Consider the following 72,089-nt stretch of genomic DNA (forward strand, 5'->3'; position numbering starts at 1 on the left):
AAACAAATGGATAGCATAGGAATTGTTCTTATCACAAGAAGTTTCTTCAGGATCAAATACCTTCTTTCAATTTGTGAATGATATGAACATTTTTTTTATTTGTGTATAATTACTTTGCTAGAAATATAAATACAGTTAATTGGATTTTATTACCAATTTTCTTATTTACAAAGTTAATAAATAACCCATTAAATTTTTAGTGTCCTCAGGTGTTTAGTTAGTAAGTTGAATATGGTTAAGCATACTCAAAAACCCACTTGCAAAAAATCCGACTGGCTCTAATGGTCTGACGTTCCTTTAGTCTGATAGTATTAACTCATTTCACCCAATTAGGAATTCCGTTTTAGTTTTCTCCTCATGCTATCTTCTCAGACGATTTTCTGTTCACGTTTAGTTAAATTTTCGAACTGGAGGGTACAGATATAGCCTTCGTTAGGCTCCATCAATGCAAGTTGTTTCCCCAAAGATGCATAAAACATATAAAGGTACGCAGAATAAATAAAACTGATATAACGATAACGCAGACTGTTATGTGAAGGAGAATGAATGACGTATATTTCAGTGTGGGTACTGTGTGGACCGGTAAGCATTTTGTGAAAAATTTTGCCACTTTATCGCTTAATCTTTCAAATCGTTTCTCAGATATTTTGGGGAGGTATTACTCATTATATTTCCTTTTGTTGCTAGAGGACACAGCGACGTGGGAGTCGATTTGTTTGTGGCCGCATCTTTTTACGGGATTAAGGTTTCTGGCAATAGACAGATAGATAGATAAAATTACAATCTATAATTTCTGACTTCAGGTATGTTTTTGTTCAGTATATGTTCCCTAAATCTCATATATGCGACAAACTAGTACATTTAATTCCATGATTAAAAGGTAATTGCCATAGTTTTGATGAGTCTGATGAAGTCGTTTGTTATCGGTGTGAACCACTTGATATACAAGGGTGGCCCGGGAGTGATGGGCATACTCGCAAATTTAGAAAAGGATACATGAAAGAATAGCTGGTAGAGAAAATAACATAAAAAAGGCTATATCAGCGTACGTCTAAATCTCAACCATTACAGGAGCGCAGTTACTAATGATCTTATGGGTGAAAATGGTCTTTTGCATAATTCACGCACAAGCGTATCGGTAATTGTAGTCCTGTAACGGCTGAGATTTGGACGCATGTTGATATAACATTTTCTGCCTATAATTCCCTGATCTATCATTTCACATACTTTGGCCCACTCCTGTATATCTCCGGGGGCAGCAATAAGATAACGGTATAACACTTGTGGCAGTGACGGGGGCCTACACATCTATACTCACAAGAACAGCAGGTGTAGGTGTGGTGGCCAAGGCGTGGGTGTGGCCTCAACTGATTCTCCCCACGCCCCTTCCAGCTTATATAGTAGCTGACCCTGACTCACCCTTCCTGACGTGACGCACGATACATGTCACTGGTTAACATTCTCTCTCTCTCTCTCTCTCTCTCTCTCTAGATAGTAACTTGTAATTAGATGGCATGCAATTTTTTGACAATGTGGATAATTCTTCGGAACGAGCATTCCACTGGCATATATATCTTCTTTTAAACAATTATAAAACATCAGAACATCAAACTGTAGAAAAAGGACATAATTATTTCAATACACAGCAGTCCATAGTGAGCGAGATTATTGTCTCTGCCTAGATATGTCACCGAGGTATGGAATGTGGAAATAAACCATTTTTTTTAATTGACTACAGAAAGTGATAGCATGAAATATGCTTACTATTTTAAGATTTGTTGTTCAGTTATTTCAACAAGTGTACAACGAATTTTTTGTGGCAGAAATATGTTTACTTTCAAACAAACCATCAGTTCTGATATGTATATAAGCATATAATATGGAGAATGCGTCATGAAGTAAGGTTTCCTCGAGTTGAGCTTAGAGTAAAAAATGCTAAAAACTGATTAGGCAGTACCAAATCACGATACTATGATTAGCAATGTGCGCTCGCTTAACACTGGGGTTGAAGAGCATTTGGGTCAGCGTTGCCACACGTACGATAATATTGCCTCTGGTACGATGTACGATACCATTGTCTATTATCGTACAGTTTGTACGATAATTTTGGTTTGGAAAGCTAGCATGCCAGTAAATTTTGTGGCACGCATAGCTAATATGCACAGTTGTTTCACAATTTGACAGATGATTATCTTAAGGGCTAATGTGATGGTCATCACTGAAAATATTTTTGTTATGGTCTTACTGAGTTATTACCAGCAAGAGTAAGCACATTTCTATGAATTATTTGTTCTATGGACTGCATTCTGCTGCTAATCAGTGATTTTCTAGAGTGGAACTAAGGCTATTTCTTTTCTTTGTAATATTATTTTTGTAATAAAGGATATGACTATACTATCGTAATCTTATCATTATGAGATTTTCAGGGTATGCTTTAATTCTAATACAAAATAAAGTGATAACTTTACACATAAGTATACGTCAGTACCTTACAAAATGACGGTTCTGATGAAGATATTTGTGATGGGTAGGTTTTCAGATTACCAAGGCATCGGCGACAGTTTTGAAATACATCAGATTCTTAAACACTTAAAAAAATATTAATGCACGATAATTCCAACGAAAAATTGATAATTTTGACGGCCCGGTTCGATAACTTCCATCTAAACGTGTGGCAACACTGATTTGGGTTAGTCAGTGAGAGTGGGCCACCCAGTGTTCAGTCCACTCCATTTAGTAGGACATGAACATTGTAAACCCTAAATGATTATGTTTCTGTTAAGAACCATAATAGTCTAACAGACTCCTACGTCAGTGATCGTTTCAGAATTTTAGATTTCTGGTAAATTATGAGATAATGAGACTGAACACAACAAGAAGAACTGATAAAGTGCAACATCCACATCATACAGTCCGTCTAAAGGCAGTTCACACAAAAAGTTGTCACATGCGATTTTGGTGAATGATTATGAAAAATGCTGGGAAATTGTAGTGTATACGTAATGAATTGTAGAATCATCCTTGCTTCTGATCTTTTACATAGGGCATGATTCGTCACCATGTTTCGAAACTGATAAGCAGCGTGTTTTGGCAAGACAAGTGCGCACTGACTCTGCTGTAGGACATGGTCTCAAGTCATATGCCAAACTTGGTACAATTCTGCCCAACAGACTTTCAATAATTGTGTTATCAGACAGACAGAGGGACAGACAAACAAGACCAAACACATAAGCCGTTTGTTTATTAACACTATCAGCTTACATTCTGAATATAGCGTCGGACCTGTTCCTCCATACATTAAAATTTGAAAATCAACAGCTTACGTAATGAATATAAAGTGGAACCTGTTTTTACCTATTAAAAAAAAAAATGAAGACAAACTCTTGTGGGTGAAACCCTGCAAGCTTTCTAACGCATCCACTTCCGAAAGGTTCATTGGTCGTCATATTACTTGTCAGTTCGTCGTCCAGTGTTTAGTGTCTGCTAAATATATTAGGTCTCCATCCCATGTCACTCAAGTACTGTTGTTAATTTTTATTTTCCCTTACCGTTGTTACTGTACTCCCTTGTGAAGCTGTTATGTTACACTGCCTTGTACCATGAACAGCTGTGACAACAATAATAATTTTATTCTAAGGTAGCCACTTTATATTTGCTTCATACATTCTGCTAAATCTGCTAAGCTTTTAGTGTTACCATTGCTCAGCATACTGGGGCATGTATGGAAAGATAAGGCGTATATATATATATATATATATATATATATATATATATATATATATATATATATATATATATATATATATATATAAATGGTGATGCAGTCCCGAGGAGATATTCTCCCACATTTGGTCTGATCAGCTGATCAGGTCAGGTGCGCATAAGGGGATGGATCCATTATGATGTGGCAGGGGTAAACCAGTTCAGTTGTCGGGCCCTGCTGAGGATGATGACACTGAGACGTTGACCCTCGTCCAGCGTTGTGCAGTGAGGATCTGTCCCTTGTCCCCTTCTGGCTAAGATACGAGTAAATGTGCGTGTGTGTGTGTGTGTGTGTGTGTGTGTGTGTGGATGTGGATAAACCTTGCTCTCCTGTCGTCTATCCCGCCTTTTTGAGGGGTAAGCAGCCTAGGTATATAGACAGATAAAGTCAACAACTGTGCAGGAGTAAGAAGGCACGGAGTCAGTTTAGCACACCTATCTGTTGAAAGCAGATTTTACAGGAGAAATAATGTTCTTTCAAAGATAAATCCCGACAGAATGAAACCCCTAGTATATTTAAGGATGATGCAAGATTAAGCTGGATATTATTAAAAATTTTGAGTATATATATATATATATATATATATATATATATATATATATATATATATATATATACAGTATATATATATATATATATATATATATATATATATATATATATATATATATATGGAGCCTCTGTGGTACAGCGGTAAAGTGTGCGTTTTCGTTCACTGAAGAACGAGGGTTCGCGCCCCGCCATGGTAATAAACTTTGGGAGCGTTCCTCAAGCCACGTACTGCATTGGCGGACACAAGGGGTGCTGTGGATGAACCAGTGTCGCATACTGCAAAGTATGCTTGCACCCAGTCGGCTTGCACGGACCGATTACACTTGGTTCGCAGACTACACACACATCCAAAGTCACTCCAACACTACAATTACACTTACAAGCACTTCTAATCCTACATACAATCTCTAGCAGACAGCTTAAGCCACTTGGTAGAGATACATTGACTGTATCGTCCCCACTTCGGTCGAGATTGGCCGGTTCTGCAGTGGACACTCACAGGGCTGATGATATATATATATATATATATATATATATAGTATATATATATATATATATATATATATATACACACACACAAATTTTTAATAATATCCAGCTTAATCTTGCATCATCTTTAAATATACTAGGGGTTTCATTCTGTCGGGATTTTTCTTGTAGAGATCATATTACCTCTCTTGTAAAATCTGCTTTCAACAGATCGGTGTGCTAAACTGACTCCGTGCCTTCTTTACTCCTGCACAGTTGTTGACTTGATCTATCTACAGTATATACCTAGGCTGCTTTCCCCCCTCAAAAAGGGGGGATAGCCGAGACAGGACCACACACTTCCAAGTTATTTATCCACACACACACACACACACACACACACACACACACACACACACACACATTGACTCGTATCTTAGACCCAAGGGGACAAGGGACAGATCCTCACTGCACCACACTGCGCGAGGGTCAACGTCACAATGTGATCAGCATATCCTCAACAGGGCCCAACAGCTGAACTGGTTTACCCCTGCCACATCATAATGGACCCATCCCCTTATGCGTATGTGACCTGATCAGCTGATCAGACCAAATGTAGGAGAGCATCCCCTCGGGGCTACATCACCATTTATTCATTCACAATTTCTCATCACAATTTCCATTACGCGCAGCCACTCTTACTTGCTCTACAGACATATCTGTCGCATCTAATACTCTCTGCACACTCTCCATCCATCCCATTCGTGGTCTTCCTCTCAGCCTTACACCTCTCACATCTGATCCTTTTATCTTTTTCACCAATCGCTCCCCACACATTCCCGTCATATACCCAAACCATCGGTAAACTCTCTGTTTAACTTGTTCAGCCATAGAACGACATAACTCCAGTTCTGCTTCTCATTCCATCATTTCTTACTCGATCCATATACCCCAATCCACACATACTCCTCAGACACCTCATCTCCATTACATTCAAATTTTGCCTCTCTGCTGCACCCATATTCCATGTTTCAGCCCCATATAATGAGGTCGGTACCACCACACCTTCATACAGCCTTCTCTTTACACCCGTTCTAAGCCAATGACATCTAAACACTTTTTTCATTCCTCCCAGCACATTTCCCTCTTCATTCATTCTAAACTTTTCCACTACATCTATTCCTTCATCCACAGCAACATGTGACCCTCAATACTTATAACACTCTGCCTCCTCAAGTAGCTCACCATTCGGAATTACTTTCATCATACCATCTACCAACATAGTACACTTCATCACTTTACTCTTATTCGCATTTATTCTCAATGTTCTCCTTTCACACACCTTCCCAACTTCTCTACCAACTTTCTCAATCTGTTCTCCAAATCAGCCACCGGTTCAGTATCATCCACAAACAACAGCGTATTCACATTTCGCTCTCTACCATCAGCATTCACCAGACTTAGTCCTCCACCTAACGCTTTCACATTCACCTCCCTTACAACACCATCCATATAAATATCAAACAATGAAGGTAGAATCACACATCCCTGCTGCAGCCCCACTCTCACCGGAAACCAATCACTCACGGTATTTCCCACTCTTACACACACTCTACTATTTACATAAAAACTTTCGTTTTTTTAATAAACATGCCATCTAGTCCATACAATCTCAAAACAGTCCACAAAGCCTCCCTATCAGTTCTATCATAAGCTTTCTCTAAATCCATGAAGGGCCAAAACACATCGTTACCTTTCACTAAATACTTATCACACATCTGTCTCACGGCAAACGCCTGATTCACGCATCCCCTCTCTCTCCTAAAGTCACACTGCTCATCGTCAATCACTTCCTCTGTCCTCTCTCTGACACTGAATGACCACTCTACCGTCCATCATACCTACAACACTCAACAGACTTAAACCCCTTAAACTTCTACATTCATACTTTTCACCCCTACATTTATACAACGGAACCACACACGCACTTACCCAATCAATCAGCACCATTCCGCTCACAAAACGCACATTCAGCAATCCTACTAGCCACTGAACAATAGTCTCTCCACCACCTTTCAGACATTTCACAGCACAGCCATCCATACCTGCAGCTTTCCCTACTTTCATCTCCTTTACTGCCTCCTGCACTTCCTACATCGTGATCAAAGAATCATTAAACTTTCCCAGCACATTTATTCTTTGTACTCTTCCATACTTTGTACACGGGTTATATTCGCCCAAGTGTGGAGTACAACTCTCATTTGTGAGGAGGCCCTCCACATACAGCTCTTCTCAACAAGGTGGAGTCAAAGGCTTTTCATCTCATTAACTCTCCTCTTCCTGGCTTCCTTGAACCACTGTCTCTTCTCCGCTCTGATGCATCTTTATCTCTTCTCTATCGCTACTTCAATGGTCACTGCTCCCTGAACTGTTGCGTTGTATCTTCTCATCACTTCGACGGACGCGTAACACCCGTCTAGCAAAAAACTTTCATCCCTTTTCTGACCAACTTTCCAATGGAAGAGTTAGCTGTTACTCCCAGTCCTTCATTTATGCAACAGGTCAGCTCTGGAACTGTTTTCCTCTGTCTGTATTTCCTACTGCCTATGATCTCCAGTATTTCAAATGCAGTGTGTCCAGGCATCTTGAAATGTACGGATCTAGAAAATGGTTCTCTGTTGTCGTGTTTTAGTTTTTTCTTGGAGGGAACAATTTGTGGGCTCTTGGCCATTAGTTCCTCCTTCCTTGGATATATATATATATATATATATATATATATATATATATATATATATATATATATATATATATATATATATATATGTGTGTGTGTGTGTGTGTGTGTATTCAGTTCAGTCACTCTGAACAACTTTCATTAGTTCTAACTACATGATTAATTAATTTTAATAATGTTTTCCGAGCCGAACCCTCAGATTTCCACATGAGTGTCTCTTCACACTGCTTGTGCCGTTTATCCGACATGCCCCGTTTTGACGCTACGAAACGCGTCGTTAGACGCACAGAAAAACGTGTAGTTCCAGTTTCGATCAACAGAGAAACAAAAAGGAATTCCAACTTTTTGTAAATTTAGCAAAGAGTCGCATATTGTAATGTACATGATGACCAAAGACCAACAAAAGACATGGTGAGTTAAGTACGGCCCTGATTTGCATCATTTTGCAACTTGTCTCACGTAACAAAACAGAGTATAGAGACAGTCCTACTGTTCTACATCCTGTCCATATCACTGCTTCGTGACTAGCATGTTATTCCAGTGGTAATTTGTTGTTATAGTTCTCCATTCAAGTTGGAGAAGTGGCAATTTTAGGCCCAGTTATAGTAAAACGTGTAAAGTAATAGTATTTCATTTATGAGTAACTCCTACGAAAATAAAATCGCCTGACGTTAGCTTGAATAAAATGTAAGAGAAGTTATGCAGGTTTCAGGGTGTTTTCTTAAGTAAATTAACCATTGCAGATTATATATATATATAGATAGATAGATAGATAGATAGATAGATATATCCGTTCATCCATCATCCAATCCTACATTGCCCCTTGAGGAGCGTAGAAGCCCGGGGCTAGGCAAGTTGGTCCTGACATTTAAGATGAGAATGACCAGCCTCACTCATCCCTGAATGGCATTACATGAGGAATAACCCCAACCGCCCCTTGGAGATATATATATATATATATATATATATATATATATATATATATATATATATATATATATATATATATATACTGTATAATGACAAATCAAGCAAATATTACCTCATTTACTACAATACGACATTGATGTACTTTGTTCTTAATATCTGCATATTATATCAATTATTCTGTGAAAGGTTCTGGAGATGAGCACCTTTAGTATTGGACGGCTTAACTGTTTAGTCATAAAATCGTCCGTTATCTACCTCCTGATTCCACGAAAGGAGGATGGTGGATTGCAGGGGAAGAACCACATAATCCTACAGTCCATCAGGCTCAGGTTTAGATAAGCCCACAGCATTAGCATCAAAAACAGCAACAATAAGAACATCATCAACACCCTCTGAAAGCGACGTATGAGTGAAGTAGTTAATGAAGACTATATCCAGTCCCTCCAGTAAACCCTATCCCAAGCTGAGGAATACCGTCTGGCAGCAGCTTCAGCTTACCATGCTCCGAAGTAAAGTTGAAGTGAAGAAAACGTTCGGGGGCATGTTTAACTGAAAAGGAAAAGGGCACTCGTCTAGGAATGAGATGGGCGGATGACGTGGGGAGGCATGTGATGGAGGATGGTGTACGTTGGAGAGAGGGCAACCTGCTTCGGGAGTATTGGTGGCATGCAAACAACTTGTTTGTGGTCAAGCCTTCTGTGAGTAAGGCGTCTGCTAGGGACAGACAGACGGACAGTCTAAGAACTGTTCTTATCGCTAGAAGTTTCATCAGTGTCAAGTACCTTCTTTCAGTTGTGATAGGTATGCACAAAGGTTTATTTATTTGTTGATAATTACTCTGTTACTAATATGATAACGATTAATCAGAATATGCTGTGAATTTTCTCATTTAGTAGGATGATCACTATAAATGTTAATTGTTTTTAGTGTCCTCAACTGTTTGCGCAGTAAGATGAATATGGTCACCAGTCGAACTGGGCAGTACTCCCGAGGTTGATGGCAAGCTTGTGATAGGGAGAGCTGGAGCTCCCGTTTCACCAGCCCTCAGGACTTAATCCTGACCATCTCCCTTTGCTGAACATTTTCAGTGTATTCATATACACAGAGAGTAGGCCAGCATGTTCTCATTATACCTCTACCTTTAACTGTCTACACCACACTACATGTGCATAACATATCACACCTTGTATTCACGTCTTTAGTAATGGCCGCTGCAATCTTACTATCAAATGAGGTGGTACCTCGGATTGCCATCACCGGCAGGGTAGGGCTGGCGGCACAGGGTCCTCCCGGTCGCCATCAAGCGACTGCGCCGGCAGCGGCTGTTAATATTTCCGGGAATGCTCGTCGGCGGAGAAGTGACAGTGCGGCCTTATTCTTTACCAACATCCGTGGCCTTACCACAAATTTAAACTCAGTTCATTTTTTCCTTCAGTCCATATCCCCTTTGGCCCTTTTCCTCACAGAACCACAAATCTCACCCTCTACCAATATATCTCCATTTTGTTTTCCTGGTTACCATCTCCTTACAAACTTCCCTAACAAGGGTGGCACCTGTTGTTATATCAAATCCCAATATGCAGTTGATAATATTTTAAACTTCGCTTCATCCAGTTTTGATTACTCATTATATAAATTAAATTGTCAAAACATTACTAAATATATTTGTGTAGTTTATCGTTCACCCAGTGCTTCTTCGGAACCCAGTGTATTTGATTCCATATCCGCTCATTTGAGTAAGCTTGACCTTGCCCTTGGCACCGAAATTACCATTTTGGGTGATTTTAACCTACACAATGTTGAATGGTTATTGCATTCTGCCCAGACTGACGATGCTGGTCTAGAGTGCGAGCTGTTTGCGGAATCGTTTAATCTCACCCAGTTGGTAAAGCAACCAACCAGAATAACTGATAATCCTGACCATAATGCTCATCTCTTGGATTTATTCTTGACAAATAATCAAGATCAGTACAGGGTAGAGGTACTGTCACCATTTGGATCCTCTGACCACATTCTCATCAAAGCCTCATTAATTAACCCTCCCACACCTCCCCATTCTGAACCTGTCAGGGTGACCCGATGGCACTTTGATAGGGCAGACTGGGATGGATTTAGAAATTGTTTTGGAAGGAGGTGAAAAGGGTGCGAAAGGGAGAGTCTGGGAAGGAAGAACGAGTAAAAGCAGAGGATGGAAGGATGTTAATTGAGATGGATGCAGTAAGGAAGAGGTGGGCAGAGTATTTTGAAAGATTGTTAAATGTAGAGGAGGAAAGGGTGTCTGAGATTGTGACAGATGGAAGGGTGCAAGGAATAAATGTGTTGGGAGAGTTGAATGATTCTTTGATCACGAAAGAGGAAGTGGAGAAGGCAGTAAAGGAGATGAAAACAGGGAAAGCTGCAGGTATGGATGGGTGTGCTGTGGAATGCCTGAAGGGTGGTGGAGTGACTATTGTTGACTGGTTAGTAAGATTATTGAATGTGTGCTTTGTGAAAGGTATGGTGCCAATTGACTGGGCAAGTGCTTGTGTGGTCCCATTGTATAAAGGCAAAGGTGATAAGTATGAATGTACTAGCTTTAGGGGTATAAGTCTGTTGAGTGTTGTAGGTAAGGTGTATCGTAGAGTGTTAATTATGAGAGTTAGAGAGGGTACAGAGGGAGTGATTGGTGATGAGCAGTGTGGCTTTAGGAGAGGGAGGGGATGCATGGATTAGGTGTTTGCTGTGAGACAAGTGTGTGAAAAGTATTTAGCGAAAGGCAAGGATGTGTTTTGGGCATTTATGGATTTAGAGAAAGTGTATGATAGAATTGATAGGGAGGCTTTGTGGACTGTTTTAAAATTGTATGGACTTCATGGTAGGTTATTAAAAGAGGTGAAAAGTTTTTATGCAAATAGTAGAGCGTGTGTAAGAGTGGGAAATGCTATGAGTGATTGGTTTCCTGTGAGAGTGGGGCTGCGACAGGGATGTGTGATGTCCCCTTGGTTGTTTAATATTTACATAGATGGTGTTGTAAGGGAGGTGAATGCAAGAGTTTTAGGTGGAGGGCTGAGTCTGGTGAATGTTGATGGTGGAGAGTGGAATCTGAAGCAGCTGCTGTTTGCAGATGATACTGCACTGGTGGCTGATTCAGAGGAGAAATTGAGACAGTTGGTAGAGGAGTTTGGAAGGGTGTGTGAAAGGAGGAAATTGAAAGTAAATGAGAATAAGAGTAAAGTGATGAAGTGTACGAGGTTGGTAGATGGTAGGGGGATGAATATAGTTTTGAATGGCGAGTTGTTTGAGGAGGTAGAGTGTTTTAAATATCTAGGGTCACATGTTGCTGTGGACGGAAGAATAGATGCAGAAGTGAAGTTTAGAATAAATGAAGTAGGAAAGGTGGTGGGAAGAATGAAAAAAGTGTTTAGATGTCGTTCGCTTAGAATGGATGTAAAGAAAAGGCTGTATGAGGGTGTTGTGGTACCGACTGCATTATATGAGGCTGAAACATGTAATATAGGTGTAGCAGAGAGGAAAAGTTTGAATGTAATGGAGATGAGGTGTCTGAAGAGTATGTGTGGAGTGACGCGTATGGATCGAGTGCGAAATGATGAAGCGAGAAGGAGAAATGGAGTTGTTCGGGAGATGGTTGGTAGAGTTGAGCAGAGGGTGTTGTGATGGTTTGGGCATATGGAGAGAATGGATAATGAGCGATTGGTGAAAAAGATAACTATATCTGATGTGAGAGGTGTAAGGCTGAGATGAAGACCACGAATAGGATGGATGAACAGTGTGAAGAGAGCACTGGATGCGAGAGGAATGTCTGTTGAGCAAGGAAGAGTGGCTGTGCATGACAGAAATAAATGGACAGAAATTGTGAATGAATAAGTGATGACGCAGCCTGAGGGGATATTCTCCCGCATTTGGTCTGATCAGCTGATCAGGTCAGGTGCGTGTAAGGGGATGTGTCTGTTATGATGTGGCAGGGGTAAACCAGTTCTGCTGTCGGGCCCTGCTGCTGATGTCACTGATTGCATTGTGCAGTTGACCCTTGTGCATTGTGGTGCAGTGAGGATCTGTCCGTTCTTCCATTTGGGGCTAAGATGCGAATGAATGTGTTTGAATGGATGAGTAAATGGGGAGTGTGTCGTCCTGTCTTGGCTACCTCCCTTTCCTTGGGGGAAGCAGCCTAGGTATATAGATAGATAGATAGATGTTCCATGGCAGTCTTTCTTCTCTAGTGATCCTAATTCTACCCAGTCCCACATTTGCGACTTAATACGCTGGTATGGATTTATCATACTAAGTCAACAGTTCACTAAAAGATCGAACTCTCCAAAATGGTTTGATGGCAACTGTGCCAGAGCAACAGCCCAAAAGTCATTAGCATATAACTCTTACTTAAAATCAAAAACATCTGAATCACTCTCCCAATTTAAAATAGCTAGAAATCATGCAAAAGCTGTATTATATCTATCTAAATCAAACTTTCTTCAAAAGCAAGCATCAAAACTACTTAACAACCCTAATGACAATAGAATATTCTGGTCAGCTCTTAATTCTTTCAATAATAACTTTAACTAGTCATCTTCCATTCCCCCACTAAAATCTTCAGATGGCAACATTACAAATGACCCACGTGGGAAAGCAGATATCCTTGCCAGTACCTTTGCCAGAAACTCTACCATAGACAATACCAGCCAGAATGTCCCAGTACTGGAACTTGATTCTTCCGAAATTGCCCCACTTAAAATACAGACAAGATACGTAAAATCCATCCTAGACATTTTTCCTACCAACAACGCTGCAGGCCCAGATGGAATTCAGCCAATTGTTTTGAAAAAGTGTTCCCCTGAACTTGCCTCTGTCCTAACTAAATTATTCAGTCTATGCATACGTACTTCTTTTTTCCCAAATTCATGGAAAGAAACCAATATCCACCCATTTCCGAAGAAAGGATGTTCGTCTGACCCCTCCAATTACAGACCAATAGCTGTCACAGCTTCTCTTGGTAAGGTATTTGAAACTGTAATTAATAAGCACATTGTTAACCCGTCATGTCCCGAGGTTTTCCGCACCTCCGACATCCCCCAATCCCGAGGTATTTTCGAAAATTTTTATTTGGCTAAAACCTCCGCTTTTGGTGATAAACATCGAAAATTCATAGAGAAATCGCTCAACTGAGGTTTAAAGTACTCGATCCAGGTAGGAGTTCCTCCTTACCTGACTGGGTTTTCTAACATGCTGGCACCAAAGAAAACGAGTTCTATGGGAGGGTAACTATTTCACACAACTCATAAATGGTATTTATTTATTTACTTGGTACAAATTTATATGTAGTATGAGAGTATATTGGTTTTCAAGCAGTAATATAGGCATTATAAGCATTGTTTCACTCACTAACTAATCACCATACCTGACATTTTTTTGCCACATTACCTGATCATTATTTCTGACTGTTTCTTCTTCTAATGCTATGTAAACTTTGTCCTCCACATTGTCATCGATTGGGGAATCACTCTGGCCCTGAATATTTTTACTGGCCAGGTCACTGGTAACAGGTGAATTGCCGAGACAATGGTGTGAGGGGGGGAGGGGGGAGGTTATGCAGTGTAAGGCATTGTCCCTGCTTGGCATCTTGTAGAGGAATAGAGGAAGGTGTCCCATGTATAAGTACGAAAAATCACACGCGAAAATTGAAAATTGTGCAAATTAGGGACCTTGCAATTGCACAACGTACCAGTACATTGCCGGGACTGGCAAATGCAAAATGTTGTAACGTACCCATATGTCGACGGGACGGGGCGGGTTAAAGCCTTGTCTTAATAATCGTTTAAAGTCTTTTTTGTCAGTAGGAAGGTTTTGACTTTTTTTTTAAGTAACAGAACAGTGGAAGGAAAAACAAATGAATAAAAAAACTAATCTATGCATCAGATTACTGGTGTCCTCTGCTCATAAAATATCTGTAACGGTTAGACTTGAACAGCTGTAGGGTGAAGTTTGGAGGGAAACAACTCTGGGGAAGCGAGTTCCAGAGAGATGCAGTTCAGGGAATGAAAGAATTCTGATAGGCAGAAGTTCTGCAGTATGGCTGAGTGACATTCCAGTCATGAGCGCTACCAGATGCCCATGTAGCACGAGGGAAGGCATGGAGAGGTGGTACAATGGATGCAACTTCGTGTGAGCATTTGCTATAAAAATATCTGTAAAATAATGCAAGAGAGGCAACATTCTTTTTTACTTGTAGAGGGGGTAGTTTATTAGAAATAGCAGGATTATTAATAATTCTAACAGCTTTGTTCTGAAATTTGTCTAATTGTTTTAATGCAACCTCTCCACATCCATTCCACAAGGGTAAGCATTATTTAAGCTAAAAGTGCACATGACTTTTATAAATTATAGCTAACTGCTTGTCAGTGACGAAGTTACGGACTCTGTACAATAATCCAAGTTTCTTTGAGGCAGTTTTAGCAAGTGATCTGACATGAGAGGTCCAGCTCAGGGCATTGTTAAGTGAGGCACCGAAAATTTCAATACTTTTGGAGATGGGAATATTTGTAGCATTGAAGGTAATATACGAATGTGGCAGTACCTGTCTATTAGTAAATTGCATATATTTAATTTTACTAGCATTAAATGAGACAAGGTTGTTTTGTCCCCATTCACTGATCGTAGATAAGTCTTGATTTATGGAGATGGCTGTACTGAGTTAAGAGTTGGAGGTATCAGACTTTGTAAACGGGTGTTTGAGTGTGAATAAACTATGAAATGTTGAGTCATCTGCATATGAATGGAAATATTTATACCAACAGCGGGGTTTGTTTGCAAGAGATGGTCTGCACTTGAATGCAGTTGGCTCTGCGCATTTAGGCCGCATCCTGGATGAAGCCATGCGGTCATGCTGGAGAAAAAACAGACAGCACTCAAGACAAACAAATGCGCTGACATAAACTGTTATCAGGGAATGGCCAATGTCCCAGACTTCCCTCGCTGGGGTAAGGATAATATTAAAGTTTTTCTTGTAAATGTGCACAGTTTGAGAAAAAAGTTTCCAGATTTTGAGGCCCAAGTATTTGTTGATGACTTCCATATTGTTGTCATTACTGAATCTTGGATAGATACTCAATAGATTTGATAGCAGAATGTAACGTTCCTGGTTACAGTATTTTCAGTAATGAGAAGAATAGGAAAATGGGGGGCAGTGTGTTGTTATATATTAATAGTAACCTTCATCCAGCTGTAATATTGTTATATATTAATAGTAAACTTCATCCAGCTGTAATCCCTAAATCACCCATTGACAGTACTGAAATAACTTATGTTCTGCTCAGAAATGAATCAAACAGAAGGATGACATTTGGATTAATTTGTCATCCACCAGCCCAGTCTTGCAAACTGACAATAAGATATACGAACAAATAGTGGTAGTCTGTTTTATCCAGAATACTGTAATTGTTGGACTGGATTCTTATTTTTTGCACACAGGGTTAGACTAGTACAGTATATTAACTGAAGGGTCATCATATGAGTTTGTAGAGAAACCCGTGCATGGAAAAAATATCCCAGATCTTATACTGGTGATGTCATAAAACTTAGTTCATAATGTTCAAGTAAAAGATGACTTTATTACTATTGCTCATCACATAGGAACATTCAACCTCAGTTTTTGTAACACCGACCAAAATTGTAGTTACAAGAAAATCCCAGACTGGAAGATAGCCGATTTTCACGAATTAAAGCTAACTTTCCGCAGCAACGACTGGGAACCAATTATTGAAAATACAAATATACACACAGCATGGAACAAGTTCACAGAAACACTTAACCCCTACTTGCCGGGGTTTTTCCAATGTCGCACGCTCCTCCGTACGGGAGATATCTGTGACGGAAAGAAATACCCTTACTTCAAACCCTAATATCTGTCAAAGTATAACAGCTAGAGAAAAAATTAAAGATACATAAAGAGAGCGTCCACATGTGTCCTCGATCATGTGTTGACAACACGGTTGGCAACGTGTTTGGGTACATGTATGCATAAATATTTGGACAGATGTATGCAAACACGTTTCGAACATTGGCAGGAAAGGTTATGGGATATGAATGTCCTTACCAGTCAGCTGAGACTTCATGATATTGCCAGCATGGTGTGGATTCTGCTGTTCCCAACATGTTTGCAGCATGTTCGTTATTGTGCTGCATACATGTTGCCAGCACTTGTTCGAGTACACGTGTGGATGCTCACTAAGACTCACCAACTCTTCCTCTTTCAAAGGAAAGTATCCCCACGGCTCCAGGTGGTCCCGTCGATGAGTAAGGATAAGTTAAGTTTAAAGCGTGTTGGAAAGACTCGTGTGGCTATACTCGTCAACCAGCATTGTTCTGCGTCCAACATCGTGACAGATGTACACATCAATCGGTGCTTAGGAGTTAATAAAGCGGGTGTGGAATGTGTACCGATACGTAATAGAAGACCGGAGAAAAGTGATATGTCAAATGGTGGATCAGTAATATTATAGTGTCGGTAGAAAGTGTTGATAAATCACCCTCAACCTGGGCATTTCATACAGGTGTGGGTGGTTTTCTGGTTAATCATGTTCCCGCACTTGTCACAACGGGTCGCCTGCCGTACCATGATGAAAGGGAACCCAGAGTTCCTCGCTGGCTTTCTAAATCTTGAGGTTGCCAGCTATATGCTCCATAGGTCCTATAGAGATATGGTCAGATTTTTACATACACTCACACACAGAGGGACATCCCTGTTCATGGTCAATAAGCCATTAATTTGTTTCATTCTTTTTCCACTCAGGTAGTATTAATAGTAGTCTTGGTAATAGTTAATATGACTGTAATAACAGAGAAAATAAGAAAAAAGAGAGGGAGGTGAAACGTGTTTTTTTGGTATTTATCACCCAGGGTCATCGTGGGAGTGGCTGAGATTACCCTACAGAGGGGTCCGAAAAAAACACACTCCCTCACCGACACCCGCTGTTTCTGCTCTTAACCAGTAATTTTCCTGGATTATTTTTCCATTTGTGGTAATAGTAGTGGTGCAAATTATAGCTCTATAAGATTTTGACTGTATTAAGAGAGAATAAGAAAAAAAAAAAAAAAGAGAGAAAAAGAGAGGTAGGTGAAATGTGTTTTCTTGGTATTTATCACCCACGGTCATCATGTATGTGGCTGAGATTGCACTACGGAGGAGTCAGTAAAACACAAACACTGACATGCCCTGTTCCTGCTTTTAACCATTAATTTGGTTCCGATAAGGTAATCGTAGTGGTGTTAATTCTCGCTGTATAGTGATTTTGACTGTGGTAACAATGAGAATAATAAAAAAAAAAAAAAACAGAACGAGAGGGAGGAGAAAGCATAGTATCAGTGACGGTCATCACAGATGGCTAAGATTACCCTGTTGTTTATTTCATTAGGTGAAAGTTAGTCAGGTATGAAAGTTGGTCAAAGCCACTCACCTTGGTCTCCCTTTTCCTTCATCATTTACCAAGTTGCTGCTGGTCGAGGTGGACGTGTGTGCTCTCATGATTAAACATTAGCATACATAGAAATGGATGGGAGTGTGTGGCCTGCGTAGCTATGGACAGGAGGGTGTGGCCTAAAAGAATTAAGAATCTTTAACCTGTAAAGCTATAGACAGGGGTGTGTGGCCTGATAATTAGGGGGGGAGGGGGTTGGGGGGATTGGTTGCGAGCATGCTCAATACTATGCACGGAGAATGGGGAGAGGGGAGGGGGGAGGGGGAAGTTGAAGTGGGAGGGGGAATGGAGAGAACTTCTTGAGGGCATGCCCAATACTTCGCGTGCGTAGTATTGGGCATTTTTATATTATTCACACCAGCAGACCAAGGCGTCCCCAGAATACGTATACATACAGTAAGATACCGGCAAGTGAATTGCTAGTGGAGTACAAAATATGGACCACACTGTGTAAGGACTCCGCTTTGTAGATTACTCTTTTAGCCTCCAAACCAATAGATTCAGCTTACGAAAACCACTTGGTGCTGAAGCCATTGCTGGAGACCGTACTTATTCCCTCTTGTTCAACAGTTCATTATTAAGCTGAATAAAATAGTCCGGTAATGGTAAGACAAAGTGAAAATGAGGGGCTCATGCTGATGAAGTGAATGGCTTTCGCATTCTGATGTTGTCATAGCCAAGCTATTGTACTCTTCTTAGACAAGACCTCCCTCTTCTCTCTCTTTCTCCCCTCACAGTACATTGCGTGTATGTTGCATCTCCATTCATACCTGAAAGGGATCCAAGTCAGCCAAAACTGTTAACAATCTTTCAACGGAGGTATCACAAGTTTCATGATGCCTATCAGTTATTCAGCTGTATTTAGGTCATGAAGTGTTTGTCAGAAATTGAACATTGCTTTTATTATCTTACCACTGAAACTAGAGTAAAACCACTTAAAAATTATTAGGAAGCTTTAGGAAATCTCACCTAAATGAAGGGGTAATCAAATATATACAAGAAGCAGTAAAAGCTTTTCTGTTACTCTATTATTAATTTATTTATTTACTTATTTATTCTTATTTTTACTTCTTATTCTAGCTAAAGAAATTATTTCCAACATTTTCCTGTTATAGAATATTCTTCTTTACATAACTAATTTGATACGATGAAACCTTCTTTATATATACTAATCTTGCAGACAAAAAAAATTAACAAATCTTATTTGAGTGCACCAGTAGCGGAGGCATTAATGAGGGTTGCATCAAATCCCTCCAGTAAATCAATCTTGAAACATGAATAAAATTGCCGAGAGAGAGAGAGAGAGAGAGAGAGAGAGAGAATAGAATAAAACGTTCATTTTAGTTAAGGCATTATACGTTAAAAAATTCAGGTAAATGAGGTGTCCAGGGTCAATAGCAGCTCCAGAAACAACAGCAACAGCCCGCACCCGTGGACGAGGAAGAACAAGAAGAATGCTCCCTGCAGGTGATTCAAGGTGAACACAACCTGAACAAGAAGAGAAAGGACACCATGTAAAGACATGGAAATACTAAGGAATTTAAATATACACGGCTGTTTTAGGCATCAGTTCACAGCTACACAATACTCTGAGCCACTAGCTTAACAGCAGAGTCATTCACTTTCAGATATCATCCAAGTTGCAATATTTACGAATACATATGAACTTTGTGTATGACGTAGGTCACCATTCTGTAAACAGCACGATCATTACCATGCTAATTAGTGCCGAGGTTATGAAAGGATGTGGATCTAATGCCATCTTGACTGGCGCAGGTAAAGTGATGTTTTTACGAAAAATATTGTTGTTCTCAATCCTTTGTGAGGCAGGAAATTTTCTCAGTTGAGTAAAGTAATATCTTAGTGGCCAGAAAAAAATATGAAGACAACAACCTACCGTATAATGAGATTAATCCTAAACTCTCTCTCTCTCTCTCTCTCTCTCTCTCTCTCTCTCTCTCTCTCTCTCTCTTTCTCTCTCTCTCTCTCATCTAAACCTTACAAGCCTGGTGTCCTTCTCAACGGCTGTGTCCTCCTGCTCCTGTGATGGCTTCTGGTCCTGGTATTCCTTCACACTAACGGCGTACAGGTCATACAGCCACTTGTTGATTAAGCCAGCCTCCACACACCGCCACATCACCGCGTTGAAGTTCTTCAGATAAGGTGCACCCTGAACCAAACAGCAAATTAATCTGAAGGATGTAAGTCAGTGCACAGATTCTGTTAGCTTTTACAGAGTTTAATATGTGTATTCATATACCATAGAGTCACCTGGGCCAACTATGCACACCTATAATTTTGAATGGTATCTCACATACCACTTCATTCTACCTTACTTCCTTCCAGCTGCTGTCAAAACCACATTATAATCTTAACCAGCCGCAACTAAGAAACGGTCCCCCCTGTCTCCCCCTAAAAAGCATTCACATCAAGCAACCTTTCCTTTTCTCGTTTCTCAGCCAACACACACTCCATCACAGAATGCATTATCATGTCAGTAATTACAATGGCAAAATGCTTATTTACGGATGTTAGACAATACAGCAAAAATGAAGAAGAAATAAGAAGGATCACATATAGAGTACAACACTCGTGTCCATCAATTAGCCTAAAGGCCGAACATTTGACCTTGCCTTTGACCTTTATCTTCGACTGATTGACCTTTAAGCATGTTAGGAAATTTGGTCAAAATCAGCTCTAAACTGACAGACTTGACCTTACCCTGTGACATGATATTTGACCTTTCCCTGTTGCCTTGACCCATTGATAATTGTTCTCGTAATGGAAGCTCTGTTCCTTGCCTTTCACCGAAACTTTCCTCAAAATTAGGTTTAAGCTAAATTTGCCATGAACCCTTCACCTTTGACTTATTGTTCTAAAAACAATAAGATAACCCTTCATCTGATCCTCAACCCATCCACCAGGTTCGGCCAAAATGAAATCAACAATGTTTTAGTTATTTTGTTCACACAAGGACACATGGGCTGGGTTTTGATCTATCTCTTTGACCTTAGCCTTTGACTAAATTATATAAAAAAAATAATACTTTCTCTTTTCCTTTACCCTCAGTCCTTCCCCCACGTTTGCTTTAAACTGGATAAAAACTGGCTATGCTCGGCCAAATTGTTTCTTTTCCCAATGACCTTGGCCTTTGACCTATTGTTTGACCCTCAAAACTTTCACCATGTTTTGTTATATCGGATACAAACACTTGGGGTAATTGTATTCACACACACACACACACACACACACACACACACACACACACACACACACACACACACACACACACACAGGCAGTGTCACAGTCAATACGTCTGTCTCGTCACTCAGTGCCGGCCACCCTTGGCCACAACTGGCCATACTTAATTAGTATCTTTATATGAGTCATGCTCTGTACTAGGTTATATAAAATGGTGTTCTAATATAGTAGAGCAAATTTAAGCAAAAGTGTTGTCCAATTAACAGACTACAGCCAATTAGTGCAGGAATGCACTGATCAAGCTTCAAGCTGTTTCCTCTGCCTCAGGCGAGTTCCAAGGTGATGCATACTTGTAAGCAGAATTTTTTTCTCTCCACAAGATGACTACCATCTTTAGTCATGCATAATATGGAAGGAGTTAAGAAAATGGATAAAGGTAGAAAACAGGATGATGATTTCTACCAGGAAGTGTTGAAATTGAAATATATAACAAACGAGTAGAGAGGCTGTACAAATCGGAGAAGGCATATCAGAGTGAAATGCACGAAATTTAGAAGCAATTGCGCGAACAGAAGGAGAAAAACGAAATATCAGTAAAGGAATTAAACAAGAAAGACACAACAAGGGATGAGGTGTCAGTTGAGGTGCCTTCACTTAAAAGGAAGATTAATGAAATGGCCAGTTCAGTTGTCAACCAAGAGAGTATTATGGAGGAGTTCAGAAATGATAGAGAAAATTAGGCAAGCTAGTAGTCTGATAGACCAAAACAGTGATACGGAAGAGAAGATAACCAAGGCGAATGAAGTGATGCACAGTTACAAAAATGATGTGGAAAATTCGTATGATGAAATGGTGAAAGTATAGAAAAATTTAGAAACAAGAGTTGAAGAGAAAAGCATTAGAAAGGAAGTGAAAGAAATAATCCAGAACAACTCAAAATTGGTCAAAGATTCAGCAGATATCAATTAATCTAATCACTTGTACAGATGAGGAAGAAATAAGGAAACAAAATTTCGAGAGACATAATGGAGATGGCGAATATAATGAGGACATTGAAGGAAGCATCAGAGGAAATCTGAGGAGTAGACTGTAGCACCAGTCGAGCAGGGCAGTACTCTCGAGGTAGATGGAAAGCTGACAGGGAGTGCTGGAGCTCCCATTTCATCAGCCCTCAGGACTAGTTCCGACCATCCCCCTTTGTTGAACTTTTTCAGTGTCTCAGTTACACAGAGAGTAGGCCAGCATACTCTCCAGCACAAATTTCTCTATCTACACCAAACTATATGCACAGTACACACTACACTTCCTTTTCCAAAATTCAAAAAAAATCATGGCATCTTATCACCCAGCCTCGGAGTCCCCAGGGGGGGGGGAACATAAATGCCCCCACCTTCCATCCCTCTCCCGGTGACGACTCGAGGTGCCTGGAACCACTGTCTGACTCTCTTCTTCATTTCTGCAACATTCACGGCCTTTCCTCTAACTTTCACTCTGTTGAGTACCACCTCTCCTCCTCTAAACCTCACCTTCTTTTTCTAACTGAGACTCAGCTGTCTGAGGCAACTGACAGCAAACCCTTTTCTGTATCCTCCTACTTTCTCTATACTCATTTCAAAGTCAAAGGTGGCTGTTGTGTATATATACGCAACGACTTATCTTGCTTTCGTATTCCTGAACTTGATTCTACTGAATTCTCTACACTCTGGCTTCGGCTTTCCTGTCATTCTCTGACTAAATACATCTGTGCTGTTTACTTATCCCCTAATTCTACTATCAAAAATTCTTTGACTATCTTACTTCTGCGATGGTACACATTCTATCCATTTCTCCTTTCTCTGAAATCTCCATTCTAGGAGATTTCAATGTTCACCACCACCTTTGGCTCTCCTCTCCTTTCACTGATCCACCTGGTGAACAAGCCTACATCTTTTCTATCCTTAATGACCTAGAGCAGCTTGTACAGCACCCTACCCGTATCCCAGACCGCCTTGGAGAGAGCTCCAATATACTTGATCTCTTCCTTACAACTAATCCTTCTGCTTACAGTTTTTTTTTTTTTTTTTTTTTATGTGTCCGAATCTGGGCATAGGCTTCACAGCCTGCTATCATGGCCCAGCAGTCCTCCTACATACCATACACCTCTACATGTCACCACTTCGGCGCTAACACCCACCATCCATATTGATTACATGCTAGGGCTGTCTCATACAGGACTGGTGTATTGGAATTAGCGGGGGTATTTTTACGACATGTCGGCGAGTCTTCTGGTAGATCGGTAAAGCCTGATTTAATTAAATTCAAATCCTTAAACTGTTCACTGCTCCAGCGGGGATTTGAACCTGGGTCCGTTAGAACGTCAGGCCACCTCTCTACCGATTGAGCCACGCCTCCCCCTAAATCTTTTCTCTCTGTTGGGCTCCTCCGATCACAACCTTATCACCTTAACCTGTCCTATCACTCCGGTACTGCCTGTGGACCCTCCAGGGAAACGTCGCCTGTGGCATTTTGGCGCCGAGGATTGGAGGCCCTCAGGCAGTACTTCTTTGATTTTTCCTGGAATGATTATTGCTTCCATGGCAAGGAACCATCTGAGTGTGCCTTACGCATTATGGAGGTTATTCTCTCGGGCATGGAAACATACATTCCTTTCTCATATCCTTTAACTAACGCAAGAAAGTCTTGGTTTAATCATGCTTGTTCTAATGCTGTCCGCAACAAGGAAAGGGCCTACAAAAGGTACCGGAGCCAACCCACCCCTGAATCACATCATCTTTACGTTTCTGCTCGGAATCGTGCTAAGTCTGTTCTTCGCTGTGCTAAAAATAATTTCATCCATACTAAAAGCTCTCAACTCTCCAGCTCGAATTCTTCCTGCTCCTTCTGGCACCTTGCCAAAAACCTTTCTAACAACTTTATCTCATCATCCTTCCCTCCTCTTTTCTACTCTGATGGTTCTGTAGCTATTTCTTCTACTGATAAAGAAGACTTTCTCCTCCAATTCCACCTTAGACGATTCCGGTGCTGTTTCTCTATCACTTCCCCCCTCTGACTTCCTCATGGCTGACATTAAAATTTCTTCAGCTGATGTATTTTCTGCCATCACTGGCCTCAATACTAACAAGGCATATGGGCCTGATGGAGTCCCTCCTGTTGTTCTCAAGAATTGTGCTTCTGTGCTTACACCCTGCCTAGGCAAACTCTTTCGCCTTTGTCTGTCAACTTGTACCTTTCCTTCTTGCTGGAAGTTTGCTCTCATTCAGCCAGTCCCAAAGAAGGGTGACCACTCCCAACCCTCCAAGTATCGTCCAGTTGCTTTAACGTCCTGTATTTCAAAAGTTTTCGAGTCAATTCTCAATGAAAAATTTTTAAGGCATCTTTCCTATCACAACCTTCTTTCTGATCGTCAGTACGGGTTCCGTCAGGGACGCTCCACTGGCGATCTTCTCACCTACCTTTCAGACTCCTGGTCATCCTCCTTTCGGGACTTTGGCGAAAGCTTTGCCATTGCACTTGACATCTCAAAGGCTTTCGATCGAGTCTGGCATAAATCTTTAATTTCCAAACTGCCCTCTTACGGTTTCTATCCTTCTGTCTGTGCCTTCATCACTAGCTTCCTTTCTGGTCGTTCTATAGCCGCTGTTATAGATGGCCATCGCTCTTCTCCTAGATCTATCAACAGTGGTGTTCCTCAGGGCTCTGTCCTATCACCAACTCTCTTCCTTTTATTCATCAAAGACATTCTAAGCTGTACATCAAACCCAATCCACTCATACGCTGATGACTCCACCCTTCACCTTTCCATTCGGTTCCCGCAATGGCCATCTCAGCAGTTACTTCAACAAACAAGGGATGAGGCTATGGCACACCTAATATCTGACTTGGCTCATATCTCTGAATGGGGTAAAAATAATCTTGTTTTTTTTAATGCATCTAAGACTCAGTTCTTACACCTATCAACCCGTCAAAATCTTCCACAGGTATACCCACAAATGTTTAATAATATTCAGCTTAATCTTGCATCGTCCTTGAACATGCTTGGGGTTTCATTTACTCGGGACTTATCTTGGAAAAATCATATTAAGTCTCTTGTAAAATCTGCTTCCAAGAGATTGGGTGTGCTAAGCTGACTCCTTTCTTTCTTTACCTCTGCACAATTGTTGACTCTATACAGGGGTTTTATCCGCCCCTGTGTGGAGTACAACTCTCATGTGTGGGGAGGCTCCCCACATACAGTTCTCCTCAATAGGGTGGAGTCAAAGGCTTTTTGTCTCATTAACTCTCTTCTTCTTACTGACTCCCTTCAACCTCTGTCTCTTCGCCGCACTGTTGCATCTTTATCTCTTTTCTGTCGCTACTTTAATGGTCACTTCTCCTCAGAACTGTCTGCATGCATTCCTCCATCTCTATGACGGGCGTGTAGCACCCGTTTAGCAGCAAACTCTCATCCCTTTTCTGTCCAACTCTCTAATGCAAGAGTTAACCATTACTCCCAGTCCTTCATTTATGCAACAGGTCAAATCTGGAACTGTCTCCCTCTGTCTGTATTTCCTGCTGCCTATGATCTCCAGTCTTTCAAATGCAGCATGTCCAGGCATCTCACAATGAATGGATATTGAATTTGGCTCTCTTGTATTTTGTTTTTCTCTTGGAGGGAAGTCTTATTGCGGGCTCATGGCCTATGGTTCCTTCTTCCTCGCATAAAAAAATTAATAAATAATAAAGACACACAGGAACACAAAAGGCTAGGGAAATATGAGAGAAACAAGTCAAGGCCCCTGAAAGAAACCTTCCAGAGTGTGAACACTGGGGAGGAAATACTAAAAAATGAAAACAAAATCATAGAAAAAGACAAAATTTAAAAAAAAGTATAGATAAAAAGTTGACTAACTCAAGAGGAATTTGGAATACTAGAAGAGAAGAGGGGGGAAACAAAAACAAAGAATGAGGAAAGATCAGAGGAAGTGTACATTTTTTTTTTTTTTTACAATGTAATTGGTTTCCAGGTACTAAAAGTGGTATATAACCAAGATGGAATAAAAAGGAGGAAGATAATAGACTCAAGTTATGACAAGTATGTAAACATGATGATCAATCTGATGTACTCAAATGTAGATGGAATGGTGTCTAACTTATAAGAGAAAGAAGACTATACCAAAGAAAAAGAACCACATATCATTTGCCTAACTGAAACAAAATTAATCTCAAAGATATCTGTCATAAAGACTTTGTAGTTACTTGTAGAGAAGTTATATATATTAGACTTGTGGACGAGCGGTTGTTATACTTGAGTAGCTTTGTAAGTAGATAATCTTCTTTCCCCTTTGCCGTGCAATGACAGGAGAGGTAAAGAATAGTATGGGACTATATTTATTTGTCTTGGAAATATTAACAAGTCTCTCACTCACGAGTGAGTATGAGTAGAGTCCCTGTCTCCCTGTCTCGCTCTCTCTGTCTCTCTCTCTCAAGTTGCTAAGCCCTTCTCCCTGCGACCTGTCTGTTCTATGGCTAGCTTCCTTCTGAGCTCTCTTTCCTAAATTCTGGTGAAACAGGAGACGTATCACGTGTGTTTCCTGTGATTGGAAAGTTCTAGAAGCCTGTGTGTGAGTATGTGTGTATGTGTGTGTATGGTCACTAGGCGCTGTCGTGTGCCTATAAAGCATTCCTTGAGTTAGGAGTGTGTAAGCATGTTTAGCATTGCTCGATTCTTGCAGACACAGTACCTTCTCATCATCTGACTTCTTGCTTCTATCTGTCTCTCTCTCTCTCTATCTATTATGAATTGTAAATATAATATGGAGTCCTAACATATGCTCGGTACGCGCCACTGGAGGTCTTCCAACAGCAATCATCATTGACATATGCTAATCTATTAGTATATAATATTGATTATAATATTGTATACATATAACATTCATAGTAAATAGCAATTCTCCAGTAATATTACATTTTAAACAAGTTGAATACATATTTGAATAAATGCAATGGTTGTTGTATAACACTTTGTAAGACGTGCATGTACAACAGACGTACGCATATAATTGTGCAATGGTAATACTGCTAGGTTATACATTACATATTGAGTTATCACTTCAGTAATGTCTAATATTTCACCTAACTTGTATGATGATACTGGTAATACAGAATTGTGCTATAGTTGTATGACTTATAATATTGTACTAACATTGTGGTAGTACATAATTGTAACATTTTATGAATTGTTACAAAATATTGTGGTAATGCATAATTGTGTTGGCCTTATAATTGTAGTTACATTTTGTTAATGCAACTGTTACATAAGTGTCTTGGCCTTATAATTGTAGTTAGTTACATAAAAATTACATCTTGTTAATGCAACTGTTAATTGGCAAAGTGTAACATAATGCAATCGTTTGTCGTTTCATAATTGTTACATATCGTTTGTAGTTACATAATTGTAATATGTGTAACATAATGCAATCGTTTGTCGTTACATAATTATAATATGGAGTTACATAATGGTTAGATATCGTTTGTAGTTACATAATTGCAGCAAGTGTAACATAATGCAATCGTTTGTCGTTACATAATTGTAATAATTGCAGTCCTGACATATGAATCCGGTCATGCTGCGGTCGATGATAGTGATGATGTGTCATGCCACTTGCTTGTGGAGACAACAATTTGCTCTTTTGTTTGTAGTTTATGTGGAATTTTGGCATATGTAGCAACACTTACACTTATTTTCAATTGTTTGTTATGTGATCTTACTCTATTTCTCTCTTTTTTCTTTCTTACTTTTTCTTTCTTTCTTTCTTTCTTTTTTCTATGTATTGATTTTCTATAGTTTGTTTTTCTTCGTTTGTCTACGTTTTTTCTATGTTGTTCATGGTTGCATAATTACTGGCTAATTTCCTTGGGATACTTTTATAAAGTTTAGTTTATATTGCACAGATATTATTGAAAATGATATTATATAGTCCCATATTTTGTTATTTTGCATAATATATATATATATATATATATATATATATATATATATATATATATATATATTCATTCTTGCTAACGTCATTTGTGTTGGCCATTTTTTTTTTTCTCTCTAGTTTACCTTGTAACTTAATATATATGTTTCCACTAGGTAGCTTTAATTAATAAATGTTTAATACAGTTCTTTTAATCGCTCACTGAGTAACTGTGATGGTATATTTTCTTTATTACTTTGTAGATAGAATAATGTATAGCTGTATGTATGAAACACGTATTTTATGTAGGTATAAATGGTAACACTCTTGGTAGTAAATAAATGTTATAATAAATGAATGAATATATACAGTGTATAATAATTATTGTTGGTGATTATTTAGTGTTTGAGTTATGCAGATAACTGAAGTAAGTATGTGTATTTAAGCTGTAACTATACAGCACGTTTTATATGTTTGTGCAGAAGCTTATTGCCTATCACTGTGTATTGTATAAATGAGGTAACTATGTAACTCACTAATTTTTACCGTGGTGGGAATGGTGTGAGTGGTGGTGCAGGTGGTGTGTTGACCGACGTGGCGTATTTTCAGCAAGCACGCATGATGACGTCGACTTCCCACACTGGTAGCTGTGGTGAGTGAATGAGTAGCGATGAGTAACTTGAGTGAAGACGAGTGAGTAAGATGAGTTGTGAATATGGACTTGGTATTTGCTTCATCGTCTTGACCTCTTCACTCCTGCATCAGCGGTGGAAGTTGGGTGGATGTAGCAGCGAGAGGAGGGTGAGGTCTGGTGGTTATGAGTTATGAGTCGTGTCTCACTCTTCGTTTGTTTGTTCCGTTTTTCTTTGTCGATGTTTTCTCGGTTCTTTTCTCTTGTGATTTACTCGTTGTGGGATGAAGACTGCCGCTACTTGTAGGTGCGTGTAGAAGATTATACAGACGACTCGTAGAGTTGTTACTTGTAGTTGATTGTAGATGGTTGTAGTTCGCTGGTTCGTCGTAGAAGTTGCAAGATTGTTTGTATCAATATATTGTTAAACTACTTGCAAGGCGTCCTGTGACCTCTTCACCTCTACATCAACGTGATGACTGGGGAGATGGAGGGGGCTGGTTGGAGAGAACTGTCAGGAGCTGGTTGTAAGTTGTTGGTTGTGAGAGGTATTCTTGTTTTCAATCTTGATATTTTGTAGGAATTCACTGTTGATTCGTAGACGAGGTTCGTATACGTTCGCTGCTACCAAATGTCATAAAAACCTTTGTAGTTACTTGTAGAGAAGTTATATATATTAGACTTGTGGACGAGCGGTTGCTATACTTGAGTAGCTTTGTAAGTAGATAATCTTCTTTCCCATTTGTCGTGCAATGACAGGAGAGTTAAAGAATAGTATTGGACTATATTTATTTGTCTTGGAAATATTAACAAGTCTCTCACTCACGAGTGAGTATGAGTAGAGTCCCTGTCTCCCTGTCTCGCTCTCTCTGTCTCTCTCTCAAGTTGCTAAGCCCTTCTCCCTGCGACCTGTCTGTTCTATGGCTAGCTTCCTTCTGAGCTCTCTTTCCTAAATTCTGGTGAAACAGGAGACGTATCATGTGTGTTCCCTGTGATTGGAAAGTTCTAGAAGCCTGTGTGTGAGTATGTGTGTATGTGTGTGTATGGTCACTAGGCGCTGTCGTGTGCCTATAAAGCATTCCTTGAGTTAGGAGTGTGTAAGCATGTTTAGCATTGCTCGATTCTTGCAGACACAGTGCCTTCTCATCATCTGACTTCTTGCTTCTGTCTGTCTCTCTCTCTGTCTATCTATTATGATTTGTAAATATAATATGGAGTCCTAACATATGCTCGGTACACGCCACTGGAGGTCTTCCGACAGCAATCATCATTGACATATGTTAATCTATTAGTATATAATATTGATTATAATATTGTATACATATAACATTCATAGTAAATAGCAATTCTCCAGTAATATTACATTTTAAACAAGTTGTATACATATTTGAATAAATGCAATGGTTGTTGTATAACACTTTGTAAGACGTGCATGTACAACAGACGTACGCATATAATTGTGCAGTGGTAATACTGCTATGTTATACATTACTTATTGAGTTATCACTTTAGTAATGTCTAATATTTCACCTAACTTGTATGATGATACTGGTAATACAGAATTGTGCTATAGTTGTATGACTTATAATATTGTACTAACATTGTGGTAATACATAATTGTAACATTTTATGAATTGTTACAAAATATTGTGGTAATTCATAATTGTGTTGGCCTTATAATTGTAGTTACATTTTGTTAATGCAACTGTTACATAAGTGTCTTGGCCTTATAACTGTAGTTAAAGTTACATAAGAGTTACATCTTGTTAATGCAACTGTTAATTGGCAAAGTGTAACATAATGCAATCGTTTGTCGTTACATAATTGTTACATATCGTTTGTAGTTACATAATTGTAGTTAAAGTTACATAAAAGTTATGTCTTGTTAATGCAACTGTTACATAAATGGTACATATTGTTTGTAGTTACATAATCGTAGCAATTGTAACATAATGCAATCGTTTGTCGTTACATAATTGTTACATATCGTTTGTAGTTACATAATTGTAATATGTGTAACATAATGCAATCGTTTGTCGTTACATAATTATAATATGGAGTTACATAATGGTTAGATATCGTTTGTAGTTACATAATTGCAGCAAGTGTAACATAATGCAATCGTTTGTCGTTACATAATTGTAATAATTGCAGTCCTGACATATGAATCCGGTCATGCTGCGGTCGATGATAGTGATGATGTGTCATGCCACTTGCTTGTGGAGACAACAATTTGCTTTTTTTTTTGTAGTTTATGTGGAATTTTGGCATATGTAGTAACACACTTATTTTCATTTGTTTGTTATGTGATCTTACTCTATTTCTCTCTTTTTTCTTTCTTACTTTTTCTTTCTTTCTTTCTTTCTTTTTTGTATGTATTGATTTTCTATAGTTTGTTTTTCTTCGTTTGTCTACGTTTTTTCTATGTTGTTCATGGTTGCATAATTACTGGCTAATTTCCTTGGGATACTTTTATAAAGTTTAGTTTATATTGCACAGATATTATTGAAAATGATATTATATAGACACATATTTTTTTATTTTTTTTATTATATATATATATATATATATATATATATATATATATATATATATATATATATAGTCCCATATTTTGTTATTTTGTAATATATATATATATATATATATATATATATATATATATATATATATATATATATATATATATATATATTCACTCTTGCTAACGTCATTTGTGTTGGCCATTTTTTTTTCTCTCTAGTTTACCTTGTAACTTAATATATATGTTTCCACTAGGTAGCTTTAATTAATAAATGTTTAATACAGTTCTTTTAATCGCTCACTGAGTAACTGTGATGGTATATTTTCTTTATTACTTTGTAGATATAATAATGTATAGCTGTATGTATGAAACACGTATTTTATGTAGGTATAAATGGTAACACTCGTTGGTAGTAAATAAATGTTATAATAAATGAATGAATATATACAGTGTATAATAATTATTGTTGGTGATTATTTAGTGTTTGAGTTATGCAGATAACTGAAGTAAGTATGTGTATTTAAGCTGTAACTATACAGCACGTTTTATATGTTTGTGCAGAAGCTTATTGCCTATCATTGTGTATTGTATAAATGAAGTAACTCTGTAACTCACTAATTTTTACCGTGGTGGGAATGGTGTGAGTGGTGGTGCAGGTGGTGTGTTGACCGACGTGGCGTATTTTCAGCAAGCACGCATGATGACGTCGACTTCCCACACTGGTAGCTGTGGTGAGTGAATGAGTAGCGATGAGTAACTTGAGTGAAGACGAGTGAGTAAGATGAGTTGTGAATATGGACTTGGTATTTGCTTCATCGTCTTGACCTCTTCACTCCTGCATCAGCGGTGGAAGTTGGGTGGATGTAGCATAGAGAGGAGGGTGAGGTCTGGTGGTTATGAGTTATGAGTCGTGTCTCACTCTTCGTTTGTTTGTTCCGTTTTTCTTTGTCGATGTTTTCTCGGTCCTTTTCTCTTGTGATTTACTCGTTGTGGGATGAAGACTGCCGCTACTTGTAGGTGCGTGTAGAAGATTATACAGACGACTCGTAGAGTTGTTACTTGTAGTTGATTGTAGATGGTTGTAGTTCGCTGGTTCGTCGTAGAAGTTGCAAGATTGTTTGTATCAATATATTGTTAAACTACTTGCAAGGCGTCCTGTGACCTCTTCACCTCTACATCAACGTGATGACTGGGGAGATGGAGGGGGCTGGTTGGAGAGAACTGTCAGGAGCTGGTTGTAAGTTGTTGGTTGTGAGAGGTATTCTTGTTTTCAATCTTGATATTTTGTAGGAATTCACTGTTGATTCGTAGACGAGGTTCGTATACGTTCGCTGCTACCAAAAGTCATAAAAAACGTTGAAGTTACTTGTAGAGAAGTTATATATATTAGACTTGTGGACGAGCGGTTGCTATACTTGAGTAGCTTTGTAAGTAGATAATCTTCTTTCCCATTTGCCGTGCAATGACAGGAGAGGTAAAGAATAGTATGGGACTATATTTATTTGTCTTGGAAATATTAACAAGTCTCTCACTCACGAGTGAGTATGAGTAGAGTCCCTGTCTCCCTGTCTCGCTCTCTCTGTCTCTCTCTCAAGTTGCTAAGCCCTTCTCCCTGCGACCTGTCTGTTCTATGGCTAGCTTCCTTCTGAGCTCTCTTTCCTAAATTCTGGTGAAACAGGAGACGTATCACGTTTGTTCCCTGTGATTGGAAAGTTCTAGAAGCCTGTGTGTGAGTATGTGTGTATGTGTGTGTATGGTCACTAGGCGCTGTCGTGTGCCTATAAAGCATTCCTTGAGTTAGGAGTGTGTAAGCATGTTTAGCATTGCTCGATTCTTGCAGACACAGTACCTTCTCATCATCTGACTTCTTGCTTCTATCTGTCTCTCTATCTATCTATTTATCTATCTATCTATTATGATTTGTAAATATAATATGGAGTCCTAACATATCAAACGATACCCTAAACTTACAGGAATACAATAGATGGAAAAGAGACAGAAATTTATGAAAGGGAGGAGAAAATTATAATCTTAACAAACAAAAGTCTACAAGTCAAAGGAATAAAACATATATCCTCACAAGTAGAACTGATTGCGTGGGAGATTAACACTCCTGAAGGGAAATTTGTTGTGGCATATTTTTACATGCCGTCCACAAGAAACACTTGGAAGGAGGTGATATGAAGACATGGCAGAAAGTACAATTCAGAGTTTATGAACATACTATTAAAGAAAGGAAGAGAAATCTGAAAGAATTATATTAACTGGGGATTTCAATACAAATATAAATTGGAATACTCTAACTGTAAAAAACCATAAAAGCTGTTAGGATAAATAGCTCCTGGATCTTGTGCAGGAGTTTTTCCTAATAGAGCATGTAAAGGAAAACACAAGAAAAAGAGGACCTGATGATCCATCAGTACGAGATCTCATATTTACTGGGCTAGAAATTTGGGTCTGGTTAGTACTTGGATGGGTGACCGCCTGGGAACACCAGATGCTGTTGGCATCCCTACGTGTCAAGTGGGGTTGGTGGAGGATTAGTGCCCCTCCCTGTAAAACAATTAACTCTAAGCCCTTGACCACCTCGTTTGGGATACATGGCGTCTGGCAATGAATGAATGAATGAATGAAGAAAATGATACTGACAATGTAAAGTATCACCCTCCATTTGGCAAAAGAGACAATACAGTATTAAATTGTAACGTTGGGGTTGCATATGACGTTACCAGTACTGAGAATTACAAAAACAGTCTAAACTACAAAAATGGCAATTATCATGACATGAAGAAGTACTTCTTAGAAACGCACTGGGAAAAGGAGCTTAGAGCACAAGATTTAAGTATTATATATAGAAAATTTTGTGATCTTTATGAAATATCAATCCAAAATTACATCCCTCATCACAAAGAAAGAGAAATGAAAATATAGAAATTGTTTTAAAAGGAATGTAAAAAAAATCAAAAGAAAAATGAAACTTGTTGTGGAACAGATACGGAAGACACAATAGCCAGAGAGCATATAACAACTATAAACAGGGAAGAGATGATTATACAAAGATAAGGAGCAAGGCTCAGAGACAGTTTGAGGATGACATTATAAATAAAAGTAGTAATGAACCTAAGCTATTTCACAGCTACATCCAAAGCAGAACCATAGTTAAAGATAAAATACAGTCCATTACGGATGAGGGATCATCTATACACGAGAGAAAGATATTTGTGAAGCACTGAATAAAAACTTCCAATCAGTTAAAAAAAAAAAAAAATAAAAGAGACGATATGGAACATGCATGCCCACATGTAGTACCAGATGTACAAATATCAGAAAAAGAAGTACAGGAAGAGTTAAGTAAATTAGACAAAGGAAAAAGCAAATGGTCCTGACGAAATTTCGGGTTGAGTTCTACATGAATGTGCAGAAGAGTTAAGTAAATCTGACAAAGGAAAAGCAAATGATCCTGAAGAAATTTCAGGTTGGGTGATACATGAATGTGCAGAAGAGTTAAGCAGACCATTGTACTTAATATTCAAGGATTTCTTTGGTCAAGGTAAATTACCTGATTTTTTTAAGAAAGTAAACATTGTTCCCCTATTCAAGAAAGGGAATAAACAGAATCCACCAACTACCGACCAGTATCATTGATCAGTGTTGTAAACTACTAGAAAAGCTGATAAGAAAAGTTTGGGTAAACCATCCAGAAGAACATCGTATGATAACAGAAAGTCAGTTCGGTTTCAGAAAGGGAAAATCATGGGTTACTAATCTATTAAGCTACTATGATACGGTTACAGAAACATTACAGAAAAGAGAAGGACGGGTGGACAGTACAGTATCTATTTGGTTTTCAAGAAAGCATTTGACAGAGTACCGCACCAGAGACTTTTATGGAAACTATACCATCAAGGGGGTATCCAAGGCAATCTGTCCTGTTGGGTGCAGAACTTTATCAGAAAAAGAGAAATGAGAATAGTATTTAGGTTAAATTTCTCATCATGGAGGGAAGTGACTAATGGAGTTCCACAGGGTTAAATGCTGGTACCAATTACTTGTTTGGTATACATAAATGAACTAGACGGTAACACTGGAAATGGAAGCTATCTAAATATGTTTTCGGATGATACAAAAATACACAGGAAGATTACTAACACAGATTCTTGCAAAGAGCTGCAAGGAGAATTAAATAACTTCCATGAATGGAGCAATAAACAGGAAATGGAATTTAATGTGGACAAGTGTCATATAATAAAGGTTAGTAAAATTGAATGAAGACCAGATTCGGATTATAAGTTAGGAAGATCAACCCTACAGATATCAGAAAGGGAGAAGGGCCTAGGAGTGATAATCAATAACAGCCTATCTCCAGCTGACTACATCAGTGAGAAGGTATGTAACATGTATACATTGCTTGCTAATATGAGAATAGCATTCGCATATATAACTGAAGACATGCTGAGAATGATAACATCATTCACCAGACCAACCCTGGAGTATGCATCAGTAGTCTCGAATCCTCATCTAGAAAAAACACACTGATAAGATTGAAGAAGTACAAAGCACAGCTACAAGATGGGTACGAAGCTGAAGGTTCTAAGCTACGAAGAGACACTAGAGAAACTGAATCTACCAACACTTCACGAGAGAAGGAAAAGAGGAGACATTTTTAGGCTATATAAATGCATCCCAAGGAAGGAGAAAATAGACATAAATGCATATAATAACCCATGAGGAAGCAGCAGCAGAAGACACTGCAAAAGAACACATAAAAAGAGATGATAAAGAAGTAAGGAAATTCAGTCTCCAAAATCGGGCAACTGATCAGTGGAATGAACTACCGAATGAAATAGTGTGCCAAAACTATTCTTAAATTTATGGGTATGTTTGATAAAAATGGTTTAATACACAGGACAGTACGAACTTGACTCATTCCTGCAAAGATACAATTAAGAAAGAACACTTACATAAGAACACACACACACTCACAAGGAAGAAAATGAAAATTAGTTAAGGAAAAAAAAAAAACAACAATAGATGAGTTGTCAGTTGAAGTAATTTCATTTAGACAGAAGACTGGTGAAATGGCGAGTACAGTTGTCAACCATGAGAGTATTATGGAGTTCAGAAATGCTACAGAGACGCAAGCAGGCAGTCTGATAGGCCAAAGCATCAATATTGAAGAGAAGATAACGCAGGTGAATGAAATGATGAGAAACTGTAAACATGAAGTACAAACTATGTAAGCTGAAATGGTGAAAATAAGGAAAAGCTTAGAAATAAAAGCCAATGAAAAAAGCATTGGAAAGGAAGTGAAAGAAATCAATCAAAACAACCCAAAACCCGTTAAAGAATTAGCAGATATCAACAATTCTCTAGTAATCACTGGTATAAATGAAAAAGAAGGAAAACAGAATCTCGAGACACAAAAATGAGATGGTAAATATAATGAATATGTTGAAGTATCAGAGTGTATCAGTGATAAAGATATAGAAAAAGGGAAAAATGAGAGAAATAAGTCAAAGCCACTTAAAGTAGCCTTCCAAACTGTGAACAGTGTGGAATAAATAATAAAAAAAATGCTAACAATCTCATGGAAAACGAGGAATTAAAAAAGTATCGATAAAAAAATGCCAACTCGGGCAGAATGGGAATCACTAATGGAAAACAGGGAAGAAGCAATATCAGAAAATGAGGAAAGATCAGAGGAAGAGAGGAGCGTTTTTTTTTTTTTTTTTTACAAGGTAGTGGGATTACAAGTAAGAAAATGGTACACACACAAAAAAAAGGGACTAAGAAATTGGAAGTTAGTAGTCTAAAATTTCAAATAGGGTATATAAAAAACATGGTTAAGTTGTCGTACTCAAATGTAGGCGAAATATTATCCAAGTTATTAGAGATAAAAGACTGTATCAAAGAATTGGAACCTCTTATTATTTGCCACGCAGAAACAAAATTAACCTCAAGAATATAAAACGACACCGTAAGCTTTGAGGATTACAATATATGGAGAAGAAAGCGAAATTTAAACAATGGAGGAGGAGTTCTGGTATCAACAAGAAGAATCTACAAGTCACACAGATACAACTAGATACAATGGCACATGTAGAACTGATTGCATTAGAGACTGACACATCTAAAGGGAAAATAATTGTGGCAGATTTATACATGCCACCCAAAACAAACACTTGGGAATGAGGTGAATATGTAGCTCTGGTAGCAAGTACAATAATTATGAGTTTAAGATCCCTACTACATAGAACGGAAGAGATATCTGAAAGAATTATATTAAGTGGAGATGTCAGTACATATAGCAACTGGAATACTCCAAATGTAAGAAGTTATGAATGCTCTTGGGAACAAAATCTCCCAGATCTTGTACATGAGTTTTTCTTAACATGTAAAGGAGAAGCTAGTCAGGTCAGGTGCGAGTAAGGGGATGGGTCTATAATGATGTGGCAGGGGTAAACCAGCTCTGCTGTCGGGCCCTGCTGCGGATGTCAATGATTGCACTGTGCATTTGACCCTTGTGTGGTGTGGTGCGGTGAGGATCTGTCCCTTCTCCCCTTTGGGGCTAAGATGCGAATGACTGTGTTTGAATGGATGAGTAAATGGGGAGTGTGTCGTCCTGTCTCGGCTACCTCCCTTTCCATGGGGGAAGCAGCTAGGTATATAGATAGATAGATAGTAAATGAGAACACCAGAAGAAGGGGACTTGAAGTTCTATCATTACTAGATCTTATATTTACCAGGCAAGATAATGATATCAAGAACATTTTGTATCACTATCCATTCGGCAAAAGTGACCATGTAGTATTACATTTCAACTTCAGGACTGCATAATGTGATATAGTTAACAGTAATGAAAGTTACAAAAAATGCCTACCATTACAAAATGGGCAACTACCATGACCTAAAGAAGGCTTCATAGAAACATATTGGGAAAAGGAGATTAGAGGCCAAGATTTAACCCGTGGATTGCGCAATTATCTTTTTCTTATCTCACCCCTTGGTGTGCAAAAAATAAAAAAAATAAAAATAGTTTTTGTTAAATATAAACTTGAAGGTAAACATTCAGGGCATCATCTGGTGAATAATCTCTCTCTCTCTCTCTCTCTCTCTCTCTCTCTCTCTCTCTCTCTCTCAGCCTTTTTGTAGCACCATGTGTAAGTTTGCATTGAGGTGTTGTGAAAAAATTATTTTTTTGTTTTTCTTTATTATAAACATGACGATAACCATCCAGAGCATAATCTGGTAAAAAAAAAAAATCCATCTTTGATAGCGCCATGCATAAGTTTGCGTTGGCGTGGAGTAGTGAGGTATAATGCATGGCCACTGGAAGGTTAGCATAGCCTGAACTGTGGTTGAAATGCGGCCCCTCTCAGCCTGAGCTGTGGCTTGCAATCCACGGGTTTAACTGTTATATATAGAAAATTCTGTGATTTTTATGAAACAGGAGTCCAAAATTATATCCCTCAGCCCAGAGAAACAGAAATAAGGTTAAAGAAATGGTTTCACACAGAATGTAAGAAAAATCAAAAGAGAAAAGAGACTTGCTGTGGAACAGATACACAACACAATAGTGAGAAGGCATATAACAACTATAAACAGGCAAGAAATGATTATACAAGGATAAGGAGAGAAGCTCAATGGCAGTTTGATGAAGACATTATAAATAAAAATAGTGATCATCCAAAGATTTTTTGCAGTACATCCGAACCAAAACCAATGTTAAAATACAGGCCATCATGGATGAGGGGATAACCTAAATCCAAGAAAAAGGCATTTGCGGAATTCTTAAGAAAAAAAATTCCAATCAGTTTTCACAGAAGAAAGAAATTTATAGAGAGATGATAAGGAACATGCATGCTCACACATATTACCAGATATACAAATATTTGAAAAAGTGGTACAAGAGGAGTTTAGTAAATTAGACAGAGGAAAAACATATGGTCCTGACAAAATTTCAGGTTGGGTGCTACATGAATGTGCAGAAGAGTTAAGCAGACCAATGTTTTCAATATTCAAGGAATCCTTAAGTCAAGGTAAACTACCTGATATTTAGAAGAAAGCAAAGATTGTTCCCCTATTCAAGAAAGGAAATACACAGAATCCACTTAACTACAGACCCGTATCCCTGACCAGTGTTGTATGCAAGCTACAAGAAAAGCTAATAAGAAAAGTTTGGGTAAACCATCTGGAAAATTACAATATGATAACAAAATGACAGTTCGGTTTTGGAAAAGGAAAATCATGTGTTACCAATCTATTAAGGCACTATGATTGAGTTGCAGGAACACTACAGAAAAGAGACAGATGGGTGGACATTTTCTATTTAGATTTTAATAAAGCATTTGAAAGAGTACTGCACCAAAGACTTTTGTAGAAATTATACCATCAAGGAGGAATCCAAGGTAATATGTTCTGTTGGATGCAGGATTTTCTCAGAAAAAGGAAATGAAAACAGTACTAAGGGGTAAATACTCATCATGGAGAGAAGTGCCTACCAGTGTTTCACGGGACTCAGTGCTATCACCAATTATTTTATTAGTAGATACAAATGATATAGACAGAGACACTGGAAATGGAACCTATCTTAATATCTTTGCTAATGATGTGAAACTACAGAAGAGAATTACAAACACAGACTCTTGCTGTGAGCTACAAGAAGAATTAAATATGCTTCATGAACGGAGTAGTAGATAGCAAATGGAATTCTGCATGAACAAATGTCATGTAAGTAAGTTTTGTAAAAGTAGAAAAAGACCAGATTGGGATAATAAGCTACGAAGTTCAACCCTATGATATCAGAAATGGGAAAGGACCTAGGAGTGATTATCAGTAACAGACTATCTCCGGCTGATAACATAAATGTGAAGGTTCAAAACATTCACACATTGTTTGCTAATATGAGAATAGCATTCTCATATATATGTAAAGACATGGTGAGAAAGATAGTAACATCACTCATCAGACCAACCCTGAAATATGCCTAAGAGGTCTGGAATCCTCATCTCAAAAAACACAGAGATAAGGTTGAAAAAGTACAAAGGACCTCTTCAAGATGGGTACCAAGCTTAAAGGGTCTAAGCTATGAAGACTAGAAAAACTGACCTAACCAACATTATAAGAGAGAAGGAAAAGAGTAGACACGATTATGTTATATAAATGCATCTCAGGGAAAGAGACAATAGACATCAATGAGTATATAACATATGGGGGGCATCAGCAAGAGGACACAACAAAAACTGCATAAAAAGAGAGGCGACAAAGATGTATGGATTTTTTGTTTCCCAAATAGGGCAATTGATAGTGTGTACAAAAACAATTGATAAATTTAAAGATACAGTATGTATGATAAAAAGAGTTTCATATACAGGACAGTACGACCTTTACTCATTCCTGTAAAGATACAATTAGGTAAAGACAGTTAGGTAAGACCACACACACACACACACACACACACACACACACACACACACACACACACACACACACACACACACACAAGAAATGAGAAACAAAATTTCGAGAAAGAAAAAGGAGATGGTAAATATAATGAACATACTGATGGACGTATCAGAGGAAATCTGTGATAAAGACATAGAGGAACACAAAAGACTGGGGAAATATGAGAATATAAGTTATACCGCAGAAAGTAAACTTCCAAAGTATGAACACTGTGGAGGAAACTTTATAAAATGCTAACAAACTTATGGAAAAAGAGGAATTTTTGAAAATTATGGTTAAAAAATAATGTCTAACTAAAGAGGAATTGGGAATACTAAAGGAGAAGAGGGAGGAAGCAAAAACAAAGAGTGAGGACATATCAGGGAAAAATAAAAGGAACTTTTTTTTTACAAAGTTATTGGACTGCAGTTATGAAAGTGGTACATAACCAACAGGGAATAACAAGAAGGAAGGTAGTAGACTCAAGCTATGGCAAATATGTAAAAAAGATGATTAAGCTGATGTACTCAAATGTAGCTGGAATGATGTCTAAATTATTAGAGATGGAAGACTATACCAGAGAAAAGGAACCACATACTTTATGCCTATCAGAAACAAAAATAACCCAAAAGATATCAAACGATACCCTAAGCATAGAGGAATAAAATATATGGAGAAGAGACAGAAATTTAAGGAAAAGGGAAGAGTAATTATAATCTTAACAAACAACATTGCACAAGTCAAAGAAATAGAACTAGATATACTCTCACGAATACAAGTGATTGCAGTAGAGATTAACACAACTGAAGAGAAAGTAATTGTGGCAAATTTATACATGCCACCCAAAACAAACACCTCGGAAAGAGATAAATATGAAGACCTGGCAGAAAGTACAATCCAGAGTTTAAGAGCATTACAACACAGAATGGAAGAGGAATCTAACAGAATTATATTAGTATGTCTCGTTCTTACTATAGTCTTTGCATGCTACTGCCATTATATTACCATTGTATAAATGCATATATACATTATCATTACAATGCAATGTTCTATATTCAGTTTTTATTACCATATATTTACTCCATACACTGTGTTATGGTTTTTCAATATTATTTTGTCAATACTATATTGTGATGAACACCATGTATTAATAGGCGTTAACAAAATATGTAATTTATAACTATATGAGGTCATAGGTACGCCAGCTAAGCATGACCGAGTAATGTCAGGACACTAAAATATCATAACACACTATACAATAGCTAGTAATGAATATATTGTCAATATGTAATATAGAGGTTTGAAGAAAGTTGTGCTAAAGCGAGAGATCTAGAGAAAACAACGCTGCACATTCTGCAGCTGGGAATTTTGCACATAGCACACTATGATGCCTGATGGAAACTTCCACAGACTCGGAAAGTTCCACACACACACACACACACACACACGTCATTACACATGACACAACCAGTCGTATACAGGGGAAATGAGAGAGAGAGAAAGAGAGAGAGACGGTGGGAAAAGCAGGAATAGAGCACATGGAGTTAGCAGGCATAAAACCACTCTCGCCTCAGTACTGCTCCTGTGAGATACTCCCTCTGGAGAAATAACTTACAATCAAACCCCAGACTCATCTTTATGTTTCTCTGCCATCCCCGACGAGAACCGAACATTCTTTCCTTAAAATTCCTACAATCTAAAAAAAAATTTTGGAAACACTCGGCGATGGCTACAATAAAATATCACCTATAAACAGGGAAGAAATCATTATACAACGATAAGAAAAGAAACTCAAAGACAGTTTTAAGAAGACAATATATATAAAAGTTGTGGTCAACCTAAGCTATTTTACACCTACAACCGAAGCAAAACCAAAGTTAAAGATAAAATACAATTCATTACAGATGAGAGTGTTCATCTATACAGAAGAGAGATATTTGTGAAGGACTAAGTAATAATTTCCAATCAGTTTGTACAGAAGAAAATACTTTTGAAAGAAATGAAATGGAACATGCAGGCCCACACATATGATAAACAAATATAAGAAAAAGAAGCAAAGAGGTAAGTAAATTAGACAACGGAAAAGCATAATATGTCCGCGTCCCACACTGCCTCAGGCTCCAACAGCAGTAGTTCAGTACGGGAAGGACGTTGCCCAGTGATCTGTTCTTCCTATGGTCGGCCTTTAGGTGTACAGTACACAAGATCAGCTGAGGCAAAAATAAACACTGGCTCCATAAAGGTCACTCTCTTTATTTTCCAGGTTCATTCATGCATTCATTGCCAGACGCCATGTATCCCAGACGGGGTGGCCAATGGCTTTGAGTTAATTGTTTTACAGGGAGGGGCACTAATCCTCCACCAACCCCACTTGACACGTAGGGATGCCAACAGCGTCTGGTGTTCCCAGGCGGTCACCCATCCAAGTACTAACCAGACCCAACGTTGCTTAACTTCGCTGATCGGACGGGAAGCGGTGTACTCAACGTGGTATGGCCGTTGGCATTTTCCAGGTAATTCCATTTAATTCTTTCCAACTTCACTTTTCTGTTGTCACAAGCACTGGAGCTATATAAACTTTACTAATTGCTATTACACTTTATGCTTGACAACACTTCACTGTTATTACCAGTTCTGATTATATACAAACTTCAATAATGACATCACTGTTTTCACAAGTGCCGAAAAATATACAAACTACACTGACACTGCACCAACACTCAAACTCAACTGAAAACTGACTAAACTTGAAAAAGTCTCTATCCCATCTTTATATAAGCTTGCATTATTCGAGAAACTTCTACATTCTATGAGAACAACAATAGCCAACTTGGAGATATTAAAACATGCCAGAGTTTTCTTACGTTACATAACACTCTAAATCATTTACCATACCAACTTAAATACATAATTTAACAAGCAGTCACTTAAATAAAACATTATAAAGAAAAAGAGCACAAAAATTAATGTACACCTTACGAAATAACTACACTCACAAACAGCAGGCAAACTGGCAACTGACTCGTACCGGAACTAGCTACCGTAAACGTCAGGAAACATTGAGAAAAATCTCGGCTACCTAACTGGCAAATCTCACTTCTTAACACTACCCCCTCCCTAGGTCTTTGTCAGCAAAACTACACAGTATATACAAACATAAACCTTAATCTTGATGGAACATCTAACTATACACAAAATGATCCTTCAACTTATCAGGTCTTCTTTTGTGGTGCTTCTGACGATGTCCTTGCTCCTCCACACAGTCCACTCCTCCTGGAAGGTCTTGGCCCCCCATCTTGATTCATATCTTGTCTTGGGAAACTGTCACCATCCTCTTGCACCTCAGCTCCTTGGTCCTTCTCAACATCCTCGGCTATGGGTGAGCACTATGCCTCGGAGACATCCCAGCTGTACTGCACTGGCCCATGGTACTGCCACAGATGATTCACATGTACCACCTTTTGACGAAACTTCCTGGCTCCCCAAATCTGATACGTTACATCTGATAGGTGGTCCAACACAGTGTAAGGCCCGTCCCATGGGCTCTGCAGCTTCGGTGACTGTCCCTTCTTTCGCCCCACTGCAGGGGGTCACCTTGATGTGGTGGCAGGGTTTGAAGCGTGGTTGGCAGTGCCACCTACTTCGGAGGCATGCCTACCTTTGTAGGGTTCAGCATTTGTCGATCTCGTGGACCAAGCACCCCCTACATCACTGGTAGAGGAGGCCTGCTGGTGATGTTAATCCCTGCCCATTTGGCATCTAGGGGTGTACTGTGCCCCCCCACGTGTTTGCCATGCGTGGCGTCCCGTGATACTAGGAGACGGGAGTCCTGGAGGTTGAGCGATGCTGCACGATGCGCCCTAGCAATACACCTCTTTGGTCCCTTATTCTGGCTAGATGGGCGGTCTGGTTGGGCCCAGCTAGGTCAGTCGGCTGGTCATGCATTGGCTAGGGTCAAGCGAGAATTGGGGGCCTTGGTGGCTCCTATCGTCCTGGAGTCACCCTTGTCCAGGTCCCCCAGTGGTTACTTGCGTATACTCTCCCACTACCTCTAGGGTCGCCAGTGGTGTCATCCCTGGCAACTGATCTCCCCTTGTTGGACTCTGCTGTGGGTAGAGGGGTAGGGGAATGAAGGTGGTCCTTGTAGTATGGCATCTGTTCATTTATCTTCTGTTGATGACCCTGGTTCTGTCCTTGGCAATTCTTCACGACCTCCTTTGTGTGGGACACCTGTACGACCGGGTGGCCCATCACATATAGCGACCCTGGAGCCCTACCTACCAGGTTCCAATAGTTCACGCTCAGGGAAACAAGATAAGACAAAATGCCATTGCCAATTACCACCATCTTGTGGACCTACCCGCGAAGTCCTTCTGGGTGTTATTCAAAGGACAGATTTCCCAAGATATTATGTAATCCGTACCGTAGGTGGTCAACCAATTAGTGCCCGTGACATTTTCACCATTCATTGGGAAATTATATTGATCTGTGGGAGGGAGCCAAAGATGTCACCTCAGGGGGATGGTGGCCTCCTGGTGGAGGTTACATCCCCTGATCTTCTGTTCTCTCTTCCACTTCCTGCAATCCACTTTCTGATGTCCTGGCTTTTCACATTACCAGCACCTTTTAGTATATATAAATGACATAGTCTATCTATCTATATATCTAGGCTGCTTTCCCCAAGGAAAGGTAGATAGCTGTGACAGGACGACACACTCCCGATCTACTCATCCACTCACAATTATTCGCATCTTAGCCCCAAAGGGGAGAAGGGACAGATCTTCACCGCACCACAACGCACAAGGTTCAACTGTGCAGTGCAATCAGTGACACCTGCAGCAGGGCCTGACAGCAGAGCTGGTTTACCCCTGCCACATCATAACAGATTCATCCCCTCACTCGCACCTGAACTGATCAGCTGATCAGACAAAATGTGGGAGAATATCCCCTCAGGGCTGTGTCATCATTTTTTCATTCACAGTTTCTCTCTATTCATTTCTATCACGCACACCCACTCTTCCTTGCTCAACAGACATCCCTCTCACGTCCAGTACTCTCTTCACCTGTCCATCCATCCCATTCGTGGTCTTACTCTCAGCATTCCATCTCTCACATCAGATCTACTTATCATTTTCACCAATCGCTCATTATCGATTCTCTCCATATGCCCAAACCATTGCAATACCCTCTGCTCAGCTCGATCACCTATCTCCCAAACAACTCCAGTTCTCCTTCGCACTTCATCATTTCTCACTCGATCCATATGCGTCACTCCACACAAACTCCTCAGACACCTCATCACCATTACATTCAAACTTTTCCTCTCTGCTACACCCATATTCCATGTTTCAGCCCTGTGTAATGCAGTCGGTACCACACCCTTATACAACCTTCTCTTTACATCCATTATAAGCGAACGACATCTAAACACTTTTTTCATTCCTCCCGACACCTTTACTACTACATTCATTCTAAACTTCACTTCTGCATCTATTCTTCCATCCACAGCAACATGTGACCCTAAATACTTAAAACACTCTACCTCCTCAAGCAACTCACCATTCAAAACTATATTCATCCTCCTGCCATATACCAACCTCGTACACTTCATCACTTTACTCGTATTCTCATTTACTTTCAATTTTCTTCTTCCACACACCCTTCCAAACTCATCTACCAACTGTCTCAATTTCTTCTCTGAATCAGCCACCAGTGCAGTATCATCTGGAAACAGCAGCTGCTTCAGATTCCACTCTACCATCAACATTCATCAGACTCAGACCTCCACCTAACATTCTTGCAGTCACTTCCCTTACAACACCACCCATATAAATATTAAACAATCAAGGCAACATCACACATCCCTGTCGCAGCCCCACTCTCACAGGAAACCAATTACTCACAGTATCTCCCACTCTTACACACGCCATACTATTTACATAAAAACGTTTCACTCCTTTTAGTAACCTACCATCAAGTCCATACAATCTTATAACAGTCCACAAAGCCTCTCTATCAATTCTATCAGACGCTTTCTCTAAATCCATGAACGCCAAAACACATCCTTACATTTCACTAAATACTTTTCACACACCTGTCTCACAGCAAACACCTGATCCATGCAGCCTCACCCACTCCTAAAGCCACGCTGCTCATCACCAATCACTCCCTCTGTACTCTCTCTGATTCACTTTATTAACACTAACATACACCTTACCTACAACACTCAACAGACTTATAACTCTAAAGCTAGTACATTCATATTTATCACCCTTACCCTTATACAGCGGGACCACACAAGCAGTTGCCCAGTCAATTGGCACCATACCTTGGACAGAGCACACATTCAACAGTCTTACTAACCAGTCAACAATTGTCGCTCCACCACCTTTCAGAAATTCCATAGCACACCCATCCATACCTGCAGCTTTCTTTGTTTTCATCTCCTTTACTGCCTCGTGCATTTCTTCCTTCGTGATCAAAGAATCGTTCAACTCTCCCAGCAATTTATTCCTTGCACCCTTCCATCCACCACAATCTCAGCCTCCCTTTCCTCCTTATCCATCTCAATTAACATCCTTCCATCCTCTGCTTTTACTTACTCTTCCTTCCCAGACTCTCCTATTCGCACACATTTCACCTCCTTCCAAAACATTTTCGTATTCTGTTGAAAATTCTCAGTCAACCGCTTACCTCACCACTCATCTGCTGCCACTTTAGCATCACGCACAGCCCTTCTCGCCCTATTCCTGTTTTCCTTATACCTCTCATATGACACCTCATCCTTCCTCTGCAGCTACACTTCATATGCACGTCTCTTCTCATCCACAGCCATACTTACTTCGTCGCACCACCATTCACTTCCTTTTCTAACACCACCACCCACTCGTCTCACACCACACACCTCTTCTGCATGCCCCACCACTTCATTCTTAAACAACTGCCATTCCTCCTCCACGCTGCCATTTTCCTGATCTTTCACTCCATTCCACTCATCTTTCAATTTTTCCTGATATTGTATCATTTTCTCTCTTTTATCCAACTCACTCACTTTCAGAACCTCATAGCTCTCACCCATCTCTTACCTACTCTTAAGTCCCCTCCACCAGGTAGTGGTCAGACATACCTCCACCCTCCCCTCTCAAAACTCTCACATCCAGCAATCTTCCTACTACATTCCTGGACACAACCACATAGTCCATCAGTGTACTATCAACAACCCTTTCACCCTCCTGTCTCACCCATATATACATATAAATATCTTTCTTTTCAAACAAGGTATTTCCAATCACCATCTCTCGTTCAGTGCACATCCCTATCATTCGTTCCCCATTTTCATTTCTTCCAGGCACAGCATGCATACCAGCTACATCTTCAACTGTTACATTTCCTACTCTAGCATTGAGATATCCCATCATTACCACATTCACATTCGCTCCAAAATTCTGCAGACACTCATCAATATCGTTCCAGATAGACTCCCTCTCTTCATCCCTTTCACTACCAGGCCCATATGCACTCACAAACACCCACAACTCACGTTCAAATTTCGTTTTCACCCACATCAGTCTCGATGACACCTCCTTCCATTCAATCACAAACTGCTGTACTTCCGGACTCACTAACAAGGCCAGACTTTCTCTTGCCCTGTATCAACACCTGGCAATCTTCCATTCACACTTCCAAACTCAGACTCAGCTTTCCCTTTCATCTTTCTTTCACCCAAACCTAACACATCCAACCTTCTTCTCACAAACATTCTCCTAATCTCCACCCGTTTAGCCCCAATCGTACTACATCCACGCACATTCATAGACCCAATCTTCAGGGTAGGGGGATAACTAAGTCCCTCATCCCTTTCTCTGGCCTGTCTCTTTTTTTAGGAACTAAAAAACAGAGTAGGGGGTCCCTAGTTCACCCACCCCTCCCCTTTAGTCGCCTTTTACGACACGCAGGGAATACGGGGGCAGTATTCTTCCTAACACAACCTGGCCGCAGAGTAGTAGTACCATCCCACAGTGCAGCCAGATTGCGTCTCCCCCGCCACAGGGAATGGAAGCTTTCTAAAAATGTTTGGTGATGATGCAAAAATACAAAGGAAAACTATTAACAGATTCTTGCAGAGAGCTACAAGAAGAAATAAATAAACTTCATGAATGAAGCAATAAATGGCAAATGGAATATAATGTCGGCAAGTGTCATATAATTAAGGGTGGTAAAAGTGAAAAAAGACCAGACTGGGATTATAAATTAGGAAGTTCAACCTTACAAAGAAAGAGAGAAGGACCTAGGAGTGTTTATCAATAACAGACTGCCTCCGGCTGACCACATCAGTGAGAAGGCACGTAACATGTATACACTGTTTGCTAATATGAAAATAGCAGTCACATATATAAATGAAGACATGTTGAGAAAGATATTAACGTCATTCATCAGACCAACCCTGGAGTATGCATCAGTAGTCTGGAATCATCTAAAAAAAATAATAATAATAATAATTAAAAAAAATAATAAGACTGAAGAAATACAAAGGGCAGATACAAAATGGGTACCAAGCTTAAGGGATCTAAGCTATGAAGGAAAGCTAGAAAAAATTAAAAATACCATATTACTGTGAAAAGGAAAAGAGGAGACATGATAATGCTATATAAATCCATCTCAGGGAATGAGAAAATGACATAAATGAATACATAACCTATGGCAGGGTTGGGCAACGTCCGGCCTCCGGGCCGTATAAGGCCCGCAATACCATTTCATCTGGCCTGTGAGGCAGTTCATAAATGCAATTTCATAAACCCATGAACCTGAACTGCCTCTGTTCTAACTAAATTATTCAAACTATGCATACGTACTTCTTCATTCCCATATTAATGGAAAGAAGCCAATATCCACCCAATTCCGAAGAAAGGAAGTTCCTCTGACCCCTCTGATTACAGACCAATGGCTGCCACTGCTTTTCTTGGTAAGTTATTTGAAACCTTAAATAATAAGCACATTGTTAAACATCTTGACTCCAACAACTTAATTAGTGTAGACAATATGGTTTTCGTCACGAAAGATCCACCATTGACATACTCAATCTCCTAACTCATACCATCCATCAATCAATTGATCTACATGGAGAAACTCATGCAATAACCCTTGATATTTCTAAAGCTTTTGACAGAGTATGGCACTGTTCCCTGCTGTCCTAACTCCCTTGCTAAGGACTAACGTCTTTTGTTCTTTTAATTTCTTCATATCTTAGTGACAGGAAAATAAGAGTAAAAGTAGATGATGTATATTCCAATTTCCACTCAATTAGCGCCGGCGTGCCGCAGGGGTCAGTTCTGGTTCCAACCCTATTACTGGTTCATTTTAATGATCTCTTATCTGTCACCCACAATCCCATCCACTCATACTCAGATGACTCAACACTACATAGTTCATTCACACTCAGACACCCATTTACAAAGTCTAAAATCTCTACCTCTCAACTCATTACAGCCATCTCCATAAATCAAGACCTATCTACGATCAGTGAATGGGGACAAAACAACCTTGTCTCATTTAATGCTAGTAAAACTAAATATATACAATTTACTAACAGACAGATATTGCCAGATTCGTATATTACCTTCAGTGTTACTAATATTCCCATCTCCAAAAGTATTGAAATTCTTGGGGTTTCACTTAACAATGCCCTCAGCTGGACCTCTCATGTCAGATCACTTGCTAAAACCGCCTTAAAGAAACTTGGATTAATGTACAGAGTCTGAAACTTCTTCACTGACTAGTAGTTAGCTATAATTTATAAGTGTTATGTGCGCTCTCAGCTTGAATATTGCTCACCCTTGTGGAATGGATGTGGAAAGGTTGCATTAAAACAAGTAGACAAAAGTAAAAACAAAGCTGTTAGAATATTAACAACCTTTCCATTACAAATAAACTACCACCTCTGCAAGTAAGAAGGAATGTTGCCTCCCTTGCATTATTTTACAGATATTTTTTTGGCAAATGCTCAGACAAAGTTGCGTCCATGGTGCCACTTCTCCATGCTTTCCCTCGTGCTACACGGGCATCTGGTAGCGCTCATGACTGGAGTGTCACTCAGCCATATTGCAGAACTTCTGCCTATCAGAATTCTTTCGTTCTCCGAACTGCATCTCTTTGGAACTCGCATCCCCAGAGTTGTTTCCCTCTAAATTTCAACCCACAGGTGTTCAAGTCTAACTGTTACAGATATTTTATAACCAGAGGACACCAGTAATCTGGTGCAAGGATTATTTTTTTTTATTCATTTGTTTTTCCTTCCTCCGTTATGTTAATAATATATATATATATATATATATATATATATATATATATATATATATATTATGTGCTCGACTCTGGGCATAGGCTTCTCAGCCTGCTCCTAAGGCCCAGTAGTCCTCCCGATGACGACTCGAGGTGCCTGGAACCACTGTCTGACTCTCTTCTTCTTCATTTCTGCAACATTCGCGGCCTTTCCTCTAACTTTCGCTCTGTTGAGCACCACCTCTCCTCCTCTAAACCTCACCTTCTTTTTCTAACGGAGACTCAGCTGTCTGAGGCAACTGACAGCAAACCCTTTTCTATATCCTCCTACTTTCTCTATACTCATTTCAAAGCCAAAGGTGGCTGTTGTGTATATACGTGCAACGACTTATCTTGCTCTCGTGTTCCTGAACTCGATTCTTCTGAATTCTCTACACTCTGGCTTCAGCTTTCCTGTCATTCTCTGACTAAATATATCTGTGCTGTTTACTTATCCCCTAATTCTACTGACTATCAAAAATTCTTCGACTATCCTACTTCTACGATGGAACACATTCTATCCATTTCTCCTTTCTCTGAAATCTCCATTCTAGGAGATTTCAATGTTCACCACCACCTTTGGCTCTCCTCTCCTTTCACGGATCCACCTGGTGAATAAGCCTACATCTTTTCTATCCTTAATGACCTAGAGCAGCTTGTACAGCACCCTACCTGTATCCCTGACCGGCTTGGAGAGAGCTCCAACATACCTGACCTCTTCCTCACAACTAATCCTTCTGCTTACTCTGTTAATCTTTTCTCTCCGTTGGGCTCCTCCGATCACAACCTTATTACCTTAACCTGTCCTATCACTCCAGTACGGCCTGTGGACCCTCCAGGGAAACGTCGTCTGTGGCATTTTGGAGTTGCGGACTGGGAGGCCCTCAGGCAGTACTTCTTTGATTTTCCCTGCAATGATTATTGCTTCCATGGTCGGGAGCCATCTGAGTGTGCCTTGCGCATTACGGAGGTTATTCTCTCGGGCATGGAAGCATACATTCCTTTCTCATATCCTTTGACTAACGCAAGAAAGCCTTGGTTTAATCACGCTTGTTCTAATGCTGTCCGCAACAAGGAGAGGGCCTACAAAAGGTACCAGAGCCAACCCACCCCTGAATCACATCATCTTTACGTTTCTGCCCGGAATCGTGCTAAGTCTGTTCTTCGCTCTACTAAAAATAATTTCATCCAGACTAAATGCTCTCAACTCTCTAACTCAAATTCTTCCCGCTCCTTCTGGCACCTTGCCAAAAATCTTTCTAACAACTTTACCTCATCATCCTTCCCTCTTCTTTTCTACTCTGATGGTTCTGTAGCTATTTCTTCTACTGATAAAGCATATCTCTTCGCACAGACTTTCTCCTCCAATTCCACCTTAGACGATTCCGGTGCTGTTCCTCCATCACTTCCCCTCTCTGACTTCCTCATGGCTGACATTAAAATTTCTTCAGTTGATGTATTTTTTGCCATCACTGGCCTCAGTACTAACAAGGCATATGGGCCTGATGGGGTCCCTCCTGTTGTTCTCAAGAACTGTGCTTCTGTGCTTACACCCTGCCTAGGCAAACTCTTTCGCCTTTGTCTGTCAACTTGTACCTTTCCTTCTTGCTGGAAGTTTGCTCTCATTCAGCCAATCGCAGGTGACCACTCCCAACCCTCCAACTATCGTCCAATTGCTTTAACGTCCTGCATTTCAAAAGTTTTCGAGTCAATTCTCAATAGAAAAATTTTAAGGCATCTTTCCTATCACAACCTTCTTTCCGATCGTCAGTATGGGTTCCGTCAGGGACGCTCCACTGGCGATCTTCTCACCTACCTTTCGGACTCCTGGTCATCCTCCTTTCGGGACTTTGGCGAAAGCTTTGCCATTGCACTTGACATCTCAAAGGCTTTCGATCGAGTCTGGCATAAATCTTTAATTTCCAAACTGCCCTCCTACGGTTTCTATCCTTCTATCTGTGCCCTCATCGCTAACTTCCTTTCTGGTCGTTCTACAGCTGCTGTTGTAGACGGCCATCGTTCTTCTCCTAGATCTATCAACAGTGGTGTTCCTCAGGGCTCTGTCCTATCACCAACTCTCTTCCTTTTATTTATCAATGATCTTCTAAGCTGTACATCTAACCCTATCCACTCATACACTGATGACTCCACCCTTCACCTTTCCATTTGGTTCCCACAACACCCATCTCAACAGTTACTTCAACAAAAAGGGATGAGGCTATGGCACACCTAATGTCTGACTTGGCTCGTATCTCTGACTGGGGTAAAAATAATATGGTTGTTTTTAATGCATCTAAGACTCAGTTCTTACACCTATCAACCCGACAAAGTCTTCCACAGGTATACCCACTAATGTTTAATAATATCCTGCATCATCCTTGAACATGCTTGGGGTTTCATTTACTCGGGACTTATCTTGGAAAGATCATATTACATCTCTTGTAAAATCTGCTTCCAAGAGATTGGGTGTGCTAAGCCGACTCCGCTCTTTCTTTACCCCTGCACAATATTTGACTCTATACAGGGGTTTTATCCGTCCCTGTGTGGAGTACAACTCTCATGTGTGGGGAGGCTCCCCACATACAGCTCTTCTCAATAGGGTGGAGTCAAAGGCTTTTCATCTCATTAACTCTCCTCCTCTTACTGACTCCCTTCAACCTCTCTCTCTTCGCCGCACTGTTGCATCTTTATCTCTTTTCTAACGCTACTTTAATGGTCACTGCTCCTCTGAACTGTCTGCTTGCATACCTCCACCTCTACGACAGGCGCGTAGCACCCGTCTGGCAGGAAACTCTCATCCCTTTTCTGTCCAACTCTCTAATGCAAGAGTTAACCGATACTCCCAGTCTTTCATTTATGCACCAGATCAGCTCTGGAACTGTCTCCCTCTGTCTGTATTTCCTGCTGCCTATGATCTCCAGTCTTTCAAACGCAGTGTGTCCAGGCATCTCAAAATGATTGGATCTTGAATTTGGTTCTGTATTGTATTTTGTTTTTCTCTTGGAGGGAACTGTTACTGCGGGCTCTTGGCCTTTGGTTCCTTCTTCCTCGCATAAAAAAAAAAATATCGTACACCTCTACATGTCATATATATATATATATATATATATATATATATATATATATATATATATATATATATATATATATATATATATATATATATATATATATATATAGAGATATAGATAGATATATAGATAGATATATAGATATATAGATAGATAGATAGATAGAGAGAGAGAGAGAGAGAGAGAGAGAGAGAGAGAGAGAGAGAGAGACTGTATATACCGGTATTAATATTTTATGTACTGGGCTACAGTTGATTTTATGTTGATAAATTTGTATGGCCCGCGAATGATGTAAAAAATATCCTAATGGCCTTTAATAGGAGAATGGTTCCCAACCCCCGACCTATGAGAAGCATCAGGAAGAGGACAGTGCAAAAAACTGCGTAAATTTGAAGAGAGGTGATAAAGACGTAAGGAAATTCAATTTCCCAAGCAGGGCAATTGATCAATGGAATGCACTACCGAATGAAATACTTTGTGCCAAAACTGGTCATAAATTTAATAGTATATATGATAAAAATGGTTTAATACATAGGGCAGTATGAGCTTGGCTCATTCCTGTAAATATACAATTAGGTAAGGTAAGAACACACACTCATTGATCAAAATATAACACCCACAGTCCCACACTTGCTTGGGGAGCACTGGTGTTAACCCTCCAGAGCGCAGGATTGCTTCACCTTTTATCTAGTGGAGAGTTCTTACTAAGCATACCGCCCTTTGCTTCGGCTCATAGTTGCGAAACTTGGGATTCCCTTATTATTTAAGATTTGAAAACTACCCAAAATGTCACCGTAGTGAGACGTGAGGCTGTAAATGGTTAATATATTAGAAAAGCTGAATTATTGATGCCATATTCTACCCACACGTCTCACACCACACACCTCTTCTGCATGCCCCACCACAGCACTCTTAAACAACTGCCATTCCTCCTCCACACTGCCATTTTCCTGATCTTTCACTGCTTTCCACTCATCTTTCAATTTCTCCTGATACTCTATCATTTTCTCTCTTTTATCCAACTCACTCACTTTCAAAACCTCCCTGCCACACCTAACCCTCCTAGCTCTCACCCATCTCATACCTACTCTTAACTTTCCCTCCACCAGGTAATGGTCAGACAGAGGAAGTAAGTATGGCTGTGGCAGAGATGAGACGTGCATATGAAGTGTGGCTGCAAAGGAAGGATGAGGTGTCATATGAGAGGTATAAGGAAAGGAGGAATAAGGCAAGAAGAGCTGTGCATGATGTTAAAGTGGCAGCAGATGAGAGGTGGGGTAGGCGGCTGACTGAGAATTTTCAACAGAATAAGAAAATGTTTTGGAAGGAGGTGAAAAGGGTACGAAGGGGAGAGTCAGGGAAGGAAGAGCGAATAAAAGCAGAGGATGGAAGGATGTTAATTGAGATTGATGCGGTAAGGAAGAGATGGGCAGAGTATTTTGAAAGATTGCTAAATGTAGAGGAGGAAAGGGTGACTGAGATTGTGGCAGATGGAATGGTGCAAGGAATAAATGTGTTGGGGGAGTTGAGTGATTCTTTCATCACGAAAGAGGAAGTGGAGAAGGCAGTAAAGGAGATGAAAACAGGGAAAGCTGCAGGTATGGATGGGTGTGCTGTTGAATGCCTGAAGGGTGGTGGAGTGACTATTCTTGACTGGTTGGTAAGATTGTTGAATGTGTGCTTTGTGAAAGGTATGGTGCCAATTGACTGGGCAAGTGCTTGTGTGGTCCTACTGTATAAAGGCAAGGGTATGAATGTGCTAGCTTTAGGGGTATAAGTCTGTTGAGTGTTGTAGGTAAGGTGTATGGTAGAGTGTTAATCATGAGAGTTAGAGAGGGTACAGAGGGAGTAATTGGTGATGAGCGTGTGGATTTAGGAGAGGGAGGGGATGCGTGGATCAGGTGTCTGCTGTGAGACAAGTGTGTGAAAAGTATTTAGCGAAAGGCAAGGATGTGTTTTGGGCATTCATGGATTTAGAGAAAGCATATGACAGAATTGATAGGGAGGCTTTGTGGACTGTTTTAAGATTGCATGGACTTGATGGTAGGTTACTAAAAAGGGTGAAAAGTGGGAAATGCTGTGAGTGATTAGTTTCCCGTGAGAGTGGGGCTGCGACAGGGATGTGTGATGTCGCCTTGGTTGTTTAATATTTAGATGGATGGTGTTGTAAGAGAGGTCAATGCAAGTGTTTTAGGTGGAGGTCTGAGTCTGGTGAATGCCGATGGTGGAGAGTGGAATCTTAAGCAGCTGCTGTTTGCAGATGATACTGCACTGGTGGCTGATTCAGAGAAGAGATTGAGACAGTTGGTAGAGGAGTTTGGAAGGGTGTATGAAAGGAGGAAATTGAATGTAAATGAGAATAAGAGTAAAGTGATGAAGTGTACGAGGTTGGTAGATGGTAGGGGGATGAATATAGTATTGAATGGTGAGTTGCTTGAGGAGGTAGAGTGTTTTTAATATTTAGGGTCGCATGTTGCTATGGATGGAAGAATAGATGCAGAAGTGAAGTTTAGAATAAATGAAGTAGGAAAGGTGCTGTGAGGAATGAAAAAAGCGTTTAGATGTTGTTCGCTTAGAATGGGTGTAAAGAGAAGGCTGTATGAGGGTGTTGTGGTACCGACTGCGTTATATGGGGCTGAAACATGGAATATGGGTGTAGCAGAGAGGAAAGGTTTGAATGTAATGGAGATGAGGTGTCTGAGGAGTATGTGTGGAGTGACGCGTATGGATCGAGTGTGAAATGATGAAGTGCGAAGGAGAACTGGAGTTGTTCGGGAGATGGCTGGTAGAGTTGAGCAGAGGGTGTTTCGATGGTTTGGGCATATGGAGAGAATGGATAATGAGCGATTGGTGAAAAAGATAATTAGATCTGATGTGAGAGGTGTAAGAGAGGGAGACCACGAATAGGATGGATGGACAGTGTGAAGAGAGCACTGGATGCGAGAGGGATGTCTGTTGGGCAAGGAAGAGTGGCTGTGCGTGACAGAAATAAATGGAGAGAAACTGTGAATGAATAAATGATGACGCAGCCCTGAGGGGATATTCTTCCGCATTTGGTCTGATTAGCTAGTCAGGTCAGGTGCGAGTAAGAGGATGGGTCTATTATGATGTGGCAGGGGTAAACCAGCTCTGCTGTCTGGCCCTGCTGCGGATGTCACTGATTGCACTGTGCAGCTGACCCATGTGTGGTGTGGTGCGGTGAGGATCTGTCCCTTCTCCCCTTTGGGGCTAAGATGTGAATGACTGTGTTTGAATGGATAAGTAAATGGGGAGTGTGTCGTCCTGTCTCGGCTACCTCCCTTTCCATGGGGGAAGCAGCCTAGGTATATAGATAGAGAGATAGATATTTTACCCGTCCCCACCCCGGAAGGGCTTGGGGACGGGTATAGTTTTCACTCAGTTTGTTTGTCTCTTCATTTGTTTGTCTGTTTATCTGTTAACCATTTTACGTGAAAACTACCAGTGCGATTTTAACTACAACTACAGGGTTGATGGGCTATGACTTTCTGATCCCTTCATTAAATTTTGGGCCAAATTGAGCCCAAAATTTTAAAAAAAAAAAAAAAAAAAAAAGAGGGGGGAATGGGTAAAAGACATTTTTTTTTTGCCATAACTCCTTTCAGTTTCATCATATCGACTTGAAACCAAAACCTAAAGTTGCATCTTTCAAATCTGCGTCCTATAGCATGCCTCATTACATCGGGGGGAGGGGGTCACATCCCAGTTAACCGTAGGAGGGGGGGGGTCAGTGTCAGGTGGGTCAGGTCTAAAATTTCATGTGCGCATAAAATTGACAATTATCGCTCGATTTACTCCAAACTTGATATGTGTCATTTTTGACTAGATATCCTTTTGGGTTTATATGTCAGCACTAAAATGATTGCCAGGGACAGGTTTGCTGTGTCCTAGCACAGCTTCTTGTTTCTTTGCACGACGTAACAGCCACTGTTATTCGCAATAACTTGACTGACAACCATATCAATCAAGGGCTGGCTTAACACTATCATGTTTTGAAAACTTGGTATCTTTTCACTCCTCATTTTCCTTGTCATTAAGTGATCGAAATATAGCAACAGGTCCCTCTTTATGTTTTATATAGTATGATAGTTCCATACTTACAATGCTGTAAAATTCATGTACTATATCTGTGCATTTCATCTCGTTTCTATGTCTTTTGCCTAAGCTGAGAAAATTATCTGACATTAGCTGGATGGAATACTAGAAATGACTCCTGTTTCTTATTCTGTTACTTACTTTGGGCAGATACCACACGGATCCGGTTGGAAAGAACTCCTCTGTTGCCACATATAGATCAGTCTTTCTCTTGGGGTTGCTGTTGTGCATCAGCATCTGAAGCACAAGGAAGCTGCGTTGTTTGATATAAGAGTAGGTGCCCTCCACAACCATGCGCATACTGTTTTCATCGTTGTTGAATTGCATGTCCCTCCACAGCCTTTGATACAGTGGTATGCGGGATGTGGAGAATAGTTGGTATTCTGCTCCCTGATTGTAAAAACAGTAGATAAAATTAGAACTGTGTATAATATTAAGTAGCCGTTATCATAACCACTGCAAGGTGTCAACACAGTGCTGAATACAGTTATATGATAGAGACATAGTATGATTGTCAAGGATTTAAGGGATGTCTGATTGATTGGACAAGTTCACCATCTGGCTATATAGGTGCAAAAACGTGATGGTGTAACTTTCCTGCACCAGGTAAGGTGGAAATGGTTGCATGAATCTATAGGATGCAGTAAAAGAGAATATTTTGTTACTCAATTATTCAGTGCTCTTGTCGCTGTAGCATTGCATGTTCCTGTCCACTCTTTGATACTATGGGATATGAGATATGGAGAGTTGGTGTTCCGAGCCGTGATGGGAAGAAAGGTGGAATATGTTGACAAGTTTTCATAATACTTAGAGAAATGCCTCTAAAAACCTGAATTAACTTGCTAGGTCTTTCTTGGAAGTTGGGATTTATGTTCCCTTGAGAGAATTAAGAGGGAACATAAGTTTGTTTTATTGTTCATTTTCTTCTTCAGTACTCTGTACAATCTCTCTCCCTTCAGTCACACACACACACACACACACACACACACACACACACACACACACCGCTCGCTGGTGCAGTGGTAACGTTCTCGCTTCCCATCTGGTAGACGGGAGTTCGCGCCTCGCTCAGGTTGTGAAAAGTTTCACTGACGAAGTGGGTGGTTACTGTCCCCCTGGAGCAAGGGGACGGGTGTGTGAAGGTCACAGCCTTGCCTTTAGATCGGACTATATGAGCTCTCAGCTCCCTTCCGGGAGGGTAAAAGCTGACGATCACGACCATCAAGTGATCCTGACCGACCCTGTGAATTACACACACACACACAGTGGGAGTCAGAGATAGCAGACGTGCGACGTCGGCGCTCCGTACCGAACCAGCACGGCCAGTGGCATTACCTAAATTAGTATCTTTATATGAGTCAAGCTCTGTACCAGGTTAGACTAAATGATTTTTCATTATTAAAAGAAAAAAAATAAGAAGAAGTTTAAACAAGACTTGTTCAAACAGAAAAGAGAACCAAGAGGCGGAAGAATGCGCTCAGTCAGCTGAGGTTTGTTTAGACTTCAGCTGCACGGGGAATGTAAGTACATGTACTCTGTGCTTTTAGTATTGCAAAATGGACACATACTTTAGTAAAGCAAATTTGGAAAAGAAAAGGGATAAAGGTAGAAAGCAAGATGATGATTTCTACCAAGAACTGGTTGAAGTGGAGACTCACAATAGACTGGTTGAACGTGTATACAAACTTGAAATGGCTTTCAAAAATGAAATTGATGAAATAAAGAAGCAGATGCACTTGCAAAAGGAAGAAGTAGAAAAACTAGGAAGGGAGGCCAACGAGAAAGACACAACCATCAGTGAACTAAAAAAGGAATTGAGTACACTTAGGAAGAAAATGAGTGAAATGGCAAGTACAGTAGTCAATCACAAGAGTGTTATGGAAGAGTTCAAAAATGATACAGAGACAATTAGGCAAGTAAGCAGTCTGATAGACCAAAGCAGTGATATTGAGGAGAAGATAACACAGGTGAATGAAGCTGTGCAAAGCTACAAAAATGATGTGGAAACCACGTATGCTGAAATGGTGAAAGTAAAGAAAGACTTAGAAACAAGGGTGGAGGAAAAAAGCATTAAACAGGAAGTGAAAAGAATAATCCAAAACAATCCAAAGTTAGTTAGAGATTCAGTAGATATAAACAAATCTATAGTAATTACTGGTATAGAAGAGGAAGAAGTAAAAAATAAGATCACAAGAGACAAAAACGGAGATGGCAAATGTAATGAGCTTACTGAAAGAAGTATCAGAGGAAATCTGTAGTAAAGACATAAAGGGACACAAAAGGTTGGGGAAATATGAGAAAAGCAAGACAAGACCTCTAAAGGTGACTTTCCCGAGTGTAAACACTGTGGAGGAGATACTAAAAAATGTAAAAAATCTTTTGGAAAAAGAGGAGTTCAAAAATATATGGATAAAAAGATGCCTAACACAAGAGGAACTGGAATTACTGAAAGAGAAGAGGGAGAAAGCAAAAACAAAAAATGAGGGAAGATCAGAAGAAGAGAAGAACAATTTTTTTTTACAAGGTTATAGGATTGCAGGTACGAAAGTGGTACACAAACAGGATGGAATAAAAAGGAGGAAGGTAGTAAAACCATGTCATGACAAGTATATAAACAAGATGATAAAGCTGATGTACTCAAATGTGGATGAAATGGTATCTAAATTACTAGAGATGAATGATTATGTCAGAGAAAATGAAACACAAATAATATGCCTAACTGAAACAAAATTAACACGAAGGATATCCAATGACATACTAAACTTAGAGGAATACAATACATGGAGAAGAGAAAGAAATTTTAAAAAATGAGGAGGAATTATAATATTAACTAAGAAAAATCTAAAAGTCAATGAAATAAAACTAGATATACCATCACAAGTAGTACTGATTGGAGTAGAGATCAACACATCTGAAGGGAAAGTAATTGTAGCCAATTTGTACATGCCACCCAGATCAAACACATGGGAAACAGACAAACATGAGGACCTGGCAGAGAGTACAATTCAGAGTTTAAGATCATTACTACATAATATGGAAGAGAAATCGGAAAGAATTATACTAACTGGAGATTTTAATACAAAAAAAATTGGAATACTCTAGATATAATTAGCCAAAAAAGCTGTGGGGACGCTCCTGGATCTCGTGCAAGAGTTTTTCCTAACGCAACATGTGAGGGAAACCACCAGAAAAAGATGACTCGATGTACCTTCAGTGCTAGATCTAATATTTACTAGGCAAGAAAATGATATTGACAGTTTAATATATCACCCTCCACTCGGCAAAAGCGATCATGCAGTACTAAATTACAACTTCAGGATAGCATATGACATAGTTAACAACAATGAAAGTTACAAAAAGAGCCTAAACTATAAAAAGGGAAATTATCAAGACCTAAAGAAGTATTTCTTAGAAGTTGATTGGGAAAATGAGCTTAGAGGACAAGATTTAAATGCTGTTTATAAAAAATTCTGTGAATTTTATGAAATAGGAGTCCAGAAGTACATCCCACAGCACAAAGAAGCAGATAAGAAAATACAGAAATGGTTCAATACAGAATGTAAAAAATCAGAAGAAGAGATTATTGTGGAATAGATACAGAAGACACAATGGTGAAAGGGCGTATAATAATTACAAACAGGCAAGAAACGATTATACAAGAATAAGGAGGGAAGCCCAAAACCAGTTTGAGGAGGATAATTATAATAAATGAAAGTAGTGATCAACCAAAGCTGTTTTACAGCTACATCAGAAGCAAAACCAAAGTTAAAGATATAATACAATCCATTACAGAGGAGGGAATCACTTATACGCAAGAGAAAGATATTTGTGAAGCACTAAATAAGAATTTCCAATTAGTTTTTACAGAAGAAAAAAAATTTGAGAGGGACTATGTGGAACATGCATGTCCACACATACTACCAGATATACAAATATCAGAAAAAGTAATACAGGAGGAGTTAAGTAAATTAGACAGAGGAAAAGCAAGTGGTCCTGATGAAATTTCATGTTGGGTACTACGAGAATGTCCAAAGAAGTTAAGTAAACCATTATTTTTAATTTTCAAGAAATCCTTGAGTCAAGGTAAACTACCTGATATTTGGAAGAAAGCAAATATTGTCCCCTTATTCAAGAAAGGAAATAGACAAAATCCACTCAACTACTGACCAGTATCACTGACCAGTGTTGTAAGCAAGGTATTAGAAAAGCTTATAAGAAAAGCTTGTGTAAATCATCTAGAAGAACACAGTATGATAATAGAAAGACAGTTTGGTTTCAGAAAAGGAAAATCATGTGTTACTAATCTGTTGAGCTACTATGACAGAGTAACAAACACAATACAGGAAAGAGAAGGATGGGTGGACAGTATCTATTTAGATTTCAAGAAAGCTTTTGACACAGTACCTCACCAAAGACTTTTATGGAAACTGTACCATCAAGGAGGAATTCGAGGCAAACTGTTTTGTTGGATGCAAGACTTTCTCATAAAAAGAGAAATGAGAACAGTACTAAGAGGAAACTACTCATCATGGAAAGAAGTGACTTGTGGAGTACAACAGGGTTCAGTGCTGGCACCAATCATGTTTTTAGTGTATATAAATGATATAAACAGTAACACTGGAAATGAGAGCTATCTGAATATGTTTGCAGATGATGCAAAAATACAAAGGAGAATTACTAACACAGACTCTTGAAAAGAGCTACAAGAAGAATTAAATAAACTTCATGAATGGAGTACAATGGCAAATACATGGCAAATGGAATTCAATGTGGACAAGTGTCATGTAATCAAGTTTGGTAAAAGTGGAAAAAGACCTGATTGGGATTATACGTTAGGAAATAAAACCCTATACACATCAGAAAGAGAGAAGGACCTAGGTGTGATTATCAATAACAGACTATCTCCGGCTGACCACATCAGCAAGAAGGTACGGAACATGTATACACTGCTTGCAAATATGAGAGTAGCATTCACATACATAAATGAAGACATGCTAAGAAGGATAATAACATCATTCATTAGACCAACCCTGGAATATGCATCAGTAGTCTGGAGTCCTCATCTCAAAAAACACATAGAAAAGATTGAAAAAGTTCAAAGGGCCACTATAATATGGATACCAAGCTTAAGGGACCTAAGCTACGAACAAAGACTAAATAAACTGAATCTACCAACACTACAGGAGAGAAAGAAAAGAGGTGACATGATAATCCTATATAAGTGCATATTAGGGAAGGAGAAAATAGACATAAATGATTACTTAACATATGGAGAAGCATCAGCAAGAGGACACTGCAAAAAACTGCATAAGAAGAGAGGTGAAAAAGACGTAAGGAAATTCAGTTTCCCAAACAGAGCAATTGATCAATGGAATGCGCTACCGAATGAAATAGTGTGTGCCAAAATAATTCATAAATTAAGGATATGTACGATAAATATGGTTTAAGACACGGGACAGTACGAGCTTGACTCACTCCTGTAAAGATACAATTAGGTAAGTACAATTAGGTAAGTACACACACACACACACACACACACACATTGCACTGATAAACCAGCCTTCTTTGAAACCTGCACAATTAGGTAAGTACACACACACACACACACACACACACACACACACACACACACACACATTGCACTGATAAACCTGCCTTCTTTGAAACCTGGCATGATTTTTTTGCCGTGTATTTTGGTTGGTAATCCTGAGTATCTGAAAACAAAAGTTTGTTTCAAATTATATTAACCAAATAACTGAGTGAGCATATTATGTTATGTTATATATGTACTGAAAGAGGATAAACTCTTAAACTACTGTTAAGAAGCAGGATTTGGTAGTTAGGTAGTCTCAAAGTTTCTAGCTGATTCCCGATGTTTACGGTAGTTCTGGTACGAGTCAGGGTTGCCAGTTTGGCTGCTGTTGTGAGCATAGTTGTTTCGTAAGTTATGCACTATTTTTTTATGTTTTTTTCCCGTATGTTTTAGTTATGTGATTGCTTGTTAAATTATCAAACCTAACATAAATTTGTATACTAAATAATTTACAGTGTTATGTAATGTAACAAAACCCCGGCATGTTTTGGATGTCTCGGAGTTGGTAACTGCTGTAACCGTGCTCTCTCTCTCTCTCTCTCTCTCTCTCTCTCTCTCTCTGGAATACACCAGAACTGTGGAGAAAGTAGAAGTTTCTAGAGTGATAAGGATGGGGAAGAGACTAGAGCAAGTCCAGTCAGTTTTCTGATCAGCTTAAGTGTAGTGCAGTGTCAGTGCAGTGCCAGTGAAATTTGTTTATCATCAGTACCTGCGAAAGCAGTAAAGTGTTAACAAGCATTAAATGTAACTGCAGTTAGTAAAGTTTTTATAGCTCCAGTGCTTTTGAGAATAGTGAAGTGAATTTGGAAAGCATTAAGAGTAATTATTTGGAAAATAAAGACAGTGAACGCAAGAAACTAGTGTTTATTTACAACATCTGAGCTGATCTTGTGTGCTGTTGCCTACATTGAAAGGCTGACAATAGGAGGAACAACTCACTGGGTAATGTCCTACCTATTCTGAACTACTGCTGTTGAAGCCTGTGGCAGTGTGGGGTGGGGACGTAACAGTGGTGTCAGGTGTGTGGATAATTTAAGCGCTGCAGTGAGTCTAACCTTTGACATGGTAGAAGAAGGTGTACAGACAAGAGGCCAAGCTAGACAAGAAGAGGCACGTCTGGCATCAGTCATGAAGCTGTTACAAGCACAGAATGAAGGACAGAAAGAACTTAAAGGACAATTACAGGCACAAAATAAAGAACTCAAAGAACAATTACAAGCACAAAGTGTACAACTACAAGCACTGAATGAAGGGCAGAAAGAACTCAAAGAACATTTACAGGCACAAAATGGAGAAATCAAAGAACAATTGCAAGCACAGACGGAACAGCTTCAAGAGGCATTACAGGAGCAGCAGAGGGAATTACAACTGAGGATGTAAGGACAGCTAGATGCTTTCATGGGGGAAATGAAGGAAGAAGAGCAACAGTTTAAGGAGGAAGTAGATGCCAAGCTACAGCAGCAGAAGTATGAGGCCAGTCGAAGTGCAGGATTCAAGGCAAGAAAGGGGCAGGTACGTGACGTGGAAAAATTTGTAGGAAGTTGCTAGTACTGTGAAAAGCCAAGACACAGAAAAGAGGACTGCTACAAGTGAAAGAGGGAACAGGAAAAGTCCGGAGGAGGTTGCTGGTTCCGTGGGAAGCCAGGACACAAGAAGGAGGATTGTCACAAATGGAAGAAGGAGCAAGAACAGAGCAGTGCAAGAAATCTTCAGTTGTAACAAAAGCAAGTTGGACATGTAGTGAGGTGGACACTTCAGTTCTGAATGTCTGAAGAAGAAAAAGGATGATAAGAAGAAGGCTGCAGAAGACCAGAAAGAAGCGGAAAACTAATCGAGACTGGTGTTAAGGGGCAACAACCAGCCTGCTTTTCCCAAGACGCCCCACCACTGAAAGAATGCAAGAGAATGGCAAATGACAGTGCGAACAGATGGAAGAATAGATGGAAAGAAGTGTTCCCTGGTGATTGATTCGGTCTCAGAGCAGACTTTTGTGAGGCCTGATGTGTTACATCATTGGTATCTGCCTGAGTCATCAAAACAACTGTGTGGTGTAACTGGGCACCATGCAGAACTGAATGGACCCCTGGATGTCTGGATTGAAGTAGCAGGGCACGAGGCTATTCTTCCAGTCTACATGGCTGACATGGAGGATCCTTACCTTCTGGGTCTGGGCTATCTGATGTCCATGGGATGTGAGCTGGACTTCTGCTCCATGCACCTGAAGGTTCAAGGAGATTCGGTTTCCGTCATGGTAGTGAGATGTACCAGTTCTGGTGGCGAGGTGAGGATGCTCTGCACCACAGTGATACCTCCTCAAATCAGAACTACTGCTCCAGTGCAAGGTGAGTGGCTCTTTTGGCAGCTGTCTAGGAGTGATGGAGCCGGATGTACTGTGCAAGATAAAGACTGGAGTGATGATGAGGGGAACTTTGGTGGAAACAGCTGCAGGTGAAGTGCCGGTTGTGGTGGTCAGTTTCTCCAGTGAGCCACAGAAGATCAACGAGGGAGAAATTGTTGGACTGTGCTAGGCGGTGAACCCTGAGTGGCACCAGAGGTAGGTCTGAAAAAAAAAATGTAGTCAAAGACAATGGGTACCTGCCGGACCACTTACAAGTCCTATTTTCAAGGAGTTGCCAATGCCTGGATGGCTCACAAGTGCTTAAGCTGAGGCAGCCACTGATGAAATTTGCTGATATCTTTCCCACTGGAGACCTAGACCTGGGATGCACTGATCTGGTGGAGCGTTGTTTAGACACTGGGGATCACCGCTGATTAAATAGCCAGCACAGAAGATGGCACCAGCCCATCGACAGGAAATAGAGAAGGTGATGGAGAATCTCCAAAGTCAAGGAGTGATAGAGAAGACCAGCAGTCCCTGGCTCTGGTAAGGAAGAAGGATGGCTCAGTAAGGAGCTGTGCAGATTATCGAGCCCTGAATGATGTGACAATGAAGGATGCATACCCCTTGCCAAGAATTGATGACATCCTGGATGCTCTGTCATGTGCTAAGTGGTTCTCCACCCTAGACATGAAGGCAGGATATCATCAGGTCAAGGTTGCAGAGAAGGACAAAGAGAAGACAGCCTTTTCATATGGGCGGGGTTTATGGCAGTTTAAAATGATGCCATTTGGCCTATGCAATGCCCCAGCTACTTCTCATGGACTGTGTACTTGAAGGCCTGCACTGGCAGACAGCTCTCATCTATCTGGATGATGTCATTGTGTTTGGATGGACTGAGATAAGCCAAGACATAGAAAAGAGGACTGCTACAAGTGAAAGATGGAGCAAGAAAAGTCCGGAGAAGGATGCTGGTTCTGCGGGAAGCCAGGACACAAGATGGAGGATTGTCACAAATGGAAGAAGGAGCAAGAACAGAGCAGTGCAAGAAATCTTCAATTGTAACATAAGCGTGTTGGACATGTAATGAGGTGGGACACTTCAGTTCTGAAAGTCTGAAGAAGAAAAAGGATGATAAGAAGAAGGCTGCAGAAGACCAGAAAGAAGAGGAAAACTAATCGAGACTGGTGTTAAGGGGCAACCACCAGCCAGCTTTTCCCAAGTAGACCCACCACTGAGAAAATGCAAGAGAATGGCAAAAGACAGTGCGAACAAATGGAAGAATGGATGGAAAGAAGTGTTCCCTGGTGATGGATTCGGTCTCAGAGCAGACTTTTGTGAGGCTTGATGTGTTACATCGTCGGTATCTGCCTGAGTCATCAGAACAACTGTGTGGTGTAACTGGGCACTGTGCAGAACTGAGGGGACCCCTTGATGTCCGGAGTGAAATAGCAGGGCAAGAAGCTACTCTTCCAGTCTATATGGCTGACATGGAGGATCCTTGCCTTCTGGGTCTGGACTATCTGATGTCCATGGGATGTGAGCTGGACTTCTGCTCCATGAAGCTGAAGGTTCAAGGAAATTCAGTTTCAGTCATGGCAGTGAGATGTACCAGTTCTGGTGGCAAGGTGAGGGCACTCTGCATCACAGTTATACCCCCCCAAATCAGAACTACTGCTCCAGTGCAAGGTGAGTGGCTCTTTTGACAGCTGTCTAGGAGTGATGGAGCTGGATGTACTATGCAAGACGAAGGCTGGAGTGATGGTATGGGGAACTTTGGTGGAAACAGACGCATGTGAAGTGCCGGTTGTGGTGGTCAATTTCTCCTGTGAGCCACAGAAGATCAACGAGGGAGAAATTGTGGGACTGTCTGAGGTGGTGGACCCTGAGTGGCACCAGAGGAATCTCTGTAAAAAATATAGTCAAAGGAGATGGGTACCTGCCAGACCACTTACAAGTCCTATTTTCAAGGAGTTGCCAATGCCTGGATGGCTCACAAGTGCTTAAGCTGAGGCAGCTGCTGATGAAATTTGCTGATATCTTTCCCACTGGAGACCTAGACCTGGAATGCACTGATCAGGTGGAGCGTTGTGTAGACACTGGGGATCACTGCCGATTAAATAGCCAGCACCGAGGATGCACCAGCCCATCGACAGGAAATGGAGGTGATGGAGAATCTCCAAAGTCAAGGAGTGATAGAAAAGTCCAGCAGTCCCTGGCTCTGGTAAGGAAGAAGGATGGCTCAGTAAGGTGCTGTGTAGATTATCGTGCCCTGAATGATGTGACAGTGAAGGATGCATACCTCTTGCCAGGAATTGATGACACCCTGGATGCTCTGTCAGGTGCTAAGTGGTTCTCCACCCTAGACATGAAGGCAGGATATCATCAGGTCAAGGTTGGAGAGAAGGACAAAGAGAAGACAGCCATTTCATATGGGCAGGGTTTATGGCAGTTTAACCCATCGCTTGCTGGCTATTTTTAGCCCTCTGGGTCACCCCGGTGCTGGGCATTTTTCGAACTTTTTTTTTTTTGGCTAAAATGATAGATTTTGATGTGGAAACAATGAATTTCGCCATTAAAATGCTCACCGAGGCTCGGAAATGAGTTTTATTGAGTCCTGCATACACTTGTACAGGTATAGCCTCTCTCTCACGCTCACCACGTACGTGAGGGAAAGCCGTTTTCTATGCAAGATGTACTCAGGTATTTATGCTGGGAAGGTATAGCAATGTTCAGTATGCTTTTCTGATTACTTATTACTTCAGCATCTATCACAATCTGCATGTCTTTCTCACTGTGAATGCATTATCTTACACTTACTTGAAGATAGGTACAACCTGACTTCATTGCATACAGTCCTGGTACTTACAAGAAGGTATTTATGACTTGACTTCACTATGTTGTCCTTACACTTACAAGAAAATAATTACAACATACACTTACATGAAAATATTTACAACATACACTTACATGAAATTTTTACAAAATGCCTCCACTATGTACAGCACTGGGTGAGATACACAGGCAGAGTGAGGCAGAGTGAGCATGAGGGGGGGGAGGGAGTGAGTGTATGGCCTTGACAGCCTGGGGGATGGTAGATAAACAGTTACCTTACATACCTGCCAATTTTTTACCCATGAATCTTGAAAAATGCTGTCACAATGAAGTTTTTTTATTTTAAACCGTTTTAATACGGCACTGGCACTGGCCGCGGAATCGTGTCAGACCGTTTTAAAACAGCACTGGCATGCAGCAGGTTAAGGTGATGCCATTTGGCCTATGCAATGCCCCAGCTACTTTTGAGCTTCTCATGGACTGCGTAGTTGATGGCCTGCACTGGCAGACACCTCTCATATGTCTGCATGATGTAATTGTGTTTGGACGGACTTTCGACCAGGAAATGGAGAGGCTGTCAGAGGCATTGAACAGGATCCATGCAACCCACCTCAAGCTAAACCCCAAGAAGTGCTACTTGTTTCAAATGTAAGTAAAGTACCTGGAACACATTGTAGACGAGAGTGGCATCCATACTGACCCAAAGAAGGTGGAAGCTGTGAAAAATGGGCCAGTTCCAACTTGTATGAAGGAGCTACCGAGTTTCCTTGGCCTATGTACATACTACCGCCGTTCTGTCAAGAACTTTGTAAATGATAGCTGCACCTCTGCACAAGCTGTTGGGAAAGAGGCGGCTTTCATGGACAGCAGAGACTCAGAAAGCCTTCGACGAACTCAAAAATGCATTGGCAAGCTCTCCAGTATTGCCATACCCTGATGAGAGTTAGCCATTTATTTTGGGCTGTGATGCTAGTGACCATGGTATTCTTGGAGTCCTGTCTCAGAAGAAGAATGAAGAAGAGTATGTGGTAGCATATTACAGCAAGAAGCTCATCCCACCAGAGCGGAACTACTGTGTGACCCATAAGGAGCTCTTGGCAGTGATGAAGAGCCTTGATTTCTTCCATCCCTTCTCGTATGAGTCCTACTTCAACATCAGGATGGACCGTGCAGCACTGAAGTGGCTGAAAACGCTAAAGAATCCGGGAGGGCAACTGCCACACTGGCTTGGGAAGCTAGACTAGTACAATTACGAAGTGCAGCACAGTCCTGGGTTGGTACATGGCAATGCTGACAGTCTGAGTTGTTGGCCTTGTGATCCAGAGTGCAGGCAGTGTAGTAAAAAAATTCATAGTAAGAAATGCAGCCATCCTGGAGTGACAGGGCCAGCGTTGGATGAAGAAGACCGGAAGATGATGCAGATGTACAACCAGTGCTAGAGTGACCGCAGCAAAGTACAATGCAACCATCTTGGAAAGAAGTTTCCAGGTTAAGCATTGCGACCAAGAGCTACTGGAGTCAGTGGGACCTTCTTCCTTTGAACAACGGACTATTGGACCGCCAGTGGGAGACACCTGATGACCTCAGCAAGTATTGGCAACTGGTGGTTGCAAAGAAGATGAGAAATTACCTGCATTGCTGATGGCATATAGGTCTGGATCCCATGAATCTACCAGCTACAAACCTGCAAAACTGATGTTGGCCCACTAATTATGCTTACCTGCTGACTTGTTAATGGGAAGACCACCTGGTGAAGAGCTGCCTACAGACATCTCCAGCTATGTGAAGCATCTTCAGGAAAGGCTGGCTAAGGTACATCATCAAGTGCAAGGAGCCCTTAAGTTTTCAGAAGAAGTGATGAAGTGCAAGTGTGATGCCAAGGCAATAGAGGTGAGCTTCAATGTTGGTGAGAGTTTTTGGTTATATAATCCTCAGCGAAAGAAGGGACAGTCACCGAAGCTGCAGAGCCCATGGGACGGGCCTTACAGTGTGTTGAACCACCTGTCAGACATAATGAATCAGATTCGGGGAGACAGGAAGTCTCACTCAAAGGTGGTACACGTAAAATGTCTGTGGCAGTACCACGGGTCAGGACAGTACAGCTGGGATATCTCCGAGGAATCGTGCTCTCCCGCAGCCGAGGATGTTAAGGAGGACCAAGGAGCTGAAGTGCAAGAGGATAGTGACAGTTTCCCAAGAGTAGAGTGAATTAGGAAGAGGACCAAGACTTTCGTGGAGGGGTATACTGTGTGGAGGAGCAAGGACGTCATCGAAAGAAGCATAGAAGACCTGATAAGTTGAAGGTCTTTTTTGTGTATAGTTAGATGTTTCATTAGGATTAAGGTTTATGTTTGTATATATTGTGTAGTTTTGTCGGGCCGACAAAAAACTAGGGAGGGGGTAGTGATAAGAAGCAGGATTTGGTAGTTAGGTAGTCTCCAAGTTTCTCACTGATTCCCGATGTTTACGGTAGTTCCGGTACAATTCAGAGTTGCTAGTTTGCCTGCTGTTGTGAGCGTAGTAGTTTCGTAAATTATGCAATAATATTTGTGCTCTTTTCCATGTAATGTTTTAATTATGCAATTACTTGATAAATTATGTAACTTACGTTTGTATGCTAAATAATTGACAGTGTTATGTAATGTAAGAAAACTCTGCATGTTTTGGATGTCTCCGAGTTGGTAACTTTTGTAACCGTAGTCTCTGTCTGGAATACATCGGAACTGTGGAGAAATCTAGAAGTTTCTAGAGTAATGTAAGGCTACATAAGGATGGGGAAGAGACTACAGCAAATCCAGTCAGTTTTTAGCTCAGCTTGAGAGTAGTGCAGTGTCAGTGATATTTGTATATCATCGATACTTGTGAAAATAGTGAAGTGTTGTCAAGCATTAAGTGAAATTGAAGTTAGTAAAGTTTGTATAGCTCCAGTGCTTGTGAGAAGAGTGAAGTGAAGTTGAAAACTCTGGTGACGAAGCAATGGCCCTCAGTTCCGTGCAGCCCTTAAGTGGGCAGGGGGTGCTAAGAATCCCACGGTGTAGAAATAAGTTCATAAATCCAAAAAGAACCTTAAGAATAGGAAACTGGAATGTTCGAACTCTCAATCAGGCTGGTAAAATGGAAGAACTTATTTCAGTGTTCAAGGAATACAAGATGGATATTTGTGCTC

The 72,089-nt window shown here is 40.1% G+C and overlaps 1 protein-coding gene and 1 non-coding gene across 2 annotated transcripts; both read right to left on the reverse strand.

Annotated features, from left to right (window-relative positions):
- Positions 1-19,282: 19,282 nt before the first annotated feature.
- Positions 19,283-58,451, reverse strand: LOC145401652 (uncharacterized). Its single transcript, XM_080273843.1, has 3 exons — positions 58,299-58,451; positions 19,917-20,084; positions 19,283-19,402 (listed from the first exon to the last, which is right to left on the reverse strand). Exons 1-3 carry the CDS (start codon positions 58,449-58,451, stop codon positions 19,283-19,285), a joined length of 441 nt encoding a protein of 146 aa, XP_080129969.1.
- LOC145401828 (5S ribosomal RNA) lies at positions 43,042-43,160 on the reverse strand. Its single transcript, XR_013897670.1, has one exon. It is a non-coding gene; the product is annotated as a 5S ribosomal RNA (ribosomal RNA).
- Positions 58,452-72,089: the final 13,638 nt, after the last annotated feature.

This window comes from Coenobita brevimanus, chromosome 56 (genome assembly GCF_032717465.1).
Source record: "Coenobita brevimanus isolate Jiangsu-jjx chromosome 56, ASM3271746v2, whole genome shotgun sequence".
NCBI lineage: Eukaryota > Metazoa > Arthropoda > Malacostraca > Decapoda > Coenobitidae > Coenobita > Coenobita brevimanus.

Coding starts and splice junctions, on each gene's coding strand:
- LOC145401652 (XM_080273843.1), bottom strand. CDS start 58,451: ATGGTTGTGGAGGGCACCTACTCTTATATCAAACAACGCAGCTTCCTT. Junction 20,085..58,298: donor CCGTGTGGTATCTGCCCAAA/GTAAGTAACAGA, acceptor TGTTTGGTTCAG/GGTGCACCTTATCTGAAGAA. Junction 19,403..19,916: donor TTGAGAAGGACACCAGGCTT/GTAAGGTTTAGA, acceptor CTTCTTGTTCAG/GTTGTGTTCACCTTGAATCA.